Raw genomic sequence first — 72,089 nt, forward strand, 5'->3', positions numbered from 1 at the left:
TTCTCCTTCTAGGTCAAAATCTCTTCCCTATTTGTATAGGATATACTCCAATGCAAAATTATAGAAGAACAATTCAACCAGCCAACCGAAGGAAATATGAAACTGAAGACAAACTTTAACTAAGGGTCTAATCCTGGAAGTTGCTTAATATCCTCTGACTGGATTACAGCTAGTGTTCTAAAAACAAAATGCTTTGTTTGGATCTGCAAACACTGCCATTAGGATGGCAGAAGATAAATACCAATACTGAAGTAGGATCTTGCCCTATGAAGTGATATGAACTGATGTAAATTGTTCTTCATGACATACAATAAAAAGTATTCTATATTTTGAACCCATCTTTAAAATCTAATTCAAGATTACATAGAAGAAATTTCTTATCTGATCTCATCTATGAAAAAAATACTGTCATCTGATTAAGAGGTTGGAAAGTAACATTTTTCCAAACAAGTATAACTTGCTTTGTTTCCGATACAAATTACAAAACCAGCTCAAAATCGCAAGACCTAGGAAGGACTGCTGATGTTCTCAGGTGTCATTCACTCCTCATGCTCCCTGCCTCTGTTCATAGAATTCTGGGATGTGCAGATGTGATGGCTGCTTTTTGGCACAGGTGTACACTTTTCATTAACAATAAAATATAATACTGCCCTGTAACCATAGGTGACCCAGATGCAGGACATGCTGGATTTCAGTCACATGTTTATATTGCACCCCAACTGCTAAAATCTTAGTGATGTGCCACACTTGATATTTCTGCTTAACTTGAGTTTACCATGATTTTATTCCAAATAACTCAAAGCTGTTTGTCTCTGCAAAAGGGATGCCTTTTCTTAACAGCCTGATCCACCGATGAAAACTCGGTTATCACCACAGCAATCGCTTCCACATTCAGGAGACAATGATATAAACACCGGATTGTGACACCGCTGACTAATCTGCCGGTCACAATCTAGACTCTGCAACACCACTTGTAGGTGTATTTATGTGATGTCACTAGCTGGGTTGCATCACCACCAAGTAAAATCAGGCAAGAAGCACAAAGGGATTTAGCAGAGCTTTGGCTGGGGCATAAAGCCATGCCAGCCCGGTGGGGCAGTGCTCTGGCAGGACTTCTCTTGTCCTGTGCTGACTTGGCCTTTCCTCCAACTTCTTCCTTCTCTCAGCCCTTTCACCTCAAATCCACTGCTCTCTTCATGCCCTTTCTTTAACCTTTCCTTCTGCCTCAGTCCTTCCTACAGCATTCTCCTCCTCCTCACACATTCATTTCCTTCAAGGAACCCCACCACACTCATACATCGCTGGCATCCATCAGGCTGAGCACTGTCCTATCGTGCTTGGCCCTCTTTGCAGACTCTCTTTTGACATTGCTGTGTAGAGAAACTGGGATTTATTCTGGACAAGAATTAGCTACTGTTATGACTTACCTAACAAATATGGGTTTAAAATTTCATACCTGATAATTATCATATACATGCTCTGGTCATTCACACCTGTGTAATAAACAAACAAGTTGCATCAGGTTTGTGGCAGTACTTTTGATTTCACAAAACACGGCAGGAGTCAAAACAAGATACTTTTTGCTTAATCTGAAACCCTAACATACAACAGCTGGGCTGCAGAGCTGGATGTAAAGAGCAGGGAAGCTCCTATGCTTTCCATTTTACACAGCACAGCAGGCAAGCTTTCCTTCTCTGCCAACAGGCCTCTGGTCGTTAAGGACAGACCAGGAAAAGGGAGCTCAAAGCTGATCACTGACCCTTGCAGAATAAGCCTGAAAGACAACGAAGAGCTTAAACAGAAAAAGAAAAGCCCAGACAGAGTTTTCATTAACTCAGTGGAAACTGAGGCAAAAGAAGGCACAGTAGAAAGAAACAGACAAGTGACAGTGGAAAAGGAAGCTGGAAATGCCTTGTAAGAAAGATATGGAAAAAAAGCTGAGGGAGAAAAGGTATAGTAATAAACAGAAGCACAATGTGTGAAATACGGAACAAAGAAACAGTTTGCTTTCTTCAGTAATATCCCTATATGCAATCTTGCAAACATTCCTTTAAGATTCCACTTTTTGATTCTGTATTTATCCCTAAAGATAATGTAAATACTGTTAAAAGGATACAGACTACTCAGGGTCAGGAGATGCAGTTCTATCAGCCTGACTGAGGACACTGAATTTACTACAATATAAATTCACCAATTTTGCAGCAGCCTATACATTAAAAAAAAAGCCTGAAACCTAAAATTTTATTGATGATGAAATCTTTAGCATGTCATCTGCCTTCACTGAGCACTTACCATCTTTGACCAATATTGTGCTTCCTCTGGGACTGACTGCTGTACCCATAGGTCTTGCCACATGGGCCCATACTGGTAGCAACAGAACAGCATGAGCGGGTCCTTTGCTGCCCACCCCACTTTGCTCCACAGCATGGAAGCCACACAGCTGCCCTGTTAGGAGTTACCAATGCCCTGGGTCTCAGTTCAGGAAACAATGGTTTGCCACGATTTTATATCGACACAGCATGACAGAAGCACCCCAGGATCGCAACACAGGCACTGAACACGCTTGGTGACATTGTCATGAGGCAATGGCAGGGTCTGCAGATGGTGAGCAAAGCCACTGCTGGGACAACAGGGTGGTCTGTGAGCTGACACAGATGACTTTTACAATAGAGAGCAGTCGTATGAGATTACCAGAGGAAAGTGCTTGTAGTTTCTTCTAAAACCACCTGATGTACTGCTGGAGGCAGAATGTAGATGCTGAGGGCGGGGGAGGTGTGTTCTGGCTCTGGAAATGCTGCCATTAGCAGTTGTACAAGGGCAGCAGTAACCTCACGTGAGGACACCAGCCTCCATCTTCTGTTCTGGTAATCCTTACTCACTCTTGTTCACAATTTCAGCAGCATCGTAGCAAAAAGCAGCAGTGTGACATCTTTCCCATATGCCTGTTTCCATATCTTGGCATCCCCATTATGCTCCCTCTCATCTAACCTGGCCAGGAACAAAGAGCTTCACACATGAGGAGCAATAGGACCAGCAACTGTGGAGGAGATACTGGAAAGCAAGCATCCTGCATTTAGCACATGGACAAATGTAGTGAGAGACACTGCTGTAACCAACCCACACCCTAACATGCTCAGCCAAGAAATATGTACAACCATATGTGCTGGGAAGCCCATTCCATTTTGGATCAAAATAGAAGACTTTTTACACAGAGTTATCCTGACTTTTCTCTGCCTGTGAAGAATGAAACTTACTCAACCTGACATGGAGAAAGGACAGATGATCTAGTGGGCAGACACCTTATTTGGGGATTTTACATATCCAGAGAAGCTCATGCAGTACACTATGGCAAATAAATTAGACTAGCATTGCTTACAGGCATTGGGCTTTGCTGACTCTCATTCTCTGGCTAAATAAGGTTCAGGGCCTTCACTCTGTATAAGGCAAACACCTCTCCTTCATGTCTGGACAACAGCAAAAACTTAGAAAAGAAAAATATATTTGACTGAGACTAAGTTGATACTGAGAACACAGACATACTGAAGTAGTAAAAAACTAGTTAGGGTAATTTACTAATTCTGCTGAAGGCCTTTCAAAAGAAAATAAACATCTGTCACATTTCTCCAGCAAAACATCAGAAAGGTTGCATTTAGGACAATTCGTAAAGTACGGTTTTTGCCCATTTAAGCACACTTTTTCTTAACACATAAACTAGGAAAAAGTGAAAATTCACTTTAGAAAGCACATAAAGGTCTTAGAATAACTGATTTGCTACTGCCTAGGTTAATAATTAATTAAGTCTTCTCAGTATATACTGTTTAAAAAGTTTATTCTAAAAACCTTCCCTTGCCTTTATCTACATACTTAAGAACCGTCATTCAAATTCTAGAGTAAGAAACTAAACAAGGGGAGCCTCTTTGACTCAAAATTTACACGGGATTAAGTACAAGAAAGTAGTTGAGCTTTACCTGGGCGCTTTCAGCAAATAGTTACAGAAAGGAGCAGTAATTTCCAAGGCGAGAGAGGAGGCGATTGGAAGCGCTGGGCTGTGCAGACACCCTGCCCCTCGGCTATGCCCGCAGCTGTCTGTGCGGCCGCCTCCGCCTCCGGCTTGTCCTCACTGCACTCCGAGTAGCTGTCCCAGGAGAGCTCAACTACACTTCACCCAAGATAAGGCACTCCTGGGGCTCCTCAGCTTCTTAAACACCATTACTCCAACACAAGTGTTGATGGATTAAACTGGATAGAACTTACAAAAAGCATTTTTGGGGCACACCCTTTATTTTAAACCTGACTCTTAGCCTATGTGTCCAGAAGGCACACGGCTCTTGATGATTAACTGCAAGCTTTATGCCAGTTTATTAAAGTACAGCCTTAATTTAGTCTAACATCTAAGGGAGCTTTCTTACATTTGTAGCAATGTAACAATGAGCACAGTATTTTTAATTTGTGAAGCTCGGATTTTACTACTACAGTAGTTTTAGAAGAAAGCTATACCTATAATTAAGTGCCTAAGTCCCTCAAATAAAGACTTCTGAATTAAATTAATCCTTTATGTATTCTGAGGTGTCCCTTAGACAGTTAATTCAAAACTTCAACAGATATTACAGTAAAAAGAATGAGATGCTTACAGTAATTTGAGCCAGCACTGCTGAGAAGAGTGACAAGGTGCATTACACTTCTGGAGATTTTTAACTGCTATAACTACTCACCTAGAAAAGCATAAGAATAATTTTACCAAATACTTAAAAATATTAGTAATTAACTCAGGTGAGGTCAAACATAATAGGCAATGGCTAATTTTAAAGCACAAACACAAGAGGAGATTTAAACTGGTATGTTCCAAGTCCATTAATGTAAACATCAGTTCAGACACACCTCGCCAGAAGTCTGAGGTATCTAGCACAGCGTGGCAATAGATTTAGACATACTACACTGTGCCCACTTACGAAATCTCTTAACACATACACCAAGTAATAATTCAGTCTCTTTCCTCTTCCCACATCACGCACAGTTTAGTTCTGTATGGCTAAAACGATGCCTTCTCATCTGTACATTAGTCACTTTCATTGCTTTAAATCCCTGTGCTACAATAAAATGTTAAAATACCTGAAAAAGTAAAAATCTTCACCCAAATCATGTCTTTTGTGTCACCCCAAATCAGGACACCACATTACCTCCTGCCTTGACTGAGCCAGTGAAGCTTCCTTGTATGCCAGTATTTCAGTGTAACTATAAAACTCACTTTTACTGTCTGCCCTACTTGTATGTGAAATACCACTTTATCACTTGCTTCAGACAGATAGGGCACATCACCTCTCCTATCATTCACCTGTTCTCAATTTTTAAACCACTTCATGGTTTAAACTCTTGGCAATGGACTGGCTGAACTGATTACCCTCCCAGATTACATCTCACTGAACCCCTTGCTCAGGGAGGAAGTCATTACTCTTTGTCAAGTCTGCAGGCACCATTTTTCTTAGTTATAATAATGCTTAGAAACAGCTGTTGGTTTTGGTTTTGATCAAACAGATTTGGTAAGTTCTATACTCTGTACTGATGGTTGGAAATTACGAATTCAACTTCATTCAGCTGAAAGCAGCATTATTCATCTGGCTATCTACACAGCATCTAGGTTCAACATATGTATGTATATTGTTATGGTGTCTTTCATGTAGTGGCAGCACCCACCTTCATTTACATGCCGTCTGGGACAGTATGAAAACATGGTGCATAAATAAGATCAAGCATGAGAAACTGGTGGAATGGCCAGGGCATAAGCTGCTGAAGATGCTGGGTTATAAAGTGGTCAGAAGAAATGCAAGGCTTTAACAGTAGCCTTGCAAAAGAGGAATGACAAGAGGACCTGGCAGTTACCGCTGCACAAGAAACGGGATCAGATTTTATACCAGGTACAAGAGTATCTGCAAAATCTGTGAAGCCTGAAGTGGAACATGGACCTGAAAGGTGTTAACCTACATGAGAGGCTGAAGCATAACAAGAGACTGAGAAATACACAGTAGGCAAGGAAATGCAGAAAACAGTGCCAGAGCTGTTTCAGAACAATTGGAATGCTGTTCAGGAATAGCAAAGAAAAAACTCACTGCAATGACAACATTAACCAACTGCTTCTTTTATTTGTTAACATATTATTTAACAACAAAATAAACATTATTCTCTAGAAATATATTTACTGTCATACAATGGTAGGTAAAAAAATAGATATTTTAATTGCAAAATCTCACAATGTAACTAGATGCTAATGTCATGTCCAGCACACTCAAAATATGTACAATTATGCCCCAAAAAAATGGTAATTTCACAGTTCCTGTTGGCTCTGATGCAAATTAATTAAGTAAATGATAATTAACAGTTTCCTTGGCAGTTTCCTTTCCCAGTATCAGTGACTAAAATTATAGATAAAATTGCACCAAAACTGAAGTACAGTAGTAGATCTCAGCTCTACTATCTTTACAAAAAATGTCCATGAGACAAAAGAATCAGTAAAAGTTTAGATGTAATACCATGGTTTGGGATCCAACCAAGTAATTTACATGGATTTAATACTGGCAGTTTTAGACCATTTTTACTTCCTCAGGACTGTGTTGTATTTTAGTTTTTTATAGAGTTTTTTATTAAAAAGTTTGTGTTCTATCATACAGACCTCATCATGGATGTAAGAGGGCTGAACCTGCAGAAGAAAGGAGAACAACCCTAGTACAAAATGGTAACTCTGGGGAAACTCCACTTCTTTGTAATGAGCCAGATGACCACACAATCTGAAAAGAAATGGGGAGAAAACCAAAGCCCTAAATTACAAGTGCATTTTGTACTTAGCCAGCATTTATATATTAAACTGTATATAGAGACAAACTCTACATTTTATCAACAGCATAAATCATGATTCTAGTTTACAGTGTTGATTCCCGTGAAGTGATCCACTCCTGCAAAACCCTGAAGTATAGGACTGAACCAAGATATCTCAAGAGCTGGTGAAAACACACTAAGAATAAAAAGCCACTATAGCTTCTTGCACTATGAATCAGGATCTTACTCAGCCACGCAAAGAATACATTCTTTGCCTTTCAGAACTAAATGGAATCACAATTTGTTCCTCCAGCTTTTAGCAAATATAGCAAAGTACGAAAATAACTACCTCACCCTATTTTTTCTAAATATAACTACCCTCACCCTATTTTCTAAATTTCTAAGACTATTCAATTCAGACACCTTAGGCTCTTTACTCTGTTCTTCTCTCTCCATAGGGTTCCCCTCTCATCTTCCTGACACTATGTCATGGGATAATAACCCATTCATTTATTGTCCATTGCGTTTGTGCGCTAAATACAAATTACATGTCTAGAAACAAGAGAAAAGCTAAGTTAAGTCAATGGAGTAACACAGGAAACATTGGAGCAAACAGTGATGAGGTCAACAGAAAGTAATTAGGGCTGTAGCAGCTTTCTGCTTCATTACTTTATAGCTTTTGTGGTGAAAATGTTAATGAAAATGATGAGGTGATTTTATTGATGAAGCATATAATGAAAATAGCAGACTAGATTCGCTGGTAACAAGTGTCAGCCTGAACAAAAGATGACACAGAGGACTAGCTGCAGAGATGGCTCTGTAAACATTAAGTTCAGCAACTTAGGTTGGAAAAACACCAAACTGGATAAGCCTCAAAATTAGTTTAAAATACTACAAAGTTTCAGTTTTTAAATAAAAACACTGTGCATTGATATGGGGGTTCAGGTGCAGTATTCACCTATAAATGCTACTTGTCTTCTAACTTACTAGGTATTGCCTTGGGATGTGGAGAAGCAGTTAAAATGTTCACTGTGTCTGATTCAGAGCAGCTGTCTTAACTATTCACCAGAAGTACAACTGGGATCTGTCTGTCCCAATTTACGGGTAAGTGTGCTAATTACTAGACTATAAAGTCATTTGCTCACTCCCTCTGGCCCAGCAAACATTTACATTTTACCTCAAACTGGAGGAACAGCCAGACCCATCCTGAGTGGCAGGCAAGTGAAGGAGCACAGCCTGTTCAAAGCCTCCCAAAGTCTGGCACATTGGAAATTCTGAACTAGGTCTCTCATGCCATACATCCCATCCTCTGCCTTACCTCACACCCCCTAAAAGCATGGTAACATTCTTCACACACTGCAATACCTCATCACGTCTGGAATTATACAGTCCTTTAGGTTGGAAAAGACCTTACGAACATTGAGTATGACTCCTGTCACCTAAAGACTTCCATAGCAAATCAGTTTAGAATCCAGTTTAAAACAGAAAGTTTTAAAATAAAATGTAAAAGCATTTCAGTAACCATTTGACTGATCTCAGTTTTGCTGACAGTATAATCACACTTTAGTCCCAGGAATAAAGCATTTTAGCAGTCCAGTTCAGCTATGCTGATTTTTAGAGAAAGAGAATTTGCAAGCTTTTTTTTTTTTTTTTTTTTTTTTTTTTTTTTTTTTTTTTTTTTAGTTCTATTCTACATACACAGAGGATAAACCCTCATATCTGAGGGAGTAGATGTTGTTTTCCAGTTAAGTGTCAGATGTATAGTTAACTACTTGCATTGCAAATGATATAATGGGAAATTTAACCGGTAAGAATTTAAATTCAAATCTTGTTTCATGAAGGCTATGACAGTTTGCCATTAACATTTTAATATATTACATATGAAAATGTAAGTTTAAAAACAGACTTTGCATGGAAGATTATTCACACAAACATACACCAAAATATCCACTCATTCAATGTGTGCATAAGATTACGCAAATCTGTGGTAAAAGGATTATTACCTCTACTCCCTTAAAAAAAAGGTTCTTATTCATACAAAAGAATGAATCCATATAGCCAAACCTCTTGTAATGTAACACTGTGCTTACATTATTCCAACCCATTTCTGTCATGGTGGGTACACGAAGAGTAAAGTGAAAAGGAAAATAAAGATAAGCAAATAAACCCACAGAAAGACAGAACAGACTGCATACTTGTAAAACCTGGTTATTTTCAAGGGGAATTTAATGTTTTAAAAATCAGGAGCGTATCACTAAGACTGCATAGGGGCTATTGATCTCTGAATACCATTTCAAATCATGGTAAAAATTTCACGTGTTATTCAATACACAAATAAAATCTCATTTCACATGAATGTAATCCAACCTCCTTTCAAAAAAAAAAAAAAAACAAACTTTCCAATAGCATACATAAGAAATTCAGGAGAATCCAAGCCAGCTACAGAGTTGATCTTTTTCACTGATATTCATCAGTACATTCCTGTTCTGGATTAGAGTTTCATAATACAACCAATGGCAGAACCAAAGTCTGGCATATGACCCAGAAGTCATTGTGATTAAGGCCATCACAAAATCAGTATAATGATTTAGAAATTTAATTTTCTGTGCTTTTTTAGCAGACAGAGAGGAGAGGAATGGGACTGTTTTGCCATTCTCCGGAGAGCTGTTGCTCCAGAGCAAACTGGAGAATTTATAAAAATACAGTATTTTTATAAAACACTATGAGGAATGAAGTGAGTATTTGCACCTAGCTGCTACTCTTGCCATGTGACTCTAGTTGTTGATTTTGTCTCATCTCCTCTCTTCTCATAAGCTCACTTTGATCACTCCTCATATTACAGTTTGTCTACTCACAGTCCAAGACTATCCATTCCTCACACACCCCTTTCTAGAAATGATTGTAACTATATGTGAACATAGCTGTGCACACAACCTGTATTTGTAATTTCCAAAAATATATGTACAGGACTTTACTTTCAGGAGAACTTTCCAAACTGTATTTAGCAAAAATGTGAATACTTACTTCTCATTACATAGTTTAACCGTACACAGCCAATAGTCAGGGTTCATGGTTGTCAGTAAACCACGTTTTTCTTGCAAAATTCCCTTCAGGCTATGCCTGTGAAAACAACTCCCATCTGTGTTTTTTTCAGACCAACTTAACTGAAAACTTGAAGGATTTGGCTTTTCAGCACGTTGCACTGAACTAGACAGCTTGCCAAACTGATTTTGTAAGTTCACAACCATTTCTGTGCAAAGAGAAACAAAACAAACAAATGCAAAAGTATTAAGTACTGTTTAGAGGTGATTAACACAAGAAGAAAACGGGATATTTGTGCTTTTTAATTTTCTTTTGTTTTTTTCTTTAAACCTCTGCATGAAAGACTGGGAATTCCTGGAAGTCTCTAGGTTCTCTCTGCCACCCTCTTTACAGGTTTTAGTGGAACGTTTTGAAACATAATTCAAAATGCCATGTCTTTTATACCAAATGATATTACTAGTGTGGCACTCTAAAACATTCCTGCAAAAGTAAAACCTGTAAAATGCATTTGATACTGCTGAAATATTTATGCTGATAGAAAGCACATTCATACACACATGGACTCAAGGGTGAGCTTTTCACAACGCAAATTTCAACTGGTAAAAAACCCCAACAACAAAAAAAAACCCACTCCATGTTTGCCCACTGCTAGTGAATGAATGAACAAGCTTTCCTAAGTTACTGAGGCTGAGAAGGGGAAGAAGGTATCATGATAGATCAGCACACACTGTATGCCTTGTTTCTCTAGGATAAAAAGCAAGTTAAAAAACATTGTTGGAGCTTTAACTTCTTTTTATTAACTGTATTTAAATAAACTCATTCATATATTGAGGACAAAAAACCACAGGAAAAAACCTCCTAAAATAATCCAAGGACTGGGAAGTTTATCTTTCAAGATGACACTAAAGTCTTTAATCAAAATCACAGGTTTAAGAAGGTTTCTGAAAATCTGTACCTGGCACATCAATGTTTTAGAGCACTGTTTGTCTCTATTATGGTACATCTGTTTTAAGATGAATACTACCCAGTAATGTGATATTCCTGCTCACAACATTATGATTAAACTCTGTAATCTAAGTGGTCCTCTTCTAGTTCCAAGAGAAGCAGAGCCAGAAGAGGAGTCTCTTTTCCTATAAATGCAGGAATTAAAGGGCATCTGAGTAAATAATCAGCTTGAAATAAATAAATCTAAACATGGTTTTCCATGGAACATGACTGCAGGATCACCTCAACTGAATTTTGAGAGTAAGTATTTAAAAAAAACCCACTGCATTCTTGAAGGAGAAATCCAACATGTGTAATTCAAACCAAATAGGATTATACAACTTGTTTAGAAGTCCCTGAACCAGTTGCTTCCAGAAACTGAAAGAGCATATAAAAGGAAAAATACCACTTGCCACACTTAATATCTCTCTCCAAATACCTGCTGCTTTCTAGATAATATAAAATGTAGAATGAAGAACTCCAGATCTAATTTGGCTGAGTAAAATTCTGGTTTTCCTTATTTCTACAGACAGCTGGTGTTTTGTTGTTTTGTTTCTTTGCTTTTATGTTAACACAAACCCCAGAAACTTCTCACAAGTACTTCCATGGCTGCTAAAGTACAGTAGCTGTACCTTCATTCTGACCATATGCAGCTTGGCCACGCAAGTAAAGCCTTCCTTGCTTTAGGTTGCAAGAAGGAGTGGGAGAGAAGAGGGACATGTGAGACCTACCAAAGGACATTTTGGGCTATTCATACCAAAGCATACAAGAAACTAAAAGAGGAAACAGACAGGAAAGCTATGGAAGACCAACAAATACAAGGAACAGTGATGTAAAGGCAAACTAGAGAAGCTGAGGACAAGAGCACTCATTCTGAGACATGGTTCGGTAGGCTGTTAGAAGACTGGCAAAGGCAGTTTCAGTTGTGCATGTTTGACAGATTCCAGCCACGGGTTGTAAAACAGTACTACATTAATTGTACCCAGAGATGAAAGAGAGGAGACGAAATATTTTAAGATGTAAATGTTATCAGTCATGGCTGAAGATTTTCTATGATGGGAAAAGTTGGAGCAGATTTCTGTGTTGCTGGGAGGAAGCAAAGTTTACTCACGTCTTCTCTTTAGAACTTTAGCTTTATTCTTGACTGAATAAAACAATGGCTTTTCACATCTCCACAGATACCTACCAGTAAGAGACATAAGAATTGTTAACAAAAAGAAAGCTGGACCAAATGAATAAAAGAATAATAACTTATTACAAATACTGCTATCGTTTTAAATTAAAATCCAAATAACCTAATGTTTAGTGCTATTAAAAGCCACTGCTCCTCCAACATATAAAAGAAATCCTTTTCTGAGTAGGCAAACCAAGGCATGTTAGCCTAGATCTACTGTAATCAGTTAATTGTTCAGCTGTATAAGCTATTTTTCACAGTAAGTGAGCATTTAATTAATAAGCTGCATAAACATTATGAGTGTAAACAGAAAATTAAAACAGCGATTTAACCATTCTATTCACTCAAGCTTGGTGGATGGATATGTGGAGCAAATTTATAACTTTTTTTATTTCTGAAGGGATCAGAAGTTTACAAAGAACTGTCTATCTTAAAAAAGAAGCACCTAAAAACCTCTTACTTGGCTCTTTCTTCATCCAATTTCTTTTGCTGCACATCCAAGGAATGTTTTACCACCTCATACCACTTTTTGAACTCAAAATATGGGCCACCTGAATAAAAGATATACACTTTAGTTTGGGAAGAAATGAAAGAAATGACAGAGAAGCTGGTCTCCAAGCAGACCCTGCATATTGCACCTGTATAACAAACTACCCCAAATGCTACGTGCTTAAAGAAAACACACTTGATCTAATAATTCTGTAAGAAAGTGAAATGCAGAAATGGAGTGAAAGAACAGCATGTCATAAGAAGTGCAAAGAAGCCCCATATCTTAGTTCCTAAGCTTATCTTTCCAGAAAAGTGGGAAAAGGTTTGACTTGTGATGAATCTATGAAATCTATCTCCTCTCTACCAAATCAACTAGCTCTCCACTAGTGTGGAGTGGCCTTCAACTGTCTCAAAGTTGAATTCAAGGGACTAATGAAACTATACCTCAAGCTTAAATTTAAACAAATAAAACCTAAAGAAGCTCAGATGCAAAATTTCACGCAGTTTCATCAGCTCCCCACTGTCTACCCTATTACCCATGAAATCCTAAAGGGTTGGAAAGAAAAACAAGACAATGGTCTTCGCTTCATATCAGCCTCTCATGGTTTGGAGCACAGGAACTTCATTTATTGATATGTGAACAAGTATTTACCAGCACATGCAAAACCAGGAAGATATAGGACATTTAGCAGCACCTTTATTCCTGATCCTCTAAGGAGGTACAAGACTGAAGCAGACCAACTGGGTACAGTAAGGACACAAATTCCAAACAGAAATACGGTATAGATTTATATATTTAAAAATAATCAACTCCTATTCCCCGTGGGTGGAATATCTGCATTGTGAATTAAGCAGACATTGCATTTCCCCATCGCCCCAGCTGCACTGCATGCGATGCTTGCGTCACGCTCAGCTTTGCCAGCCAGCTGTTCAAACTCTCCTGAAGGTGAATATACTGTCCTCACAATCAAACTTATATACCTTTTGTATTATTTCCATTCCTGCTGTTTGCATTATCCTGCCTCAGAATGTCTACATCCTAAAAACATAGATGGTCTCAGAAAGCAAGAGATACATGAAAGGAACAAAGACCCCTCAGCAGTCCTTCAAATTCAAAGGTCTGGATACAACTTCTTTTATCAGCTCCTTAAACACCAAGGTTTAAGTAAATACTCCTAAATTGTTGGGAGAGCAGTGTGGGAGGTGGTAGAAATTTGTGTTTCTTCATATGAATTATTAAGCATCTGTCACATGCAAACCCATTGTCAAAGACACAATGCTACACTGTAATAACCCTTTACCTGGCCAGTACTGCTGGTCTGACATTCATATAGCTGAGCTGACTGGAAAATACACAGTCTGATACACACATACATATACACATACATCTACATATATCTCAATCACGTTTTGTTTGAACAAAACCCATATTGTGGAAGTGTGCAGTTCACAGAACACACAGTAGGTAACTTCAACTATTGTACTGCTTCCAGTGTAACTTGAAGACATGTAGGAGCTGAAATACTATTTTTTAATTTAAAAAAAAGGACTAGAGAAGGGATAGTTAAGTTGAGAATGGAGTCAACACAAACTGAATCTTTAAAACTCAGCATTAACCATTATTCATTTCAGCACTCTTAACTTTGTGAAAATGCCAGAGGCAGTTTTGATCAGTTGTCTAACAGAAATTCTCACATCAGCTCATCTGTGCAGCTGCTCACCATTACCCCAACATTTTAAGCACAGGGACAACAAAATAGAGCATATGGAACATTTGCACCAGCAGATTTTAAAGTAAAAAGGTGGGCAAAGAATGAGCTGTTAATTCCCAAGGGCATTGAGACCTGTTAATAAGGGAGAAACCCCATTAAGACGTTAATGGCTTTGAAGCCTTGGCTTGTAAAGTAGTTGCACAACTCCTCACTCCTGTCACTATCATGTACTTTAAGTTTTCACAGGAAGTAAAAAGGGAAAGAAAAAAATCCACCGTAAGTTTGTGTATTCACCTGAATGTGAAAATCACCAGTTTTAGTTAACAGTGATGACTGTCTCTAGTTACAGCAGTAATTGAGCTCACATATGACTAACACCGTAATTTTATTATGGACCTAAATTTTAAACAAAGCAGCAGAAGGGTCAAAATGACCCAAAACTGGATAAAAGACCTAACAGGTAAACCACTGTAACACACCTTGGATCTTATCTTCAACTGTGATTTGGATCAGGCCATGGAACATCTTCCTGAAGATTTCTAATCTTTGATTTGGTCTTTCTGCCCTCAAAGAACCATGTTCACACCATTATCTTCTCTATCTTAATTGCTGCTAGCTTTTCCACACTCTCTCAGGATTATTTGGACTAAGAAACTAAGATTACATCTGAAATATGTTACACACTAAGACATTTTATTTAACAAGACTAAACAAGTTTGGATTTTATCATAAATGTGGTTTGATGCCCCTAGTAAGTATCTGCTATTTACGATCAAAGTCTGTTCCCGTTTCATGGCATATCCATTCATCTCCACCTACCATGCATAAAACTCTAAACCAAGAGGCAAACATGCACAAGCAGAAGCAGAGAGGCACCCAGCAAAATGTGAACCAAACTCCCCTATTCTGAACAGTAAGAACTGTGCAGGTACACTGAGGCCATTTTACATGAACAGGACCTGTTCATGTAACTTTTCTCTGAATAAAATTTGCCCTTAATGAATAACAAAAACACATTTTCACGATCAATAAGAAAAGTCTTTCTAACTCTGATTGCAAAACTCTAATTACAAAATCATAACATTGCTTCTACTAGAATATTTATGTACCTTCTGTGTTATTTTTATTTCTTTCTTCAGCGTGCTCTGAAAGCAACCTGTAAAAAAATTTTAAACATCAGGCTGTTTTGTAGATCCAAATACTGGATCATGAAGTATCTTTTCACACTTTTCCCATGAAGTTCAAATACAATGGACAAAAACAGTATTTCATTGATTCATTCTAAGTATCAGATTTCATTCTAAGTATCAGATAAAACCCAACAAATTTTAGAAGTAACTAGTATTTCATGTCTAAAATGCCTCCAAGGCTATGATTTAAGCTACTGAACTTATTTGAAATTCCAGCAGTATAAATTTAACTCTAAAGAAAGAATGAACCAAAACAAGCATTTGCACTATTTGAAATTTGGGGGTTGCTACAGATTTGTCTGTAAAACTTACCATTCATAGTGATCATCTAATAAAAACAACAATTTCAGCACAACTACAATAACTGCTGCAGCAAGAACATCATATTTCACTTTTCTTGTTGACTTATTTCCAGGCACAAGAGTCAGGAAATCCACTTCTCCAATACCAATCTTTTTCACCACTCGACAAGTCCAGTTATGCAATTCATCTGATTAATATAAATAAAAACATAAAATGTTAAGACAAGTTAGAAATACTTGTACAGTGCAAATATGTTGGCCATTTGAGGAGAACACTGCTTAAGTCTTTTAGGACCATTTGACAGCCATATTTTTCAGGCTGAGGAGTATTTTTGGATACTTTTAACAATATTAGGCAACCTTCACTGCGCTTACATTGAAAATACTTGTGATTTATTATATATTCATACGGAAAATAAAAAAATTGCATATTTAATAGTGCTTTGATGTTACTTGAATAACGTAGTGACATCATCCTGAACATTCTTGTGGTTAAGCCTACTGCAAATCCACATAAATATAATTTTCCAAAAAATCCCCAAAAGCAAAAAACTTGTCACCATCTTTTTTCCTGCATGTTGACTAAACCCCCGTGGCAGGAATGAGGAGTGCAGAGGGGAGGAACAGGGCTGGCTGTAAGGGAGCTGGCTGGTGGTGGCAGGGCAGCACTGACTGCTCCCCTGGCAGAAGTGCCGAGGTCACGCCTGGCTGTGCCATGGCACGCGCGGGCTCTGCCAGGGAGATCCAGCTGCAGCTCCACAGGATACACACCAGGCTATCTACACAGCCTCTTACTCCTCTGCTTATTTTTCACAGATATAAATCCCCCAAATTTCTCACCTTTCCTGTTCAGCGAGAAATACAGGAGTTGATTACATCACCAGCAGATTCCACAAAGGTTAGCAATGTATGACTAAGTACAACCTTAATCCAGCTGTATTTATACTCTCCTGCTGCTTACAAAGAGTTCAGTAGGAACTCCTTTTTAATCCTCTCTCACGTAACAGTAAAAGTTAAAAAAATGTGGAAAATAAATTTTCTTATAAATACTAGAAGCATATTAAATTTTATTTCAGATACATAAAACAGTCTCTTCTTTGGTATTTAATGTTCTTTAACACTCCCAATCACTTGGTTTTTTTAAGGAGTTGTTAGAAAACAGCAGCAGCCCTTTTTCATTTTTTTAAAAAATGCTTATACATGATAAAAATCTAAGTTGCAGGGAAAAGGACAATATATTCCTCTTCTGCAGTAATTTTCAAAGAGTACTTTGCATTTCTCTGTAAAAGATCTGAAAATTACAAAATTGTAGCCTTTTTTTTTAATTCAATTGATACTTTGAAATCTGTAAAATAACGTAACTATGGGATCACAACACTGGCATAAAACTACAAAGTCAGAATTACTACCTCAGAATTTTAGCCCTAAACCTGTTGGTTATCTTCTCTTCATTCAATTGTGAATAAACAGAAAAACCAAACACTTTTTTTCATTGTAACTAATTGCAAAATAAGACAGTAACTCCCTCCCCTAATATGAATTGTTGGAATGCTTTGAGAAAAAAAATTTACAGGCCATTTGTCTGTGTAACTCATCTTCAGTCACAGTGGTATTTGACAGGAAGTATGGTAACCCAACAGAGAGTTCCCATACTAGGACATACTGGTATTTCTTTAACAAGTTAATATTCAAGACTTAATTTTAAGATAGATAGATGAAAAGAGTCAATACTTACGCTATATATGATTTCAGAAATAAATTATAAATCAAGTGAGACAGCAGCTGATCTGTCACACACCATTAATTAATATTAAAATAAATGGTAATATACAAATATCATATAATACACAAAATGTATTATTTGTTAAAGACTATACAGTCATTATTAGATATGAGAATTCCAGAGCTAAGCAATTTGGTCCCAACTTCATGAATCATTTAGCAAAAGTAAAAGTTAATATATCACAAGAATTCAACAGGTGCCTCTTAGTTCACATGGATACTGAAAGATTTAAAATGAAGTATGCACTCCACAGCCTTAGAGAGCCAACATCAGAGTGCCCCTGCATATCTGGGCCTATAACACATACTCTAAATGTTTGATGAAGGTGCTTTCTACAGAAAGAGTATCTTTCAGTTCAAGCTGAAATGGGAATAAATAAAAAGGAAAAGAGCAGGCACTTTCGAAGTAGTAATTTAAGCCTTTTTGCTAGAGTTTAATAAACCACATAAAAATTTTATCAGTTCAGGCTAGGGAAAATATTTACCAGGTAAATTAGCTTCCATCAAGTACTTCATGCACAGCATGTCTGGATGAAGAAAACAGCTTTCTGTTATATCTGGAAAACGAGGCAGGTCTAAATATGCTGCAAGCTCATGCATTTTATTGAATACTTCTTCATATACAGGCCATGACTGAAAGACAGGGTTAGAGGGGTTATACATCTGCTCTATTACCACATTTGTTAATTATTTAAAATTAGTTATTGACCTTAAATTCTGAATAGTTTAATACAGGATTGTTTATACAGATTCTTCTAGCACTCTGTGATTAAACACATGTGCAAGAATGGAGCCAGACTGCAGTACTGCAAAGAGAAACATGTGCTAGTTTTAAATTCCATGAAATACATAAGGAACAAAGAGAAAGTTGCTTCAGATCTGCCACCACCCCACCACCTCTCTTGTGAAATGCTCATTATGTGTCCAGATGCTCCAAAACTGAGAGCTCTGGGAAAAAACCAACAGAGATGCAACTGAGAGTGAACTGTCTAAAGAGCTAAAAGGTCAGAGAACCACAGCAAGGGGAGGCTGGCAGGGACTGCTTGAGACCACTGGATCCAAGCCCCTTGGGTCAGTTGAGCAGGCTGCCCAGGACCACATCCAGTCAGATACTGAACATCTTCATAGATGGCAGCTTCCAAGGGTTGTGGGAAATCTGCTCCAGTGTTTCACCAACCTCACTGTACAAAGGAAAAGATTTTTTTCCCTTACACTTAAATGGAATTTCTTGTATTTCGATTTGTGCCCATTTCTTCTCATCCAGTCACTGGATATCACTAAGGAGGATCTTGTTTTCCTCCTTTGCACCCTCCTGTAGGTACCACATCATACCAGCCCTGAATATCCTCCAGATCCAGGATGAACAGTCACAGCCTTCTCAGTCTCCTCTCACTCGTCAGCTCCACTCCACCATCTCCACAGCCCTTTACTGGACTCACTCCACTGCATTCATGTCTCCCTTAAACTGGGTTTACCAGCCCAGAACAGCACCCAACACTCCTGACGTATCTCACCAGTGCCAAGTAGAGAGGAAAGATCCTCTGCCTCCCTTGAAGACTTGTGCAGTCACCAGAACTGCTCAAAACTTATTGACAGTGACCTTGCAGTGACACCAGTGACACCATCCAGCTGCCTCAACACTTGTGCAGCATCTCATCACAGCCCATGAACCTTCATATGTCCACTTTGTTCACATATTCCCTAAACTGCTTGTTAAAAACTGAGGCAAAAAAAAAAAATCATCACTTTAGCCTTCTCCTTGGTCTTTGTAACCATATTCCTACTCAGCTTCAGGCCCACATTCTCTAGAACCCTTCCACAGAACATTTCATGTTATTTAGTAAAAAACAAACAAACAAACAAAAACCCCAACCCCTGTATTTACATATTTATTAGTGACTATAAATCTGAAATTCGCTTTTTGAAACCATTGCCTCCATGAAGAAAGTTGTCTCAATTTGTACTGAGGTTTGCTGCTATATGAGAACATAATTTACAGAAAGATTTTGATGTGTTTATTCATAATGAACTCAGCAGGACCTGAAGTTTGCGTAAGTATGGATGTAAGGTTTGACCCTCATTTCACAATACCTGAACTGTTTCATTAAACATTCTTAATTTTCTACAGTTTAAAGGATTACTTGAATTTACCTCTAAAAGCAACAATTTCAGTTATCCAGGCCACTTTCCCATTTTAAATGTATAAAAAGCAATGATTTTTCTGTGGTTCTAATTCAGCAGAGCACTTTACCATGTATTCATATTTTATAAAGTCAATTTCCACATATGGAACCTTCCCTTAAAAGAAACTCAGCAGGGCTTTACAGTTTGTGCACAGCTTCAAGACTCCTGAACAAGAGTGAATTCAGTCTTCTGCTCTTTTTTTGGTTCAGATTACAAACACAGTAACCATGTTTACAACAAGACACGATGTGACCTAATGTGGTTTTACTCAGTAATTTGCCTTCATCTATTCTAATATAAGCTCTGTAGCCAATGCTCAAATTTTATTTTGAGTGATTACCAACATTGCACTGTCTTTTTTTTTGGTATGATCTCCCCTCAGACTGCAGTTCAGACTTGCATGAACACATGCTTAGGCCAATGAATAATTCTGCTGTCACCTACTATTACACATGTAACTTTTTGTAACAGTTAGGAAGTGTATCATGCTCATTATAGTTTCTAAATAGTGTTAAAATTGGCTTAGACTGCTCCAGGACCATCTTGAGAAACAAGAAAAACTTGCATTACCAGAGTTCTGCAGAAAACCAGGCTCACAGTACTTTCCATTCCTTCTAAAAAGCAGTGCTTAATTGAATACCAAACCAATCTTGGAACAAAACCTGAATCATATGTAACTTCTGTTGAGTGTACTGGGAGAAAAATTAAAGTCCCACATAATTCAAATAAGAACATTACATGAATACTATTCATAATTAGATAGCAAGGAAATATGCTTTCCCCTAATGAAAAACAGTTGAATTAGTAGCTTCTTAATAATATATCACATATGAAAATAAATTAAGACACTGGGAATTTAGTAATTTGAAACATTCCTGTTCTCAAACATTAAACTATCACAAATGGAGCTATCCAAAGTCTAATTTGACTCGAGCTACTGTAAGGAATATAGATTTAATTGGAGGATTCCAACAGACACCTTCCTTTATCACCTTTTATGAGAGGTTTTCTCCCTGTACCAGGGCAAGGAGACAGTTTTCCTGTCCTAGGTATTAGTGAATCAAACCTTCTTCCCTCTGCTCAGCATCTACTTTTGGTTCAAAGTTTTTGTTTGCAATTTACAGAAGGCAAATTTGGTTCTGTTTCAAAATGGCTAGAGAATGTTCTGCTTTGCAATGACAGCCAATGCTTTCCTTTTTCTGAAGACAAACAAGTGGTATAAAAACCCCAAATAAAAATTATGACTGAGAACTACCACTTGACTCATTTTAAAAACAGTGTTAACAGACAAAAACTGTTCTGTGTTGATGTGTGTTCATAAGAGATCTGAACACATTGGAATGTGCATCCTAACAGAAGATAAAGATCAACCAAATCAACTACTGCTTCCCAGGATTTAAACCCTAAGCTCAAAGACATTCTGTGTAGTAGCTCCATTGCTACAATGCAGCACTGTGCCATGATGGTGAGGCTGAACTGGACCCCTGCTTCCAGCAGCACCGTCACCTCTGGAACTGCAAGCTGCAAGCACAGCTGCATCCAGCACAAGGTCACACCTGCCTGGGACACAGCACAGGGCTGAAGGCTGAAAGGTCAGGGCTAAGGACACTGAAAGGTTTCTGCAGTAACCAAGCACTGGCTGTTTTCACCTGTCACTGTATGCCCTGTTCATACTCTGTTTAACTCTGAAAGAGCTGTGAGCTCACACAGAAAATCTTTTATTCTGCAAAATTTCAAACATACTGGGAGGGTTAAAAGAGAAAGAACTCCAAATTCCACACAACCAACGCAGCAAATGTTGAGAAAATATTAAGAAAAAGAAAGATGCAGCAAACAAGCAGCCTCAAAATTAATAAAAGTTACCACCTTCTACCTAGCAATATATATCTAACAAAAAAAAAAAAAAAAAAAAAAAAAAAGAACCTGATAAAACAAGTTGCACTAGAAGTCAACCAGCAAATCCACTAGGAAAGCAAGACCCAGAGCCAGGGCATCCCTCCTTCAGTTAAAAAAACTCTGCCTCTAGCAACCCATGATTAAACCCCAAGGGAGGAGTACTTGGACAATAGAAGACAGTGTTAGATCATATGCCACACACTCTCCAAGTATAACTTTCACTTATCCAATCATAAATTAAAAAATTCAAGACATATTTCTTGGCTATACATTAGCACAACTCCCCTGTCCATCACCACGTGAAGTTACTGAGCTCTCACCTTGTTTTGGGAACCTGGGAAACACATAAAAACCACATATAAAACTCAAGTTACAAACCCTTAAGGGCACCTAATAATTCCAGGAAGACTGACAGAAAACCCTTTCAAAGCTATGCCACCTGCTATCCTTTTCAGGTGTTTCACAAGCTGGGCTGGGATTCCTTCAAGACTAATCAACAACGCTGACAGAGTCTGCAACTTGTCCAGATGGGGCACAGAGGTTGCCAAGACCTTTTCTTAAGCTTTGTTTTTAAAACCTTTGTATCTTATTCTCACATGTGACAAATAAGCTTACTACAGATCTTCTCCAGAATGCAGTACAGAGGATCAGTACCACCTGAGAGTACCTTCCCCTGCCCCCTGAGCTCAGGAGAACAAAATACACACTGTTGAGTGAGTAGAAGTGTCTATAAGGAGATTTTCCTAATGATAATTATTCATTAAACTATTTAAATAAGTTGTCATTATCTTTCAAAGTTACATGGCATTTTTCACCTGTATTAGAAAACAACAAACTGGTTTTCAGGAGCAGAGGAGCCAAATTATGAGCATCATAATCAGATCACAGTTACAGGTAATTGTTTTGAGTAAGCCAAGATTGCAGCCTCTCCCACTTGTTTGGACAATATCAGAATGTTGCTGATCAACAAGTAGAAAACAGTATGCACTGGCTGGCTTTCTAGAACAATTTGCAGACTCCATAGCTTCTTGTTTTAAATGCAGTCTGACTGACCCTCTTCTTTGATAACTGTATAAGCTATTTCCTTCTCCTGTTTCAGGACAATATCCCATTACTTACATATTCACAATATTCACTATTCAGCTTATGTTATAATGACAATGTTCTATCATTTCTGAAAAAAAGTAATTATACACTTATTCTAAACTCTTCATTTTCTATTTTTCCCTTCCATCCTTCTTTCCTGTTCAGTATTTTTTTTGCGGCACTATTCCCTTCCTCATCATCCTTCTACCTGTACCTTTCCATTCTGGGACCCCTTTTTTCCCCATGCCTGCAGATTCTCTGAAGTTCTACCTACTCTGTGCTGCTTATATTCCACAATGGACATTTTCCCCAAGGGATCTATTTAATGACCATTTAATACTGGAACCTAATAAGGTCTGACTCTTTTTTTCATTATCAGCTTCTTGTAAATCTCAGGGAATCTTTTAATGTTTAGAGTTGGATGTACTGGCAATAATCCAAAACTCAGCAAGCTTCATCACTTTTAAGATGACAGACTCAACTTAGACTGAGTTTGAAAAAGAGTGTACTAAACTTATTAGGGAAAGGATTAAGAAAGCCATTTAACTTCTAGGTTTGGAAAACAACAAGTTATGAGGATTGAAGAAGGGGTTTTTGCAAAACAATCCAGAATTTTGGTTCAAACCTTTGGTTCAAAGCAGGGCACACCCATAAAATAAAAGCAATTTATCGTAAAAATAATAAACCAAATGGCTGCCCTAGTGTGTGTAAAGATCTTTGAATGCTGTCTGGATTGAAATACGCATTCCCAGGAACCTAAGCTAGCTTTACATTTACATAAGGTAAAATTAGGTACCAACAGTGAGCAGAGCAGTCAAGTTCCCTATGGCACCTGGCTCACCTTACTTTGCTTCTGCTGCTCAACTGGTTCAGATATATCTGGTCATCTGCAGCATGAGCCTGATGTGGGATGACACCAGCCGCACTGCATGCAGATTGCATAAAAGAATTGACAGCAGAGACAATAACTGTATTAACTATGAAATTTACACCCAAATTAGTATTTAAAACGGAATGAAATTACCTTCTGTACCAATTACTACATACTAGATCATTAATATGGTCAACTAATGATTTTTTTCATGTTTTTTGTGTATTCTTACAGTACTACTAATATGTCTACCTCCCATATAAACCTACATGTACAAATACTGCCAATTTACTTTTAAACAACATTGGTTTTCCCCCTTGCCTGATCTCTGCCTACCTCTCAGGCACAACCACCATCACATCTGACCTCTATCAACCTCTCAGGAACAGCCACAAACTAATGTAATAGCCATCAAACACAAATTAAAGGTACTCCAACACTGTGTATTATGATGAATACAAACTTTTACAAAATAGAAAGTACTGAAACTTTGCCATTTAACCTAGCTGGAAAAAACCTAAAAAACTTAAGTAGTCAACTCTGTTACATGGTTAGATTCTGTGTAGTCTTTTCAGGAAAGCCTTCATTGCCAGAGCAAAAGATATACAGAAAAGACTCATTAAAGGTGTCTTCCAACCCAAACCATCTTGTGATTCCATGGCATTGTCACCACTGCTGTATAGAAACACCCTGAGCCTGTGATTTGCTGCTGAATGTGAAAGTGTATGGGGGAGAACCCCTGCACTCTGCTCCTGCCTCCTTTCCTTGGTCACATCCACAACAGAACTGACCCCATGAGCCCCGTGTCTGACTCAGTGCACTCATCTTTACAGGGACTAAATGAGTGGATAGATCCCTCCAAACTCTGATATCCATGAATCACATACAGATGCTGATGTAACAGCGAGAGGGAACCAAAAGACAAGAAGAAAACAGGTGCTATAAGTCCATTTAGGTAACTGCAAAGAAATATGAATCTTGTGAAACTTCTTCCATTAGAGAAAACAAGGAGACCAAGCACACATGTAAAGTTGCTCCTTTACAAGCCTGCCATCAAGTAGAAGGAATAAAAGGAAATCAACTTGTCCACCTGAAGACGGGCAGACAAGTTGCCCAAGTTATCTATCTGGTAACAAATGGGCAGAAGGGAAGAAAAAAGAAGTCAGCATACCATCTGAAAATCACAGAAGTCACACTGGCAGGCTCTCACTTTCTCTCTCCTTTTAATGACTGCTTCAGCTGCAACAACTACTACATCCTAAAATCTCAAATTACTCCTGATCATTGCTGTAGAGCAAGTGAGAAGGCTCTTTATACAGCATAAAGATTAATTTTAGAAAATGACTCAATAAACAAAGCTTATGCCTTTTTGAGAGAAAAAAATTAGGTGCTAGGGTATTAGACTGCATTAAACTGATACAGGCAGTCTTTATTGAAGAATTCAAGATGGCAAGCAACCTACGTACAAAGAGAAAAAATTGGACATCTGAATGTCCAATGCAGATGTATGCCTTTACTGAGAAAAAAAATTTGGCTGCCTAACAGACTTTTTAATGGGCTACTTTCAGAAGAAGACATATTTTTCATTACATGATTCCCAGTTAAAGTGGTTTTTGAATAAATGAGTTTCAATATTATTAAACCACGAGAGACACGTGCTTGAGCATTAGCTTGTTCATGCTCACAAGCAAACTCTGCCAAATATCACTTTTCTAAAACAATATAGTCTTTCTAAAAATACATAGAGGATTCCAAAAAGGAGTTGAACTGTCATAATGTATTGAAATTTAAGAGTTTGGGAACAAATTTTATTGAATTTCATAAATACTTTGGTAGGTTTGTTTTCTTTCTTCATTAAGTAATGCTTGAAGACAGGTATGAACAAGCTAGAGTTTCTGTTACACAACAGCAAGCTCTCATGATAAACTTGATTACAATAACCCTTTCAGCAGTGAACTTCCTCCTCAGCTTTTTTTTCTTCCAAATAAAAGCCTCACCCTTGCTTCTTTTCATTCTGCACTACTTTCTATCCTGAACAAGTACTGCATGCACCTGCTAGAATGCACAAAAAATACAGTTAGGCAGAGAAAAAAAGTCCCACTGATAGATACATACCCACTCCTACAAAACTTAAGACTACAAGGTATCTCAGAACACCAGCAGACCAAAGCAGGAATCCCTGCTTGTTTGGCAAAGTTAGTGCAGCATAGCTGATTAGCAGAATTTGTATAGATAGAATTTCATCCCTCTTAAAAGTTTTTTTTTAATAAACAAGCATGACTGGCTTCGATCTTAATTTGAATTTTTTAAATAGTTACCACTGAAAAACAGAAATTAAAAAAATCATATGGCAATTAAGGTCATTCAAATTTTAGTCAGGAAAAGAGGCTCCTACAAATAAGACTTGGCATATTTTGAGAGGAAGACTTCAGTAAACAGAGAAACATGTCTAAAAGCCAGTCTGGTGGATACACTTTCCAGGGAACCAGAAAGCTGCTGTCATTCCTGTCCAAACTCTCCAGGAGAAAACAGCAAATACTTTGACCTACATTTATGAGTTCACTAACAGACTCAGTCAAAAATGACTGTTTGAATCAGACCCAAACTAAAATATGTATGTGCAATCCACCAAAACCTAGAGTGTTAGACAACCCATATGTCAGCAGTTTCCTAAGAGCCGTGGGATGACTTGAAGACACGTGCTTTAGCCAGTAGGAGATTATTAAGGGATACAAAATCCTTTCAAAAAGCCAATGCGGAAAAAAAATTAAATACAGGCACCATTTTACAGCATTTTAAAAACCTTCAGGTTTCTTCATGACTGTGGCACAAACCCACCCCAGTCCCTCAGGCAGGTGTCTTTGTCCCAGTTTTCCACCTTAGGACAGAACAGCACAGCACCATCCCTGAGAGCCCAACCCAGCGGAGCAGCCACTGTGTCACCAGAGGGAATGACCAGCATCAGAACAGGACAAAGAACCAAATATTCTGCAACTGAGCTGGTTTCACATGGCTTGTACTAATGCAGGTTTGAACTGCATATTAAATGAGGAAAGGGAAAAGATTCAGAGCAGCTCACTACTTCCTGCATGTTGAACTAAGACGCTATCTTGCTTTAGAAACAATGAGATGCAATTGTAATGACTACACCCTAGTGCACTTACAGAGTCTCAGCTAAAGGCACGTTCTCTTCAGTAACTTCTAAATTTCATATACTCAACTGTAAACTTTTATCGCTATTCAAGGCAATGAAAAGAAGGTAGAATATTATCTTAATCTGCTTACAAATCAAGACGTGTACTTGCTTTTAGGGCCAAAAGAGGACTGCACAGAACTCAACACTGTTTAGAAATATTAAGGGTGAAGTGCAAAACTCCTTAAGCTGCAGTCCCTTTCACCCCAGGATGGCAGCCCCATGACCTAGAATTTATTTATTCTTACATGGCTTTTCATGTTTCTCTTGCTACATTTCTAGGCTAGGCTTCTTGTAAGTGTTCCTGCTTCCTTCTGGCATTGGGATCATCACTACTATTCAACAGTAAGGAATTTTACATTGTGAGTTATTAAACAAGCAATTCCTTTATAGTTCCTTCATCAAAACAAACCAAAAGGTCACTAGAAAAATACAAGCATGAAAAGTCTTTTTTCAAATAGCAAAGTTTTGCCTAAGAGAAATGGGCAATATTTATTGCTTTGAATTCTTTGGTGTAGGCTAGACATACTCCTTTTATGCAATGATTTTGTATACTTTTACCATTTATTCATTCCTTAACATTTTTCAAGCTGAATAAGAAACACCCTGAGATCTCCAAATTTGAAACTTTATAACACCGTATTTAGTTCACCTAACTTAAAGGCTTGAACGATGACTTTAAGAGTTGTTCTAAGATAACTAGTTAATGAAAAATGAAGTTTTACGATCTTTTAAAAAGTCTCTTCAAAACACAAGACCCACAAACTGAAAGCCTGACTGAAACCCCAGAACAAGAACAAAAAAAAAAAAGTGACTGTACCACATCAATCAAAATAATCTATTTAGCCTTGCACCCAGAAGCGAGCAAGCAAAATGCACAGGGAGGAATTTATGAACCAAGCAAGCCACAACACTACCAAACATCTGTCCAAATTCACACCATTTGTGGCTGACTCAGCAGTGAGATCTCTCTATTCTTTTGTTCCAGATCTCTATTCCTCCATGGCATTTATGCAGTCAGCATCTGGCCCTTTTAACATCCAGAGCAACCTTTAAGGCAAGGAGTTTCACCAGTTACCCACAAAATGTACGAAGCCACATCTCCTGCTGTTTGAGTCTGAACCTGCAAACCAGCAACTTCTGCTGACATCTCCCAGACCTTGAATTGGAAGAGACATTGAACAATTGCCTCCTGAACATGCTCTACAAACTATCACATCTTCCTCTTAGTCATCTCTTTTTTAGGATGAAAGATAAGTAGATATTGTTTCTTGTAGGAAAATTGTCCCTACATTTGATAATCCTTGTTGTGACTCTCTGTACTTCTCAGTTCTTCTGCAGCAAAAGGAAGAGTAAGAAAAGCAAAACACCCAATCAAAACTCCATATAGTATTTAAGATACAGTACATTACAGATTTATAAATGAACAATTTTTTTAATCTCCATTCTTTGTTAGATGTCAAGAGTTATTAGAAAGTAACTCTAATGTAGCTGGGCTAACACAACTGCATGTTTGAATACTGCATCATAAAAGGATTACAAAAACCTGTATAATTAAGATCACACAGGTATTTAAACTAAGGCTGGTACATGAACACAAGAGCATTGATAACACCAGCTTTCAGAGAATACTACAAATCAATTTTTCTTTACTTAATACTATTTTTCCACCTAGAATAAAGATATTCATGTCAGCTGTTGGACAAGAAGGAAGTTTGAGAAATTTCAAGCAGTATTTCTCCATCTGCATTCTCATAACTATGAAGCTCCAAGATTATATATGTCAGTAGATGCAAAAAGGGGAATGTTTGACTTATTCCAGACTGCTCACACAAGATTCAGAATTTTATTAAGGTGGAAAAAAAAGAGGAAAAGTGAAAAAAAACAAAGACTGAATAGAATGATGAAAACTAAGAAACTTGCAGGTAAACTTCTGTTTACACTGAATTTTTTTAAAAAAATTATCATTCTTCTTTAAAAATTCCTTCTGCAAGTGTAAGTAATCTTTCCATGTATCAGTGATATGCATTTTACTTTTTCCTACATGGTTTATTCATCGAGAAAGGTCAGCAGACCATTTTATTGAAAATCCACCTCCAGACTAGAAAATTATTTAATATGTTATTAGCACAGCATTGTTGTCATCCACCAAATTAGCAACACTAGAACAGTCACCAAACAGCATAAATCATTTCCACAATAACAATTTCAGCACAATGACCTCACGCAATATTCACAATACAAAAGTATACAGAGAATTTCACTCCTCCTTAGACAGTGGGACAAGAAACATAAAGCTTAGAACAGTGATTCACTTCACCTGTCCCTCCTAGAAGAGTACTGTAATTAGGAGACTAACTCCACACCCACAACTAAAGAAACACCAGCACTTAAGAAATACTGTCAAGTTTATAAACTTCTATTCACATACTAAAACTCTGTAACGAGGCAAATTCTAATCCTTCTGCTTTTAAGTTGATGACATTACAGTACCATAGATAGCATCTTTGATATAAAACATTCACAAAGAATGCACTATCATTTGCTGTATGAAAGCACTCACCCACACTGCATCCAATTTAGGGTACAAATCATGGAATTACACCAGAAAACCCAAGAGAGACATCGGCCTGAAGAGCAAGACAAGTACCTATATCTTCAGCAATGCTAAAAACAGTCATTGTGAGATTTCCAAGGATCTTCAGTGGTAAATATTACAGTTCCATATGAATTTATGCCATGAGCTATGAGCAGAACACTCTACTGACACTTCTAAGCAAGACCATCCCCAGAGACACTCTGCTTTTCCCTGAGCACTTCATGGTCCAAGGACAGAACTTGTTCTTCCCTGCGGTGCAATGACAGTCTCCAGTGATCTTTTATTATGTGAGAAGATATTAATTCTTTCAGTATTGAAAAGAATGATTAAAAAGTCCTTAGGCTTTATTATCAGTGTAAGGTGGGAAGAATTACCAGCATGAGTGAAAACAGCTTACAACCTTTGAAAGCTTGCACAGATCTCCAGAAGAGCTCAGTGTAGGCAAGAGAGAAGTATCAATACTCCAGTAACAGTTCCTCTGCTAATCTCTATCTATACTTCCTTGCTATCTACATTTAAGTGATCTAATGAAAATACTCTCAGTAAGTGAGAGAGTAGCTACTCTTCAAAGCTTCCCAGGGAAGATCCTATCTAAATTTGTACACTTCAAACACAGTAAAATATCTGTGATATGCTTCTGACTGCAGGAAATAAAACAAAAGCAGCTCAAAGTATCTAAACCAAAAAGCAAACAAGTCTTTCCAGTGTGGAAAAAATCAAGCAATGCACTTAGATACAGGAGTGATAGTTTCCTTGTGTTATTAGATACATTAATTTGAGAATTAGTTTTCAATAAACCTATAATACTGATGCTACTTCTGATCAGAAGACATTTTATTCAGCCAATCCTAGCAGCATATTTTACACTCACCCCCTCACACTTCGTAACAAACTGGTTGAGATTATTAGAAATTACTGGGGATTGAATGCTAAATTATTTCTAGAATTGAGCCATTGTGCTTGAAAGGTAAGGACTAACCAGTTCCTACTTTTGGCTGTATACGGCAGGTAACTGTAAAAGCACAGAGCAATTGTCTTTCCTTAATCCATGAGAAACCCTCAATTTTTATGTTTTCCTCCAGGCTACCTGACAGTTCTTCTGCCCCCAACATTCACAGGGAAATCAAAATCAGGAGGCGTCTTAAATTACTTCAACTTTTCAGCTAAATTTACAAAACAAAATGGCTTTTACTATGCTTGAACAAAGCCGAATTGATTCACATACATTTTTGTGGCATATCCCCATGTAATTCAAAGCAGTTTTACTGAGCTACTGAGTGGTTGGGATGGTCACAAGGCACAGGACTCCAGATTTATATGGTACAACTATTAACAACCATATTCTGATTGTAATATTGCCTGTAATGAAAAGAATGAGAAAAAGGACATAAATGTGAGGTTCCATATCTTTAACCCATCTATCTGCAAGAGTAAAACTCTGGAACACTTAATCATATTGTAACGTAAGATTAACATTACATGTAATTTATAATGTGGATGACAAGTCCACACTGGGTAGTACTGCACAAGGACACAAGTCTCAAGTTTAAAACTTGCTCTCAAGTAGACCTCTCCAAATACACTCCCAGACAGACCCATCATATTTTCTTCTTTTTATTGTGGGATAATTGGATAAAGGGAAAACCACCAAAAAAAAAATCCCCCTTTTGAAGCATGGAGGGGCATTTGACTGCAATGCTCATAGACAATCTCCTAGATAAAAAATTCGAAGAAAAGAAACTACAGATATTCTGCAATGAAACACAAGGTAAACGTGGCTAAGCCATAAGCAGCAGGGAAACTTAAAAACCTGAACAACTCAAAAATCTCGAATTTCAGTGCCACAGGTAAATAGGTAAGTCATAAAATAGGAAGAAAAGCAAGACTGTGCTATAACTGGAAAAAGAATAGGAATTCATTGCATTAAAATCACATGTAAGGAAGAGAAAAATTATGTCTGCAAAAAAGTAAACCACTATCTGATAAAATGGAGTATTTTACAAAGGAGAAGCCCAGGTAATTTACACACAAGAAGCTTCAAGGAAATAACTGAGGTGTTCTCTGAAACACAAATGTTGTTTTTTAAATAATCTCAAGAAATTCTAAACATCAAAGGATGTTCCACTTTAATATGCAGTATTTAAAAAAATGTAAAAGGGGAGATTCAGGAACTGTAGAATGATTAGCTTGGCATGGATCCTGAACAAATTAATACTATGACAATGGGAAAAACAGAAGCTAAAAATATCCTGTCAGTCAAGCAACCTTTGTAAGGTCAGGAGAGGAGAGGAGAGACTGGACTGAATCTCCAGCTCCCACAAGAGGCTGATCTGAAAAACCTTTTTCATGGGAAAGTTAAAGGGGAACCAAATCAAAACTACCATTAAGTCTCACTGGAAGAAAGTAACTCATAATTTAATCAAAATTCAAGAGCTGCTCTGCAAGAAAGCGAAGCATGAAGAACAAAAGTGCTAAAACAGAAGCATGCTTGATTTGACAGCAGAGGAGCAGCCTGGCAAACTTATGTCAGAAATCAGACCTCTCATATCCTCAGCAGTAGTGAGATTGAAGCTGACGCAGGAAGATGAGTGACAGAAGGATCAGTGCTAGAGAAATATGGATACCAAAGTGCTGCCAAGAATAAAACTGAGCAACATTTTAAAAAATGGAAGGACAAAAAGAAAATACAAACTATAAAATACTGCAAAAGAACAAGAGTTGGAAAGTTTTAAGGCAGAATAGAGAAGAATGATCATCTCTCAAATTTTCAAGGAAACCTTTCATTCCTAAATAAAAGAGGAAAAAAATTCACTAATCCAAGCTAGGGAGGGTGTGTGTGTGAATACATAAGTGCAAGGTATGCACTACTCCAACACAAATACAATAAAGTCAAAGCATCATACAGAACAAAACACTCCATGCTCAAGTGGCATATTCTCTAAAGAGCTGAAGATTTCCAGGCTACTTTATAAACACATTATAGCATCTACTTCACCTTTAGGGAAAAGAAAGTCTTGGATGAATTATAGACCAGCAAACATTCGTTTTCAAACTCTTCAATTTTCCATCAAAGCCAACATCAGTTCATAATGGAGCATTAATTAAAAGTCCTTATTTAACTGAACACAACTGAGCTGCCCAGAGCTACTCCCCTAATCCAACACAGAGAGAAAGAAACATGATTTTAATATAGAATGATAAGCCATTAAACCTGAAAGAAACAAGGGATTAGCAAGAAGGTAAGAACAAGAAGCTTTTCAATTAGGTAGGATAAAAGGGAAAAAATCATGACATGTGATTTTGAGTTTCATGATTCCTCTCTCACTGTCCACAACAGTGATTTATGACTAGCAGAGGGTATTTTTGCTCCTTTACCAGGATGCATTCAAGAAATTCCACAGGCAAAGATAAGGAAGAGTGCTAACACCATTCTCAGCTGGAAGTTTGGAAAGCATTTCTGTATTATGGAAAATTCTGAGGAGTTAACTATAAGTCATTTAAATGAGTAGAAGTCATTTAAGAATCAAGACATCCAGGGATGGAAACAGGTGAACTAGCAGAATTCAAACTAAAGAGTGCTTCTGTTAATCTAAGTTGGAAATTGGATGTATAAAAAGAAAAAAAGAAACAAAAAGCTATACTAAGACAATCAAAAAAGTAGTATAGATGGCAATTTTATCATGTTGGCAAGGTCAAATCTTTTTAAGTACATTCCTTGTTATAGGCAGTAATACTCTGAATTATAAAAAACAAAAAAAAAAAAACAAAAACCATGAAAAAAGAGAGGATGGAATTGAATTACAAACCAAAAAAGTATATTTACAACACAGATTCTTAGGCAGCAAGGTGTATCAACACCACCATCAACACTAAAACATTCAGTAGTCTTGTAAAATATGTAGATTTAGAATTGTGCAGATACTTCCACCTAAGAGTAAAGGAATGGGAAGGGGGACTGGAGAAAGGCTTATAGAGAAGCCGATCCATGACTACTCGCCAAGGCAGAAGAAGAGGGAGGAAGGATAATTCAGTAAATACCCATTCCTTTTGTCTTCAGGACAAGTTGGTAGACAGGTCTGAAAAGAATTCAACTAACCCACCAAGCTCAACCTTCTCCAGGCCCTCCCCATCCCTGGGGAAAAAAGAAGATTCTTAAGTCATTTCTTCCTAAAGTTTTCTTTTAAATTTGGGGAAGAGATTGAGAGAAGGGAACTTCTCTGAGGTCACACATTGCGCTCCTTGCCAAATCCAGATATTTGTGCATCGAGAGACAACCATCTCCAAAGCTTTTTAGCACAACAGGATCTAAAAGATGCTTATGAGACTACACCTATCCTGTTGCACACAGCACATACTCCAAAATGACGTGGTTGTTATCTTCAGTACTTTAGTAAATCACGTTGCCCAACATCCATGGGAGCGACCTGCTTACCTATATATACAAATACATTTAAATTTGTGTGTGTGTGAAGAATGTGAGAATCAAAACCAAGTATTACTTTTGGGCATTAAAAAAAATCCACCTACAATGCATTGAAGGTAAAATATGCAGAAAAACTGTGTTTTACAAAAAGTTATGAAATCTAAAAGTAAATTTGAGGCAGCAAAGCACAACCAACTTTTAGGCACAAGCAAAGTAATACTTGAAAGATAATTGGGTATACAGTCCCAAGTCTAGAATGCATTGCAAGATGGACCTGTGGCAAAGACAAGTTGTTGATAGTTCAAGACAAAAGGGATGCTTTAATCAATTTTGTATAAGGATAAAGATAAATCCGTAAAAGGAAAATAAAGAATGTGTACCTTAAAGATGTATCCCTACTTCATGCAGAAATAAAAGAGGGAATTTGTGTGTAGCTGGAAAACAGATAATATCAATAAAATAATATAAGCTGAAAACAAATTATCCAGTGAACTTTATATATACTACTCATAATTTACAAATACATTTTAATACTAATGGGTTTTAAAAGAAACAAATATCCTAAAATCCTAGATATCCTATGTGCATTAAAAAGGAAACAAAGGTGACTTCGACCTAAAGGAGAAAAGATGACTGAACTTATCAAAGATGTACTGGCTACTGGCACAAGCCTTAGGATGAGCAGAGATTTACTGCAGTTAATTTACAAATACAAGGAAAAAACCTTTGACCTCCTGTAGAGAACAAAACCAAAAACTTACATATCTTATTCTTTTTTCATACATACAAAAATATTTTAATCAAATGGAATTCTTGTTTTAGAAGAAGGAAGTTTTGCTTTTCCTCCCTTGTACTGGGAAGTTAGAAGTTCTGAACAAAACAGGAGCATCTAGATGCTGCTGCTGTTTGCCCTGTTAACCCTGTCATTGTACACTTAGCCAAAACCTCTTTTCCAACGGCTAATTTCTAATACACACATGATTTAATAGAGGAAGGGATAAATAAGATGACTAATTAAGTAAAAGCTTAGAAAACTGACTTGGAGCAATGGAAAGATAAATACATAAATATGGAAGATAAACAACTCATTTTTCTTAAAGATCTTCTATAACACAGTTTTATCCTTCATAAAACACTTTTGAGTAGCACTTATCTCCAGCTAGGCCCTGACACTTGACTAACATTTACACATCATGATTAAAGTTGATAGAAGAAAGCTGGAGGCTCCTTTTTTCTTTTTTATGAGACAGTCATGCCCAGAGCTCCCAGACCTCTGGACAGAAGCATTCAGATGCAACCTTTGTGGCAGGTATTTGAAATAAAGTTCAGTTTCAGCAGAATGAAGAATCATGCCCTTCTCGTTAGCTGTTCCACTACCAAAGTATGAAAGGCCTGTCTGCCACCTATACTGAATACAAGGCACACCTGAGGTTGGAGGGGACCTCTGGAGATTATCCATGGAGTCCAACACCTCTGCTGAAGCAGCATCAACTACAGCAAGCTGCTCAGGACTCTCCCATCAGGTTTTCTGTACCTCTGAAGACAGGGACTCCACGGTGACCCAGGACTGCCTGTTCCAGCACTCAATCACCCTTACACAGTGAAAAAGGTTTTATATTTAAGTGGAATTTCCTGGTTTTCATTTTGTGCCCTGTGTTTCAGCTGTCACCTGTCCTTCCTTTCTTCACCAAGAAGAAAGCCTGACACCATCCTCACTCTTTCCTGACAGACATTTACAAACATTACTGAAATCCTCCCCCCAGCCTTCCCTTCTCAGTGATAAAACCTCCAGCTCTTCCAGCCTCTCCAGGGATAGCAGACACTGCAATCACCTCTAATTGCTAAATAGTATGCAACACAGTGAAAAACTGTCAGTGATACAGACTCCATCCCTAAATTACACAGCACAGAAACTTATCACAGCTGAGAAGCCTGAAACCAGTCCCATTCTTTGCATATGGAAAATTACTACTAAACGACAAGTCATAAAAAAACCCTTGTGCATGTATACATACACATGCCACTACACAGAAAGTAGACATGACTCACCTCGTAATAATGTTGCATTGACTTTTCTAACACCTGTAACAACTTCAACCTTGTACAAATTCAGCATATTTTGGGTATGTGAGAAATTGTTAGTAAAAAAAGGCCTTAAACCACTGAGAATATTTATATAAAAGATGAACCTCATCAAGTTAGGCTTCATCTGCACTTAACTGATAAAGTGATATTTAGTATGATTTCAAATCCTTCAAGTTACAGTAACATAATTACTTCTTGATTCAAATTTGGGCTGCATAGGACACAATAAAATGCATTAAAAATCTGTGCAAAATAAAAAAGGAATCATGCGGAACAGTTCTGTAAGTTGTCAATATTTTGGAACATGTTTGCAGCTTATATTCACCAGACTTGAAGCTCAACAAATAATGGCATTAGAGCAACTTACACGTCTGGTTATAGAGCCATAATATCATAAAGGGTTTTAAGTTTTTATTGTTTTTAAATATTTACAAAATATTCTATACAGAGCACAAAGCAGAAAAGAATGTAAGCTATATTTTCAGAATTGAGTATTATACAATCTCATTTCCTGCTCCAAGACAATAACCTCATCTCTCGAATTTCTCAAAACCCAGATGCCAAAACCAGACAAAGTAAGACATTGGTAATCTCAGCTCTGCAGCGAGAAACATGAGATGCTGGAAAGACTAGTAAGGATTTTGCAAGCCTCATGATGTAGTAAAAAACATTAAAACTAAGTAAAACTGAGGATGCCTTACGAAAGTAACACTGAAGGTAAAGCAAGGAGCAGATATTTCTAAAAAGAAGAAGCCACAATAATACTGGAGTGGCTGGAGAACAAATGGTACAGTAAGCTTACAGAACTGTACCTATATATCTCAGTGAAAACACAGTAAAGAGATTACTTGATTAGTGTGCGTATCTACTTATGCTTTGGAAGTGAAAGGAGCAGCCCTATCCCAAAAGGAAACAGTAGGATCCTCCAAAGGAAACTGTCACCTCCTCTCTGTAAACCAGTTCTCCCACTTTGAGGTATGGTACAAGATTTACAGTTGCAATTCATAAAACAAAAACTCATCCAGAAGACAGAGGCAAAGGACGAAGACTTAAAACCAAGCTTATACTCATGCAACAAGCTAACATCTTTTCTGTTAAGGAAATAGCTAAGACAAAGAAATCAAGAGGTTTTATATTAAATTTATCTCCTGATTTTTAGAAGTTGAGGTCATAATTCTCATTTATCCAGACAGGAAAGCAGTAATTTAAAACCAAAAATAATATAAATGCTAAAACTTCTGAAGGCACAACTCATGACCTGCTGAATATAAGCTACATATTGGAGAATGGTAAAGTTACTGCAACATCATCAGTGAGGGCTTGGCAGAATTAGTGCTTTCTTGCTCTTAAAAGCAAAGATTTTATCTGCACATTTCAAAAATCTGTAATAAATTTTTATCTGCAACAGAAATGTCATCAGGCAATTGTTACCACAATACATAAGAATCTTAAATAAGAGAAATCTAAATTTCACTCAAGACTGTCCATTACTATTCAGTTCCTAGAAGAGCTGTATCCCTTTATGTAGATTTTAGGTTTGATATATTTTAATCCGTACAGCAAGGAACAGAAAAAGAGATAGCATCTAAAACATCTTTTATTAAAAGAATATGGAATTACAACCAAATTCAAGAGCTATTTCAAATAAGCACCAGAAGGGATAATATATTGCCCTTAGACTTGAAGCTAATTCCTATTTCTGCGTGTTTTGAGAGCAGTTCTGAATACCCTTTTCTCCACAAGTACTTATTGATTTCATTCTAACTTAGGTAATCAGTTTAATAAGACTGCTTAAAGATTAAAGCACTCCAACTCACAGAGTGCACTAGTTTCTGCCAGGCTTCAATACTGTGAAACATGACTCCTATTACATAACAATAGATTTAATCAACTTATTAGTACAGTGGCCAAAATAATAAAATACCACAAAATAACTTGGCTTTTCTTGGGTTTTTTAAAAATTTTTCCTTTAAGAAAAAAATTACCTCTACACAAAAGATCTTAAGATCAAGTCCACACAACTTCATCTTCTCTGGAAAATGCTGAAAAACATTCAAATATGGAATATGCCCTTCAACAACATACCTGCATTAAAAAAAAAATCAAGACCAAATCAAAATAATATACAAGATTACAAATTCATATGTTTATTATAAAAGTAATATAAAAATCAACTTCTGATTCAAAACAACATCAGCATTATGCTATCTAAACAATTCAACCTATAGTTATACATCCAAAATCCTCCACAGAACAAAAAACAGTTCAATCATTCAACAGGCTTTTAAGTTCAAGCTCAGATGTGACTGACAAATGATAACATTATGGCAGTAAGCATACAATCAACAAGTTTACATGGAGTTTGTTCTGCACACTCTTCAACTACTGTATTTCTTGAACTACTTTAAACCTCCTTTGAATGGTATAGATTTTTTCCCCCAAAATTCTAAAGCTGTAAGCAAGTTTTACTTTTAAAACACAGACTTTCTGCTTGAAGAGTTTGAATCAGGTAACATGATAGGGAAGAAAATCACAGAACAATCAGTGGATACATAACTAAAGCCACATGAATTACATTTCTATGATGATACTTTTCAAAAAAAGTATTACTGAGGTATGAATAGAAATTGTTTTGTATACTAATAAATAAAAATAGTTTAATTTTGATTTGCACACAAATAATACATCTTTGTTGTTAAAAACTGGTTTTGATAAGTGTTGACAGTATTGGTATTTTTCATGAATACACACAGACACAGACACATACATAAATAAATAGAAGATGAGACTTAACAACAGATACCAATAAAAAGCCACCACTACACCAAACTGCTGCATCTTAACAGGCACCCACAACAGGCCACACAAGCACTGAACAAGCACAGATCCTCACAAGGCAATGCACTCATTCTACACTAAGGTACACTGGTAGTCTCCCACAGGTCTAAGCTAGAAATGCCTTCCCGTCTCCTCTTCTCCAAACCAATTTTGTTAAAAGAGTACATTAAACCTGAATAAGTTGACATTACAAACAGAGAAGACTGTTCATTAACTAATATCAGGACTGAAAACAATTTTCTCCCCTGCTGATGAGTGTTACCTGCACAGGACTCTCTGATCTTGCTACACAGATTAAGTAACTTCTTGGTCTACAAACATTTTATGTCCCCTCTGAGCCTACAGCAATCCACAAGTCCACCTGCTATCTCCCAGTTCTGTGCCCCCATCACTATTTGTTCCATGTTATGTAGTATGTATCTACTGAAGTTGACGTGAAGTTGAAGTTAAAATTCTGTTTAAAGGCTAGTTACTGCAAAATTTACAGTTACACTTTTGTTTAAGTAGTCTTATCTGAATTTTCAGTTTACTTGAAAAAATGAGTTAAACCTAGGATTAAAATAAAAAGTTCATTTCATGATCAAAACTGTCTCAGTTGGAATAATTTATAATGATTCCCAAAAACAACAGCAATATGAAAAATCATATTGCCCAACAGCCTTTATTCCAAAGCTCTGCTTATTAGTCTCTTAAGTGAAGAAATAACAGGTGGTGCACAGTCCTTTCTAATCAAATTGTGTAATGATCATTTTGCTAGTGAAATTTCAGTAGCTTTCCTCAACCAGCAGAAACAGCATTTCCCCACCCTGAGGGGAGATGTGCACTGGGCTCCTGTGAGGTTGTTCTCCAAACCCAGCCCCCATTGCTGGTCCTCACCACCCTGCTGAGCAGCTGGCCCATCAGCTCCTCAGCTCATTTTAGTCATCCACTAAACTGAGGAACATCAGTTTGAGGCATGGTTTCACAAAGCTGATTAAGCCACACTAAAAGCTCAACACAACTAGGAGGACCTCCCTCCTTGTGATCCAGCCGTGAGCTGCTGTTGCTCATCTCTTCCCCAAATGTAAGTCACAACAGAAGCAGCAAACCACCTGTTGCCACAGTGCCAGCAAAGTTTCTTTCACCATGTAACACACTGGCAGAAGAAGAGAAAAAAAGGAAAGCAGGACCTTCCCCTTTCAGCAAGAGTGATGCATTACTGGCTCAGCTGATGATAAGCTTTGGCTGACACAAGTTAAGGCACAATCACACCACGAACTGTCAGATATGAAGGCCTGGAACCAAGACACCCAGAGCAGCAAACGCCTGAGCCAGCACAGCAGCAGCTGGAAGAGGACAGAATCAGGGCATTGCTTTGGGTGTGGTGTAGTGGTGATGCAGCCAAACCACCCTCACAGCTTGCTGCCTCTGAAATGGGAAATCCCACCCTCCTTCAGTCCCCTGCCCCACACTCCTCCCTGCTGACAAAAGCACCTGTGTGACTTCTCAGAGGATGAGACTGGGAACTAGGTCTCTTCAGGGTTCCACTCCAACAGACTCAAATCACTGCAGGAAAATTACTATCAGCACAAGGCAGAAAGAGATGGCAGCAAAGCACATTAACATGCACTAAAATGTGCAGTGAAACTTCTAAAATATTTATCTTCTATAGATCTACTTTCAACTAATAAACCAGATGAATGCTAGTACTCACAGCAAGAGAAAGAACAGAAATGCTTACTCAAGATCACAGTAACAAAAACTTGCAGCAGCTTAAACTGATGCTGGAACCACATCCTTACACTGCAAGAGACAAGCAGTGTCCACCAAAACATCACTTAAAAAAAAAGTTTTCACTAATTTGGCTGTACCAAGTCAAAGCACTAAAACTGTTTTAAAAATTATCTCTTTTCTAGCTTAAAATTATTGTCTCCAGAAAAAAAAGAATGCTTCTTTCTTTCAGGTTAGAAGTTATTTTTACACTCTAAAAATACAGCACAAATACCCTGTTACGAATAGAATGTGCGGATGATTCAAGTTTTAACACTTAATTCTGAAGTCCGGATTTGGAATAGCACTCCAGAACAGTGTCTTTTGTCTGCTGTTCCTCCAAACCTTTCATCTTACAGACAGATGGTCAAAACACCTGCAGAAATATGTTCTATCAGGGAGGTGCTTGAAAACTTGACTGGCGGATACAGTACACAGTCCATGTTCTTTTAATTATAGCAGCAATATACATTAATAAGGCCCAAGTATGAAAAAAATCCTAGGTCCTCAGCATGCTACAAGGAAGTGATGCATCCACTAAAGCCACAGTAATGCCACAAACTGATTATAAGTTTAGTCTTGCCAGCACAACTAGGTATAACCTCATTTGAAAGGCATTATTTCTCAGAATCTCAAAAGTTTAGCATCTTGAAACTTTTTTCAAAACTATTTTATTATTTAGATTAATAATATACATCATATGGAATAGTATAAGACTATTCACAATGGAAAAGGATTTAATGTGTAGTATAGACTTGGGCAGAACATTGTTGAAAGTGTTATTTTTAAACCAAAATGTTCCTGTCAGAGGAGGTAATTGTAGTGTTTTTCTATTAAGTGTGTCAAGTAGCAAGGAGGAGTGTATTTTTGGTGTTGTAAATCCTTTAAAAGCTGGCAGATTGCCTGACCATAGTGCCTAAGCATGTATCACAAGGGAGGAGTGGTAGTCAGCTGACTTCAGGGTACAGAGAAAACCAAACTGAGGAAAAAACAAGGCAGAACTTTAAACAGAACTCTAATTCAGCTGGTTTAAATAAAATAATTTGCCTACAAAGACTTAAAAGGTAATGCTGAATACCTAATGCTTTCTCTGCATAGTTTTCATCTCCAGTCTGTCGTTATTTTGTATCTTAATGCATGCAAAAATGTGAACATTGTCTGATTTTTTAAACTTAAATATTCAGAAGTCAGAAAACAAGTATTTTATGGTAGTTCATGCAATTTAAAATTCTTTCTACTTCTTCATCAAACTTGTTGAAAGGCAAAGACCTTAAGGGTAGGGAGGGAAGCATGATAACGTAATTACGGTCTTATATAACTATCGTATCATGGTAAAACTTTGCAATACAAATAACATTCTTTTAAACTTCACTTTCTGTACTTAATCCAGTTCATATGTTCAGTGCATTTAAAGTTACTGAATCATTATGATTTATACAGTCTTACACACATAAATTGCATCTAATTAAATTACATCTTCTCATTCAAATAATCTTATTTCAATGTCCAATTATTACTTTCAGATTATGCCTTTCTGTGCTGTATTTGCTGCTTGATTTTTAAAATCTTTTTCCAACCTTTTTACTGCTTTCATGTTTTCTCTAAATCCTTTCAAGTGTGCTCATCCCTTAAGAATATTAGTCCAAAGGATAATCTCCAAGTTCTGAATAATTTTCCAGGATCTTTTCTGCTGTCTCCAATTTTTAAAGTGCCAAACACAATAATTTACCATTCATATGCAAACAAAGCAATCTATCTTCCCTCTTGACAGCTGACTTCAACAGTTGTTGTTTGGTTGGGTTTTCTTCCAACCACACCACTGTACTAAGACAGAAATATGTGAAGATGTCTTTGCGTGGTATGAGTCAACAATGCTTCCAGAGACCGTTTCCAAGATACAATAACCAAAGAATATGTATTTAATTATTATTTTTTCTCTCCAAACATGATGGGGTAACTAATAATTCTCTAGTGTGAACCAGGTGCTCTGTCCCAGAAATTGTAATTTACTACCTGGATTTTTCTCACATTCAAACATTATCACACAGGTTTTACATTACTTGTTTGCTGATCATTCATAAAAATACAGAACGTCTTACAGTAGTTCTGACTCGTACAGAATTTCCTAAGGAAGAACGTAGCCAGTAAAATTCTTGTTATTGAGCACGACTTTTGAATTCTACTATTTCTTAATCTACTCAATAAATACTTTTGTATCATAGGGTACTAGTTTGAATTCTGAATATTATGGCAGTTTATTGAAAATTTTACAAGCATCTTTTATACAACAGAATGTCCAGTTATGCAAATATGCAATGGTTTGTGCTATTCTGATCAATGAAGGCAACAGCTAGCCCTAAAATAAAATCAAAGGGTTAAATTGTTTTGCACAGCAATTGATTATCTAGCAGTAACTAGATAAAAGCATAGACATAAAAACTTCCCCATTTTGAAAGTATTTGCAAAAAAAGTGTCCTTGAATCCCCATCCCTCTTGGAAAGCTTGTACAAAGCTAGAAAAGTGCAGGTGGAACTTGGCCCACCAGGGGAGAGAGGCCACGATGGAACATCAGGCTCTGGGGGAAAACCCCCTTGCATTCATCACATTTTCAGCAGCTACACCAGTTAGAATCACCACAGGTGAGGGACAATGTACCCACTGCCTTGCCTTTTAACTCACAGATTATATATTTGAAAAATAAAAACGAAAGCACTGAATTTTTAATCATTTTTCCCTTATTTTGTCTGAGTTTTCAATCTGATTTGCCAATGTATTTACTTGAGTATTCCTATTCCTTAAATTTTGACCAAGTAATGTTTTTCACCATCTGTTTAGAAATAACCAGTATTTCAACAGTTGTTAAAAAAAGAGTATCAGAACACAAAAGGTCTTCCAAGGAAAATACAGGAACTTCTGAACTTATTTGGGCCCGATTAAAAATACTTATTGCCAACAAAAAGAGTTGATGAGTTATTTTTCACTCCTGAAGTAAATAAAGAAAGTGTTCATTGTCTTTTTGTAGGGGAGAGAAGGGAACTGCGTTGTCAGCAGTAGCCTGACAGTCTCCATTTAGCATCAAACCCTATTATTAGAACAATTTATTTCTACCATATTAAAAGGTATTATTCTGAACTCTAATAATTACAGATACAAAGATATGAAGACAAAATTATCTTTCTATATTAATTTCAATTAATAACTCCACTGCATGAAGTTACTTTGCTGCATTTCAGATCTGTATACTGTATACTGTTGGTACTGTTTGCATGATGACACTGATGTAAGTCCTGGAGAATGTTTACTCATTTAATTCTGACATGCTGACAACAGCAAATATCACAGAAGTGTGGCCACACACACCTCCAGCAAGTCTTAAGAATTTTTGAAGAAGGATAAAAAGCTTCTCTAACTTCCAAACTTTCTTCCTTACAGGTCTTTGAAATCATTGTAATCAACAGAGAATGTCCTCCAACAGCAGCTGCACAAACGGTTATGACAAGGAAAGACAAGACAACTAAATATAATAACATCTCACTATTACTGAGCAAATTCATAAGAGGGCAATAGTAGAGATCTACTTTTAAAAAAATTATTAATATTTATAAAAGCAACAATTCTTCACTAGAAACTATTCATACCTTAAGAGCTCAGACAATGTAATTGGTTCTCTCATCCAGAGTAATGCCATGTAACAAAATGAAAGGGTCATTGGCATCGTCATCCTCAGTTTCTCCTTTTGGCTCTTCATTAAATACAAGCTGCCATCTACTGATCCAGAGTACACAGAAGTGCTTTCTTGGGTTTATGTTAAAAACAGAAAAGAAAAAAAAAGCATTTTATATGCTAGAAACATGAACCATGGCATACAAAAAACAAGATAAAGGAACATAAAAGACTTGTTCAGCAACTAGTAACATTTTGAAATAATTACTTTGAGTTTTTTGCTTGTTTGTGTACTTTTCTATGAAACAGTTTAACCCTAATTTATTCATCTACCACAATATGAGATGAGAACCTCTTCATAAAGTGCTATTCCACTTGACTAGGACATTAACTCCTATATAACATATAACTAATTGTACTTATGAGCTGGAAATACTGTTTTCCATTTGAGAGATAAAGAAATTGTGAGGAAACAAGGGAAAATTTGATGTACTTAAATCAACGACCCTGAGTTTGGGATTATAACACAGTTTTAAACTTCAACACAGGCAGGACTTTAATGTAGAAGTCATTTACATTGCAGAAATTTTACTTGATGTTACAAGTCTGCCCTGAGTCCACCTGTCCTATAATCTTTAACTGTGGAAACACAGGTATTCTTTTTAAAAAAATATAAATTCAATGTCAAAGAAACAACAAGAATGTAGGAAATGGTGAAGAGGGTGGGGAAAAAACCCAAATAAATTAACATCCGAACCTCTACTTCCTTACTGAATCACTAGAAACTAAGAGAAAGAGAGAAAAGAAAAAAAATTAGTTTAAGTAGAGTGATTTATGAGTTTGGAACCTTTTCAGCAGTGAAACCTGCGAGTTCAGGGAAAGAAGACCAAAAAAAGAAATAAAAAAAAAAGGCCTCTCTTCCCTACATCACAACCCAGCCAGGATGAAGGAAAATGCGTTTAAAGCACACCAGTACAAAATGTCAGCATTCACTCTGGAGAGATTTTCCTCACTTCACTTCCCCACAAACTGTTCACTTGTTCAGACAGGAATGGCGAGAGCTGGATGCACAGCTCCCCAGTTGAGAGCGGCAGGGCCAGGGCACAGAGCCCGCTGGAAACAACCCGGACCTTCCGAGAGCCTGGCAGCTCCTCTGACAGCCGCACCCGCGAGGTGGCGGGGTCAGCGGGGCAGGTGCTGCGGCCAGCGCCGGCAGGACGGGGACACCGCACACAGCGCGCTCCAGGGCCGGGCTGCGATGCCACCTACCGGCCCCGGGGCCCGCACCGCGGCCACGGCACGGGCACGGGCACGGCACTGCCCCGGCACGGGCACGGCACTGCCCCGGCACGGGCACGGGCACGGCACTGCCCCGGCACGGGCACGGCACTGCGCCGGCACGGCACTGCCCCGGCACGGGCACGGCACTGCCCCGGCACGGCACGGGCACGGGTACGGGCACGGCACTGCCCCGGCACGGCACGGCACTGCCCCGGCGCTGCCCCGGCACGGGCACGGGCACGGCACTGCCCCGGCACGGGCACGGCACTGCCCCGGCACGGCACGGCACTGCCCCGGCACGGGCACGGGCACGGCACTGCCCCGGCACGGGCACGGCACTGCCCCGGCACGGGCACGGGCACGGCACTGCCCCGGCACGGGCACGGGCACGGCACTGCCCCGGCACGGGCACGGGCACGGCACTGCCCCGGCACGGGCACGGCACTGCCCCGCCCCTCAGAGGCAGCCCGAAGCCCTGGTGCAGAGCAGAACATCCCAGCACGCACAGGCGCGTCAAGGAACAAAGGCAGGGACACAGAACATCGGTTTAATCCCCGGAGTCAACTGCTTCACCTTTAACATGGATACCTGCGCTTAAAGGCAGCTTCATGACTGAAGCTTCATTGTTAATTTCACATTCAACTAAATTTAAAATAATCCTCATTATATTTGTGGCCTTAATGATGGCACACAATTTCCTTTTATTTCTTCCAGCTTATGCAAGGCATGACAACACACAGTTACACGCAGCCAATAATTTACAAGTTTTATAGGCTTCTCTAGCAATATCTCAGTGCTGTACTCAGTGGAATTTGCTATTAACCCTACACAAAAATAACAAAAAACCTCCAATTGCCACCTAGACAAGCCTCTTAGGGAAGGAAGGGTGTTGAGGTTTCTAATCTGTAGCAATAACAGCTGAGCAGAAACGACACTAAAGAAAATAATCATGAATCTTCACAGGAGTTTACAATAGACTAGAATACACTTATGTTAAATTTCAATGGACAAAACTATACGTATGGTTGTCTGATTTCACTGAAATTTTCTTCAAGTATCACTGAACTCTAGATTAATTTCAAGTGATTTTAGTGAAATTGATGACTACTGGAAGCTGAATTCAACCTCTGAAACAACTAACCAAGACAATAAAATCTAGCCTACTTAGGACTATCTTGCTGGTCCAAAACTTTAAGCAACAAGGCCTATGAAAGGCACAAGTACCAAGGAAGAAAGGAATTTCTCTAGACATCAAAAAGGGAAAGAAAATTCAAGGGAACACTTTCACTAGAAATTCTTGACTCAATTCTTTCCTTTTCATATTATATTTGTATACCATCCAAGATTCTACATGCACAAACATACAGTGACTTTACCTCAAAATGCTGTCATTTTACTATGTAAGGATGAAAGGTTCTAGCATAATATTAAAGAAAATTTGCATCACCATTTTTATACCTTCCCCCCCCTCCCTAATTCTGTCTGGAGTTTTAAACATGCATTTATTTTTCTAATTGCTGCTGATCAAATTTCTCACTCTATTACCACTTCTGGAGTTTACAAAATAAAGAGAAAAGCCTGAAAAAATAAGATTGCATTCTTCTGAAGGTAGAGAGGCAATATCACAGAAGAACAGAAACATGACATAAGGAGGATAGTACATAACAGGTAAATAAGAAATACAGAGAGAGATAAAGAAGGAAAAAGAAAGCAACAAAACCATCATAAGTTTAAAACATGAGCAAAAGCTTTCAAATATGCCTTGCAATGCATTTCCAGTATCAGGCATTGCAGCATTGTCTCGTATTACACTTGCTAGGCAGAACCCAACACTCCAATTTTCTACATCATTTTAACTAAAAACTTCAGCATTCTGTAAATATTTTCCAGCTGCTATTGTGAGTGGAAAAAAGAAACTGACAGAATGCTAAAATATGATTTTTCATAGAAGGGGTCATTGGGAAAGCAGTAAAAATACTGTGGAGACAAAAGATACAGAAATACCAAAATAATGTAATGAAAAAAATTAAAAAGCTACATATATCCATGGGATAGAAAAAATACACCCCCTTGAAAAACAAACTGGCGTTTTTTAACATCAAAGTCATGACAGACAGCTCCCAAGCTGCTGTGTTTGTGAACATCTAGCTTGGCAGATATAACAGCAATCTTTTTCCCTCTAAACGGGAGGCAAACTTGCTATAAAACAGAACTTCCTCCTGCATTTCCCGGTCCTGTTCAACTTTTATCTCCTTGGGTGGGGGTTGAGGGAGGAAGTCTTCTGTTTCTGGTAGAATATGAAGTAGTACAGTGTCAAACAAGACTGAAAACTTTACATCTTCCAACCAGTTCCTCCAATTCACTGTACACAAATACACTTTAAATCTATTTATATTTAAAAAATACAGAAAAACTGGTTTTCAGATAGTTTAGCTCATTGCTCCTACCTGAGACCTTGCTCACTGATGAGGCAAAGCTGCAGTCAGTCTGCAGATCCCCCTCACTTTCAGAGAGAGACAGCAAGTGCAGAAGGCTGGGTCTCTCTGGATCACTGTCCACATCAGTACTGCTCTCACATACCTGGGGTTTGTAAGTAAATGTTTCTATTAGCTGCTCTTAGTTACTGTTTCAATCTTAGCAAACCACATAAAGCATGACAGATGCAAAATTAACAGTAAAAATTAAAACCCAAACTGTTCACATTTTCACTCCATGAATCACCAGTACTTGGGGGAAAAAATGAAGCATTTTTAAAGAATTTCTCAAAATTAAAAAACTTCTAATGACTCCATTTTAATCTACTACAATGAACAGAAAGTTGGCAATACACAGAATCAAAGCTTGATCAAATGAGTAACTTCAAGAGAGCAGGCAAGAAAGGATGGTAGCTGATGATACATTTTGCATTGTGATTTGTATTTACTGATTATCTATGTCAAGACAAAGCAATACTTTAAAATAAGAAGTTTCAAACAGTCACAGAAATATTAATCTCTTGAAATAGGTAAAAAACTCCAAAACCCAACAAAATGGACATGTGCAAGCTTGTTTATGTGATCTCCTTCATACTGAAGTGACATTATTACCAGTAAGATATGTAGTTTAAACAAAGATTTCTATTGTTGAAGATACCAAAAGATACCAAACATCTCGTGGGATTTGAGCTTTCACTTACTGATAATGCTTTGACAGCTTCCCCAGCTGGTCTCTTGCAATATGCCTGTTTGCTCTTCTGAAGGTAACACCTCCAAAAATTGCACAGAATTTCATCCTGATAAGCACAAATGGATGGTAATTAGTACAATGTTTACAAGACCATTAATTGCTGAGAGAACAGAGTATAATTTCTAACTCAGGAATCTGAATAATATTCTATCTCTAATTTTTTGACTGTGGTTTATAAAATATGTTTTAAAATTACCAGAGAAACAAATTTTGATTTCATAAGCTCAATGATTTTAAACATGGACTTGTGTAATTCACTTTAAAAATTACAATCTTTTAAAATCCCACCTTCTGTAACACACACACACACAGAGTGTACAACTCACACTGACATCTACATACCTTCATTTGTGGACATACTCCTAATGCTTCTAAAGCTTCCACTTGTTTCTTGAGTACAAGCTGAAAGCCTTCACAAATATACCATTCACTGCCTCCATCTAAGAGGAAAAAAAAAGGGGCTATGTTTGTTTGTACTATTTTGGGTTTTTTTAACCTTAGGTACACTTATCCCCATCTCTCTATTTAATAATTTTAGATCCTAGTGCATAAACCAGCTACACTGAACACTCCATTAACTTCCATTTATTCACAGCCTTAAACGAGAAGAAAAGTTACTGAACAAGAACTTCACACATTTCCCAAGAATAATATAATTCATTATAATGTCTAGTGTGGCATTTGTAATTGAGTGGAGCATTGTTAAATTACCAGTTTAAAAATAACTGAGAACCTGCCATTAAACATGAAATATGAACATTTCTTTCCCACCCTGACACAGAAACATTACAGTAGTGAGTCAGGCAAAAAACAACCAACACCACCATGTTCTTTACCATTCTCTCACACAAAATCATGTATGTTTAAATGAAAGAATATCCCAACTTCTAACAAATCCTAGCACAACATGAATTTCACAAGAGGTGGGCGTGCTCCAATCTACTCACTATTTCAAGTTGCATTACAATTGCTTTTCCTCTTACCTCTCTAAATTTATTACAAACCTTTTCTACAGGCTTTTGGGTTTAGAAATTTTCTCTGCATTTCTCAATTCCCTTTTCATTCCTTCTATACCTGTTCTTCACAACTTTTGTTCTGAAAGACACCTTGCATCTCACCATCTTAGAGCTGACCTGCCCAAAGCTTCTGCCCTGCTTTAATGATGCTGCTCTTAACTGCTAACCAGGGAACTAACAGACACAGCTTACACCTGTACATCCAGGGAACAGTGTAACATGGCTGCATTCACAGAAGGGACCCTGTGAAGATAGCAACTTCTTTCTTAAGACGCCTGGCAGTTGGCTAATGATGTTCTCAATAGAATAAATGAAAAGCACGAGTGGTACACAGCCCAGGCTTTAGAAGCAATGGATAAAGAAGCAAACAGGATAAGGAAAAGTGGAGGGATCCTTTCCACACAGCTGCTCTTTTCAAAGGAATGTAGCAGGAGAGAAAGGTAACCCCTTGCTTTATTTGGCATTTTAAAGCAGTTTTGTTTTCCGACAGTGGCGACAACAGTGATGTATCCAGCCAACACAGAATACACACACAGCTCCAGCAGCAGGTTGACCACTACATCCTTATGGCACCAATCCTCATGTAATGACCACTATACTTCAGAATATTAATGAAATTAAAAGTTAAGAAGTGACTCTGGATGAAAGATGCAGCACTGGTTCAGCTACTGGAACTGCATGAAACCTCCTGTGCGCAGTTTGTGCTTAGGTTGCAGGGCCAAGTGCCTGTAACACAGGCCAGACTGACACCAAGAGCTGGACCACCATCACATCTCACCTGCCAAGACAAACAGCTTCTCTGGTTTTGTGATAGCCATCACAGGGAAGGAACAAAGGATCATCACATCTCAGTGCATGCCACCAGCAGCTTCAGTGAGCATTTGCTTCCACAAATCAAAGCAGCAGTAAGAAGCACATAGCTCTATTCAACAACAAAAAACACCCACCACTGGGCTCACAGAGGTCATCTGTGGCTCAGGAAGTGACCAAATGTGATCTCTGAAGGTTGTGACAGCATCAGGGAAGTGCCTTTTGTTCCCACTCTTACAGTCTTTCCTGCCTATCCACTTTGTTCTCCACCAAAGACATAATGGCCTAGGTGAACAGTGGCTGAACAACCACTCTTTCGCAAAATACAGACAGAAACATACATACCATTTTTTTCCTGTTTTCTTGAACCTTTGGAGATTGTTTGGACTCTTGAGTTAGTAATAAAATCAGTGTTTACAACTTCTCTAGTTCTCTGCAAAACAGGAATACATCTTAGCAAGAAAAAGAGCCACATCTAACTTGCACAAACTGCCCCATCATAAAACATAATGGAGGAATTTACTCAAACTTCCTAAACTAGCAGGAGACAAGAAAGTTGAACTTTTCATTGGGAAATTTCAAAAATAGACAATTACTGTCATGGACATACAGGTCACATGCATCAGGGTTTGCGCAGATTTGGACTGCATGAAATGCAGCAACAGCTAGGAAATGCTTCTAAAGGCATCTCGAGAGCACACTGACACCACAGCTACACCAACACAGCAGGCCAAGATGGCTCATCCTAAATGTTGGGATTTCAAGGAACATTACTTTTAAATGGTGTCAACTAAAGCATGAAAAAGGAAGAATAAAAATACTGTTCTCAACACCAAGAAGAAAAATCTGTCATTTTCTTATGTAAAGAAACAATCAGAATAAACTCTTTCCAAGGCAGTAACTTATCTTTTTACCTCAGTTACGTTGTGGCAAGATCTACAGTAAAATCTGCCTCCATCAGTGAGACCCCAGTTCACTTCTGAACACTGGGCACAGCGCTCATTAAAATCTCTCTGAAAGGAACAAAACACAGCAGACACAATGGCTCAGGTAAAAAAAAAAAAAAAAAAACCAAAAAAAACCCAAAAAAAACCAAACTGGCATTATTACTAAGCTACTGCACAGCTTCTGAGATTATTTACAGGGGAGAGTATTCACGCCCTTTGTGTAAGCCCTGGTTGGTAACAAGTGATCACCGCACTTGCCATCAGCCACAGCTAACTCCGAACACGGAACTGCAGCAGTCAAGCGCCAGCTCCCGTGTGTGTGAGCGTCACAACAAGGGGAATGGTGATCCACGCCTCGCACGCACGTGGCGGGGCTTTAAAAAAGGCCACCCATCAGAAATGAAAAAGGAGACAAAAAATGGAGGGGGAGGCGAAAGGGAAAATAGACTTCTAGGACGGCAGAGAAACATGCGGTGGGAGAAAGCCCGCACGAGCCGGTGCTTCCCGGAGAAACCGGAGAGAAAAGAGAAGAAGGAAGCCGACAGATTAAAATAAAGTGGTTTCCAGAACCGCCCACGTGCGCGCTGGGGAGGGGCAGCTCCGCCGGGCCCGGCTGCGGGACGGCCGGCGGCACATCCCCGGCCCAGACCGAGCAGCGGCCAACGCCGGCAGGGCCTCGCCCGCCGCCCCCGGGCCTCGGTGTGGGCAGGGCAGCACCGGGCCGGGACAGGCAGCGCCCGCCGGCGCCTCCCGCTCTCCCCCCGCCGCCCGCCCGGCGAGGAAGCGCCCCCGGCCCAGCGAACGCCGCCGGCCCCACCGTGTCCTCGTCGTCCATGGCGGCCGCACCGCGGCAACCGCGCCGCGCCCCCGCGGCCCGCCGGGAAACCGCGGCCCCGGCGATTGCGTTCCGGGCCGCCGCGGGCCTCGGGGGCACGGCGGGGTGCGCAGGGGACACGGGCGCTTCAGGGGCTCAGTGAGTGCTTCACTGAGGGGACAGACATCCAGGTGTTATTAGACATCAGGCAGGAGGAAGAAATTCTTTCCTGTGAGGGTGGTGAGACACTGCAGCAGGTTGTTCAGGGAAGCTGTAGGTGCCGCTGCTTTGGAAGTGTTCAAGGCCGGGTTGGATGGGGCCCGGGGTAACCTGGTCTGGTGGGAGGTGTCTCTGCCCATGGCAGAGGGACTGGGGGCTCGGTGATCCGTGGGTTCCTTCCCACCCCTTCATATTCTATTACTGGTTCTTCTTAGTAATTCTTAAAATAATTCTTTTTCTTATAATTACTCTTAATTATTCTATGACTTCTGTGCTTCAGCCGTGGAGGCGACTTGGCAGCTTCAAGGGCGTGTGTGGTGTCCCAAGGACTGGAGGGAACATTTCATCACAGAATCACTTGGGTTGGAAAAAATCTCCTGAGAGTCCTCCACCATGTCACCCTGACCGTGGCGCCCAGTGCCATGTCCAGTCTTTCCCTAAAGACCTTGTCCAGTCTTTCCCTAAAGACCTTCAGGGATGGTGAATCTGTCACAACGCTGGGCAGCCAGTTCCAAAGCCTAAGCATCGCCTCTGTGAATAAATTCTTTCTGATGTCCAAGCTAATTCTCACCTGGCACTATGGACCATGACTTAATGTGCAGTTAAAGACTAAGACTCTGTGTTCCCTCTGAGCCTCAGCCCATTGCCATCCTCTCCACGGAGCTCCTGCATCATCCTCACCCTCACACGGCTCAGTGGCCCCAGCTGGTGACCACCAAGGCTGTGCCAAAGCTGCGGCAAGGGGGCTGCTGCTGCCTGTGAAGAAGGAGGCCACAAGGACTCATTTAACTATGTAAAAATGTTTGGAGATCCTTGAATGAGGGAAACTACAATCTGAAATCCACTTTCAATTAAAAAAACACCACCCAGACCTCCAGATCTTGATGTAGGTCTCTAATTTCTTGCATGCTAATAATAATGTCTAAACACCAAGATTTGTTATTGCAGTGAATTTGCCCACAAAATTGGGGAACAGGTTTAGGCCCTTAAAAAAAAAAAAAAAAAAAAAAAAAGTCCACTAAGTGAAAGCATGGGAAAAAATTAAAATTAAAATATACATAGAAAGAGGTGAGGCTGCCTTGACAGCTGTGGTTACATTGATGTTGGAGGATATGGAGAGAGCTAGAGGGGAACTGTTTATGTTTAAGAAAAATGTTATTACTCATACCAACTGTGATCTTTTTTCAGTGTGGGCTGAACATTTGTAACACCCATTAAAGAGAATTACGCATGTAATTCCTGCCATGTTAAAAAGGTGATTGTCAACCTCACAGAAAGGTAGCTAATACTTTGATGAAACAGATCCTACCTGTGTTTTTCATTTCCATATTTTTTGTTTGTGGAAATACTGTTGTGGGAAAGCAAGGCCATTTTGTGTGACAGAGAGGGTTTGATCTTTTTCTAATGTATTTCTAAGATTAAATACTACCTTGAAAAAAATATCGGGACATCTGTACCTGTGATAAGAGAGGAAGAGGTGTGTTCCAGTGCAGAGGAGAAGGCACTGCTCCTGCTCAGAGCAGTGCTCATGTGTGACTCGATGCTGTGAGTGGGCAGTGGGCCTGCCCAGTGGATTTAACTAGATTGAAGAATTTGTATAAATTATGTATGGAACTGGCTGCTTTGATGAGGCAGGACCTCGGAGTTAGGTCTTCTGTTTTCTAATTACAGCTGGTCAATAAAATATTAGAGAAAGTGTAATCAGAGGACTGCTATTTTATCAAAGCCTGAACACTTTGTATTCAATGGCAATAGTTGAAGATAAGCAAGAAAAGAAGAAAGATGTGGGGGACTGCACAAGGAGCTGTGTAGGTATAATTGTGGCCATACTGGTGCAAGTGCCAGTAAAGTTTTCGAACAGGAAAGCCCTTACTCTCTGCTGCTGGACAGCCCACACTGCTTCTCTGTGCTGCATTTTCCATGCAGGTGAAACACGTGAAAAGGTACCAAATTTTAGAAAGGAACTTGTACAAATACTGATGCCAATATTGCTAGTTACTTATTAGTGTGCAGGCTCTCTATAAATGCAAAGTTTCTATTGGTATTTCTGAAGTCCATCAATTGATTAGTCCAGACTACTAATCTGGTAGGAAAAAAATCAAAGTATAATAAGGTTACCAAGTCTTACAACTATTTCTTAAATATTTTTTGAAATGACATGTATAAAACCGGTTTTTCAGCATATAAAATTATGTGTAACCTTTGTCCCTAATTACAAGTTACCCAAGCATACTGATAGGGGTATGATAATTTCAAAGCCAGGAGACAGACTGTCTTCCTGCTTCGGCTCACTTTTCTAATTAAGATCATTATGCATAGTAGTCAGATTGATTCAAGGCTTAGATAAATAATATGTCCTGTTGTTTCCATTGATTTGAATTCTTAATGAACTGAGTTCCATTGCTGATAGCACATTTCAGGTTCTTGACTGCAGACTTTCTGCATGTGAAAATGTTAAAAATATATATTGGACTGAAAGACATGTCCCTTGGCCTATCCTTTGGGTTATTGTTCATGAAATTGTGCTGGCTCCAGGATACAAACTGCTGTAGCAGATTCTCCCCAGAGTCTTTACTCATTGTCAGACACCTACTACAAAGAGTTAGAGCAGAACAGCAACCTCAGCTGCTGTTCTGTGCACATGAACACAGGGCAGATCTACCAGTTTCAAGTTTATAGAAAATGCACATATTTATTGACACTCAAAATGTCATCTTTGCACGATCTCTCCATGGAAGAACACATGTTTAAAGGCCGACAGAAAACAAAAGAGAAATCAGGAACAAGAAGCAGATGGCTTCACTGATCTTCAGAGACCACACTGTAGAAAGGGTCAGGGGGAGAAGCTGTGCCAGCAGAGGTGCAGTGGAGACAGAGGTGCAGCAAGTTGTGCAAGGACAGAGGTGGGAACAGCAGCAAGGCGTGGGGGTTACAGCAAGCTCGCAGGGAGGGATAACCAGGGAGGGGCTGAGCTCAGCAGAGCTTTGAAGGAAGCGACAAGAGGAATGAATTTAACGTTACAGCTCAGACACACCCAGCATTGCCTTGCCATAGTGTTTGTTATACAGCTTCAGCCTTCAAATATTATTGGTTGAATAAATTTCTATCCCTGTTCTGGAAAACCTGAAAATATGTCCTCAGACATAGAAATCAACGGAAAGCAAATAATCTGTTTTCCCAAAGTTTACTAAGGTTTTCTTAACATTTTCCTAGGATGTAAGCAACAAGAATTTGAATTTTTGGCTACGGAAAGCAGCAATATTGTACCCAAGAGGGGGCACAAACTGATCCAGTCTCACGCACTGAGTTTGGGGTTCACACCATCAGCCTTTGCTTTGCCCGTGTGCTGCAGCCCAGCCCACATCACACAGTTATACAGTGGTGCCACAGTCCTGCCCCAGTTCCAGCTGTGGCTCTCCTGCCACAGAGAGCTGGTAATCAGCTGTGTGGTCACCCAGCCAGGGGGTTTGGATACACAGACCTCAGGGCAAGCCTTCACATTTAGATGAGGTGTTCTAGCAAGTAAAACTCTGAGAGGCCATGCTAGCACATGGCCAGCCACAGAGGGATTTGGGAGGCCTGCCTGGGGATGCTGGAGTCCTGGCTGGAGTCAAGTAAATACCTCATAGTGTGTCCTGGCCTTCAAAGGCAAGATCTCTTTTCTGAGGAGCGCTGCCATCCTACTGCCATCCTGCCATCACACTGCCATCCTGCTGTCCTCACTCTGAGAAATTTCAGCCCTCAGTACCTGTTGACTATGTTAACCTGATCCTAGAGAGGTATGGAGTAGAAGGACACTTGTGAGAGAGAAGCCACACTGGAACAGAGTGCCCTGCTGAGCATTTGAATGTCCCATTTCACAAAGGCATCTATAATGCCTTTGGTTTCTTGTTTTTCAGATTTTTTTGAGCAATTGGCATGAAACCTTCCTTCAAATTGTAATACTTCAGTGGTGTCAGACTTTGTCTAGTTTTCAGCTTTACTGAAAGAAAAATATACCACATACTAAAAGGGATCTTGGCTTCCACTGTAGCATTGTGCATCCATAGAGCCATGATGATTGTTCTCGAGATCATTCTGGGATATATTTAATCCACAAAAGCAGTGGTATTTTTAAAGGAATCGAGAGCCACCTTGTGGAGCTGGGATTCACAAAGGGGCTCCAAATAATACTGCAGGGAACAGCTACTCACTGCTAGAAATTCAGATCCAGTGTGATCCTGGAGATTGTCAGTCTGGGAAACATGCACCATGCATATGTCTGTGCATATTCAGTGCTCAGTGCATCACAGAACTCCTCTGCTGACTAAGACTGGGTAGCAAAGAAATGTATTTGTGGGCAGTGGCAGGCAGGAATGTAAAACTGTCAGAAAAATGCAGAAAGCAGCAGAATCAGGGAAGCGAAGTAACATACTCATTATGACCTACACAGCCTTGGTGTGTGTGGGGTGTTGCTCACAGGGCATTTTCACCATATAATTAATTCAGCCCTCAAAAATGCTGATAAGTTTTGGAATCATTATGTGTAGATTTCTGTCACAGGCTTGTTTTCTTCTGCAGTGATTTATTAACATAGAGAATTAGGATTGCCAGAGCTCAAATACTCCGCAACTAGATAAACAGCAAAAATGGGATCACTTATGCGAGACTTTTTTCTTCACAGAAGTAAATAGCAGTTTACTTCTCAGTCTCTGAGGTTGCAGCAGGGACTATGAAATGTTTCATTTACCATTTCTCTCCCATCACTCTTCATGATGTACTCTGAGCTGCTTGTCAGTACCAATACATGGATACCAGCACACGATCTTGCCAAAGAAAAAGGTATTTGCTTTTTTTCAAAACTTCTTGGTCTTTTCCAGGATTTTTATGCAGCAGCAACTTTATCCACATATTATTAGGTGATACCTTAAAAATGTATTTTATCTAAGGACAAATTTTTAAAAGTCTCTCTGGGTAGTAGATCTTAAATATCTGAAGAAACTAAAAAAAAAAAAAAACCAAAACAAAACAAACAAAAAAACCCCACAAAATCCCCAAACAAACCAAAACAGGGCTGTGATGCTCAAGTCATTCTCCAGGTGCTAGAGAAGCCAGTGCTGAGGCAAATGGTTGGTAGTCCACTGATAATCAGTCTGGTTCTTGAATCATGATACAACTGTCCTATGTGCTTTACCCATTTTCTGCTGAGTGAATTTTAAGTCCCAGAAGCTTTAAAAAATAGTTACACACTAACAGAGCTCAAAGTTAAGTTAAATTTTGGAACAGATGCCAGTTTCAAAATCTCTGTTAGCCAAACACTCGCTACGATCCCAAAGCATGTTACAAAGCAAGTAGAATGTGAAAGCAACCTGAGAAGTCATTCTTTTTAGACCAAGCCTTAACAGACAAACCCAGTATGTCCTTTGTGCTTAATAGAGTTCAGTTTTCCCCTTTGTTCAAATGTTGTAATGGTAAACAGGAGATATCTATGGGTATCATTAATGGTTGCTTCAGACTGGATTAATTTTTTCCCCAGTAATTTAAATGTAACCACTTATAAGATGGCATGTGGTAGTAGGAGAAAATTCATAAAAAGACACCACAAGGCTGTGGCAAGGAGTCAACTACTTCTGGTTTCAAAACTATGGAAATCTCAAAAAAACCCTGCAATTTATCCTGTCCTACTTCATTCCATCATGCTTCCAAGAGGCCATGGTACATGGATGCATAGAGCACTGGGAGCAGATTTTCAACGTTTGTTCCAAAAAAACTATGATAGATGATTCCACGTTATAATAAGTACAGGTGAAGGGAGGGCCAAATCCAGAAGAAACAGAAATAAGTAGAATGCAATCCCCTGTTTTCAGAATGTTCCCAAGCTTTGGTCTCAAGTCTGCCCTTTTCTAGTTGTCTCTGTCAAGAAGGGAACATAGCAGCATTCAGGAGAATCCAGAATAACCAGTAGGATCACCCCAGTCAGGGTGCTGTGCTCTTCAAAACCGACATGCATGTTCAAGGGTACAAAGGAAGTTTGATAAATGCTGTTCTTAACTAGACATGGTCCTGGCAAAGTGGATTTTCTGTGAAGAAAATTAAACCAAGAATAGTATTTAATACACCTTTAAAATAAAGAATAGAATATTGTTTCTCAATTCCTATTCCCCAACCACAATACACAGCTTTTATGATACTTTTATTGTAAATACATATGCAGGTTCTTGGAGTTTAAAAGCAGAGTTTAGAAAGAAAAAATTTCTGTTCTAACTACAATATTAAAAGAAATTGCAATTAAATTTATAGGACCCCCTGCAATTCATTAACTATTTTTAAAGGGTAGGCTATAAAACATAGTAGTGGGTGCTATTAATAAAAATGAAAATATAGTAAAGTTGAGGCATAGCTCTGCTTTGATTTACAATCTCATTTCCCCAAGGGTTTTTGCCCTCTATTTCTCAGCATCTATTTTTCTGTTCCTTTCTTTCTGAAGAAGGAAAAGGTCACCATCCCTATTCAAAATTTGATGAGGTCTGTAAGTTACAGCGTGCTATGGGGCCTAGAACATATTGTGTCTCAGTGCTGTTTTGAGTTCAGCAGTGCACTGAGGTATTTGTGGTGGTGGTGTTATTAAATAGACTTTAATGACTAAGGGACAGAGCTGTGATGGTTCTCTTTTTGTCTCATCACTACATAATGTACTTAAAAGAACTTTTTTCTGTACATACACAGCAAGGTCACGGGGGAAACTTTGCTCCTTCAATGATGAATCATAAAATCATTATAGAATCACAGAATGGTTTGGGTTGGAACAGATTTTAAAGGCCATCCAGTTCCAGCTCCCCCTGCTATGGGCAGGGACAACTTTCACTAGGTCAGTTTGCTCAGAGCCCCATCCAACCTGGCCTTGAGCACTTACAGTGATGCAGCATCCACAGGTTCTCTGGGCAACCTGTTCCAGTGTCTCAACATCCTCACAGGAAAGAATTTCTTCCTAATTTCTAGTCTAAACCTATTTCTGCACATCTTTGTTTTAGTTATTAATTATATGATGTGGACATCAAAAGTGCAGAAAGTCAGGATGCACCTGAGACTCTGGGAGGACCTGTTAGAGTACTGCAAATTGTGTTTCAGCCCTGTTTTATCAGTACAGTTCTAGCAAATTTTTAGCTTAAGCGGGTGCATTTCACAGTTACAAAGGGATCATGCATTATAATTAGGAGAAAAGTGCTGAAGCCAAATTTTAAGAGCTTTTGTGCAATGAGGATGAGAAGAAGAAAGCTAGGGATGAGTCATGCTATTTTCAGCTTTTTATGTTTCATCCTAAAACTTAATGGTTTTTAAACAGTGCTGTTTCTACTTGAGGACAGTAATTTAGTCATGATTGAAAGTTGTCCATCTGGTGGCCTTTTAATGCCATTAAAAGTACTGATTGTATTTCTGCAGTGGTTGTTTTTCTGTTTTTAATCATAAAGCTGTTTGGCGCTTCATTAAAGTATAAGCTTCAAGATCCCACACAAAACTTGTTAGAGACAGTGCAAATTTTCTCACCCATTTTGTGGATTTTTGATCAGGTCCTCTTGGATACTGACCCAGGCTAGGTGTATGAATGTATACAGCAGCAATTATCATAGAAGATTGTACTTGGCCTTGGCTCACCCTTGGGAAACAGAAGTATCACTGTCACCACTGGAGATGGATCTGTAGATCTGCACACCACGAGTTGCCTTAGTCAGATCAATGCATAATCCTGGAGCATGTTATTCTGGAGCGATACCTTACTATTGCATCAGGGATTTCACTCCCTGCCATGTCTTTGTTATTTGTTTATTTTATTTATTTTTTTATTTATACCTGCTTTTCTCTTTCTGGTGGGTGAAGAACTTTAAAATAATAACTTCCTAACAGCCTCCCCTTCTTGGTTCAGTCCACACAGAAAATGTTTTACTTTGGCTATGCAGCTTTTAAAAAAATAGTAATTCTCTTTCCCTATCCGTGCTGCCTACCTAAAGCACCTCTTAAAGTGAGTTCTAATCAGAAGATACTTTGAAAACAGGACGGTGGGATGCAAATCCCCAACCTATGGAGTGCTCTGGGAATCCCACCCTCACCCAGAGGAAAATCCAGCACATTTCTGTGTAATAAAGTCACCTTTGCTTAGTGGTCTGCTCACAGTCTGAAGAAATGTGGGGAATCATGTGGCCTCATGGAGTAGAGATTGATTTAACTCAGGGATTTTTTTTTTTTTTTTGATGGTAGCTAAAGAGATGCTTGCTTTCTCACACGAATATTATGTGTGGTAAAAAGGCCACGTGCCCAAATTACTGGTGCCTTCACCATCTTTATTTCATTTCTGCTTTTTAGCCACACACATAAGGCATTACACATTAATTCAAGAGTATACACAAGATAGGGAAGGGGTAATTTACTGATTTTAAAATTCTAATGTACTCTAAGTATCCTTCACAATCATCAGAAAGGAAGAAAAAGGACATCTCAAAGTCAGACCAGGAATCTTATTTTCGTCTATCCCTGTCCATAAGACAAGGGCAAACAAACCTAAACAACTGCATAAACAGCATCCACCCATCCCCAGAATTGCTCACACCATTTAGGCAATTTAGAGCAGTAAACACAGATAAGCAATCTGCATAGAAGCAGCTTTAGGTGACCACAAATGGATACCGCTGTTTAATTCAACCCTCTCTCACCTAAACAAGTTTGTTTTCTCAGCGGTGTTTATTTGTATAAGGGAGTGCTAGGGAAAAAAATTCCATCCTCCTCCAGATTATCTGCTTCAATGTTGTGAAAATTCAGTATTTCCCCGGCATGAGAATATATTCCTCCTACAGACACAATCTGTATTTTGTGGTCTCGCCAACATTTGTTAGCTGGTTGGGGTTTTTTTCCCCCTATAGCTCATAACATTTAGCTGGGACTGGAATTGATCTTTGAAATGGGAGAAGTCCTACAAGGCTCAGTCTGGAAGGGAAACCCCATCTCATCAGCAGTTCTGTCTCGACAGGCAGGAAAATGGGGGAAAGAGAGAGAAGGCAGAAGTAGATACATAAAGGTTTGAAAAAATAAATTGGAGGATGGTGACAGGGAAATGTTTTTCTCCTTTTCATAAATTTTCTTCTGCTGGACAATGGAAATGGTGAGATAAAAGGTAAGAAAAGCTTTTGTGTGTAATGTTTTTTTCTAAATCCACAGTGAAATAGTTGTCTGGCTCAAAACTGTAAACATGTCAAGTTGTCAAAATGTTTTTCCCTAGCTCACACACATTTCAATCTTTTTCACTTTTCTGTGAAAAGTATTAGGCAATGGCTCATCCTGTGTGGTGCTGCTGGCCTGGATACTGAAGGCTGCACTTGCTGTCAGTCCTAGTGACCCATAGCTTGGTTAACCTCCCAGGTGTAGGAACTCAGTCGGAAGAGCCCATCTGTTTCAGGTTGCCTTCATCTGTCTTCCTTCTTGTCTTTCTGTGCAAAGACCTGGGAGGGTGGAATAAGGGAGCCTGTATTCTTTTCCCCCCTCTCTGGAGTTTTGTGGTCTCCCTGATCAGGCCAAGGAGCATACCTGGAGCTGGATGGGTTGTGCAGAGCAGTGCTGGGGTAAGGAAATGGATGGGGAATGGAAAAGGGAAATAGACATAGGATGAGATCTTCTGTATCAGCAACTACATTCCAAATGTAGGGCTACAACGGTTTTCTCCTATCTACACCCAAGGACAAGAAGGTCTTGGAGACATTTTAAAAATCTCCTCTAAAGAAATTTGAGATAGTTCCTTGATACTTAGGGCCTGGCACATGAGCTTGGAAATTTCAGGGTGATGATCTTTGAGATACCTTGCACTTTGCCAAGGTAGTGAGAAATTGTCTGTATTTTATTCTCTACTGCAGCCTAGTGCAACCTTTTTCCTGGCAAACAAAAGATCTGTATATGTAAGGTGAATATATGAAATTGGTGCAGAAATAACATCTGAAGTGAAAATCTGCCTACTTTCCACACATTCATTTTCAAACCCATGAGAAAAACAACATATGGTTTACTAGTTTGCTTTGTTATTTCTAAACTTGCAGGAAGGTCCTTTCAACAAAATTACATAGTAAAGTATGTTAAAATAATCCATTCACAAAGCAAGTCTGAAATAACTTTGAAGCATGGACTGACAATGACAGAAAGTACTCACATGTGACCCTTAGCTTCAAAAGAGTTAAGAATGTGCTGGCAAAGGCAGAGATTATCTCCTCCCACACAGGAGAACATACATGGTGGAGTAGCTCTGCAGCACACAGGGAAACAAAAGTCTAGCCCAGAATTATCCTTGTGAAGGGAAAGTGCTCTCTCCTGGGTAGCAGAGAGCTTCCAACGTGGCATACAGATCAGATCTGCACTCATGTCTGAACTCTCCATTCTTTTGTCTCCATCACTCCTTGGATAGGGTGCAACCACGAAGAGAAAGAACAGCTAAAATTTATACACATTCTGACTATGAAAAAAAAAAAAAAAAGGTGGAAAATATGATCCAGGTCTTCACGGCTCCCCCTGATGTCAGTGGTCTGGGTGTCCCACACAGGTGCTGACCAGCTGCTGCAGAGCACTCCCCAATGTCTGGGGAGATGCAGCTGGGGTGTGCTGGGCTGGCAGAGCCACGACATTGCTCCTCCCTGGGTTTGCCAGGTGCTTTCCACACAAATGCTGCTATGCACTCCTGGCTCCAAAGACTTCATCGTTAAAGAAGGTAAAGTAATACACGAGGAGACTGAGAAGAAGTAAAATTAACTATTTATATATCCCAATATTTAATATGTAGTATTAATATATATCCCAATATTTTATATTTAATATGTGACAATATTTAATTGTCACAGGTCTCCACTCAAACATCATATTCTGGGAATGTCTTGTATTAAGAAGCAGGCCTTGAGGATGGGTTTATACACAGTTCAAACATTCTCTGGGCCCAGCTCAAGATAGTATCATGAAGAACATTTCCATTAGAAACAGAACAGACAGAATATGTTTCTCAGTCTTTTTCTGAGGCAGAAAGATATAGAAAATTCATGCTTGCTACTTTTTGAAACCCTCTATTTATGAATCACAATTTGGTTGTCACTGAACCTCAGGGTATGTCACGTTCTTTCTCTCTTGGATGCTTATCATCAGGAGAGCATGAGGTTCATCGGAGATGTGGTTGCTGTGGTCAGTTCACAGTGATCAGGCAGGAAACTGTTGTTTACAGAATGTATTTATGACAAACTGGGTCCTCTTTTCCATTTATTGTTCCTTGCCCTCCTCAGGAGTGTTACCTCCTTTTGTCTCCTAGTCAGTCTTATCAGTATCCTTTTAACCCCAAACACACAAAGTGAACCATCTGAAGGAGGCAATACCTTAACTGAGGATTTTCACTACAGGACCCTTTGGGAACAGCTGACAACCCTTTGCAGTTTCCTCCTTACTCTTATCTCTTATCTAATTTCAGGTGTTGCTGAATGGAAAAGCTGTTGGTGGCTGAGAAGCAATGGTGACAAGCCAACAGTATCACAGTGCTGGGGAAGACCTGGTGGGTGCTCTGGAATCAAGGCTGCTGAGGCAAGAAATCATCTGTGGGGCCGTGTTGAGGTTCAGGTGTATTCAGGATCTCACATGATAACAGCATGAAGTTGCGTCAGGGGAGGCTTAGGTTAGATGTCACGAAAAGGTTCTTCACCTAGAGGGTGGTTGGGCACTAGAACAGGCTCCCCAAGGAAGTGGTCACAACACCAAGCCTGACAGAGCTCAAGAAGTATTTAGGCAATGCTCTTCAGTACGTGGTGTGACTCTTGGGTTTGTCCTTTGCAGGACCAGGAGTTGGATTTCAATGACCCATGGGGGTCCATTACAACTCAGGACATTCTATTATTCTGTGATATAGCTCTGTCCAAATTTGCTTGTACTTGGGCTTCTGTCATGTAGGCTCTTGGTGCTGCCAATAGCACCCACACTCATAAAGTGCATTCCAGTCCTCTAATTTCAGCTTATTAGGAACATCTATAGTAAAGCTCCTATTTTCAATCATTTGGATCATGTTTGGGTTACATGCCTGAAGTGAGCAGTGTGGTAAACAAATATGCCTTACTCCCAAAGTGATAGAAGGCACTGAAACACTATACCCATTCTCACCTAATTGCACACATTCATGCTTATAATGTAGGGCCTATGATAGTTCAAAAAATACTACAGTTGGCACTTCCCTGTCTGAAAAAGTGGGAAAAGATTTTTATATCAGTTCCCATTTCCTTTTCTAAGCATCCCTTAGTGCTGGTTAGATAAAATCAAGGTTCTGTGGAGGTTTGCTACAGCACAGGGCATTGCTGATGCATCTTCCCCTGCTGCAGTAGCTCCTGTAAATACCTATCCCTAGTAAACCCTGTTCCCCTTTCCTATCCCCTACACTCGTAGTTCTTCTTCTGATATTACAGTTTATAAAGCATCAGTATGGATAGACACTGTACACTTTTAAACCACTTATCAATGTTTCTCAAGAATAAAACAGCTAGGAAGCTCTCTATGCTGTGACAGAAGTTAGGTTTGGCTGCTGCATTGCAGCGAGGCTGGTATCATTATGTTGCCTTGTTTAACACAGATTGCCTGCCAATAAAGTCAATACTTCTACACATTTACATGGTTGGTTGCCAAGTTAGAAACAATAAATATGGTAAAACAAATGCCAACAGCGCAAAGGAGTTTTCAGGCTTTAAAACATAGCCCTGGTTTGCAGAAGTTGTGCAGCTGTTCCCAGACCTGGAGCAGAGCTGCAAGGCTGGCTGATGGCCATCAGAGCTGTAAATACAACCAGTGTATTCTGTGTCATTAATAAATAACAGCTGTGGGCGGTCTGGTCATGACACTCTAGAAGCAAAAGCTTAATTGGTATCAGAGAACTTGCCTTATAAAAATAAGAGAAATAATAACTAATTGAGAATGAGAAGCAGTATGTAAGTATCTGTATGTGAGCACCTACTTGTAGTTTCACTCCCACAAGCGATATAAGATGCATAAATTATTTACTTCATGCTGGGAAAAAAGCATGGAGATAATAGCCCCAGGATTATTAGCAATGGTGGAATCTTTGACTTCAGCATTTTTGCACTGTGGAGAAACACACATCCTTCTGAAATACTGATAGAGTGACTAAGTCATGTGCATGCAACAGCTCCTACATTTACTGCTGGTTGGAGCTGTGTCATGTCATGTGGATCTAGTCTGCAGACAAGCACATTTGTGTTATGGTGAGACAATGAATTAGGTAGAAAATCATGCTGTCTTATTAAGGTAAAATTTCAGCATTCAGCAGGAGAATATAGATTGGTGGACAGAAGCAACATTTGGAGAAGATGTGCAAGATTTCAATCAGGAGGAGAGCTTCAGTTCTTCCCTTCACAGCTGCCTTTGGTTGGTTCAAGTAGTAAGGATAGCAAGGAAACTAGACTGCTTGAAACAGAGTCCAGTTCCTTTCCAGGTCTTGCCAGAATCCTTTCCAGCATCTTCACCAATGGGAATGGCAAAGGCAACATCCTTCTTTCCACTAGAGAGTCACCTCCTTAGAGAGATCCCAGGACATTGTGGGGGCTATAACATGGGGGTTATTCACAAAGTGAACATCTTCTGGAGAAGGAAGCTGCACCTGGCAAGAGAGATGCAGTTGAGGTCTCCCAGCACACTCTTTAATATAAAATGACACTGTGTTAATTCCAGGCAATGCAAATAAAGATCCTTATGGCCTATTGTTTTTAGAAATACATATTTTTCACATCAAATTGTGCACCTAATAGATCATAAAGTACTAATGTGTTCTTCAAAGCCTTTTCATTACAATTCTTCTTTTTAATCTGAGGCGGGCAAACTATGAAATAAACAAATTCTTGCAATTCTAATAAATTTATGTCTCTGGATGCCTCCTTGTAAAAAATCGACTAATCACATTAGTAACATATATTGCATTATACAGGTTAATTTATCCTTGAACAGACCATTAAATATATAATGATTTTAAATTACATCGTTCATACCCACTGACATTCTACTGATAAACCACATTAGCAGAAACAGCTGCATAAATATTTATTAATTGAGCCCGTAAGCAAATGGTTACAGTAATGAATTATTTGCCATGTTTCCAAATAATAAAACTGGGCTGAATTCCTAACTGATGCAATGCCACTGTCTTCAGAATACCCTGTTTATCTCATTGTACTTAGACAATTTGTTACTTGCACTTAACCAAACATTTTAGAATTCTCTTGAGGTATATGTACAGCTTTACATCCCTGTTCTGGAAAATCTTGTAGCTTGTTCTTAACAAAGACCTTTCTGTAGGAATAGAGGTTTCAAATTATGTGTTTCTAAGGATTCAGCTTTCTGGCATATAAATAGCTCAAGGGCCTACTGGGGTGCAGGTAGCTATCCCAATCATTGATGCATGAAGTATCAATGAAAATGTAATCCTCTACTGTAATTTTGAGTTTTTTCTTTAGTTGAATTCCAGAATTGCTTTCATGCCACTGTCCCATTAAACACATCATTGGTTTATCTGGATTGTACTGCAGTGACTGACAGTAGATAATTCACCACACATTTTAAATACTGTGGGCACGTATCTATTGTTTCAATGCTGGACTATAAACAGACACTTCTTTAATATATTTGGCTTCCCAGTGTTTTTATCAGTCTGAGACTTCCACTTATTATTATTACATTGATTTGCTTTGTGAGTTTAGAAGTGTTAGGATATTTGATGGTTTCCAGTTTACACATTCTTTTCTTGAGACAAACATCAAGAAGGGATCATGGTTGTTCTCCTAGGGAAAATATTTTGCCAAACTAGGTAATTTGGAAGACTCCTTTCTAAGCAGAGTGCAGAGAGAGAAACAAATATTTCTTTTAAATCTATTCAGGACTACATACTGTTACTGTTTGAGCAGATTTAAAAATCCCATTATCCATCTGGGAGCTTTGTGTGATTTAGCTGCCAGCACAAGTGTGCTCAGCACCCTGGCAGCCAGCCCTGGGGTTCCCAGGGTCCCTGGGGGAGGTTTACCTGCTCCCATCTCCATATATATTCAGTCTCCTCTGACAGCTGAATCCAGACATGGTAAATCCCATGGAGCAGGCAACTCTGCTGGCCATGAGTTAGATAGGGAGCTATGGGCTACACAGTCTCCACATTTATTTTGTATTTCTGAATTTACTGCTTGTTAAGCTGCAGCAGAGGAGCCCAGCCATAAAACTCTGTTCCAAAACACTCTGATCTGGATTAACCCCCAGTCAAGTCCTAAAATCTGGCTTGCAGAGGCTGCTGTTTTGTATGTCTTCCACGTATTTTTTTATTTCTAGTCAACTTTCCCTGAACCTATGAAGAGCAGAATTGCCTTAAATGTGTGGTATGATTGACTGCAGGAACTGTCTCAGTGACTGTGCTTTACTTTTCAATAATGGCATTCTCCAGACTTCTGCTGAAATTTGTGTAGTTTATCTGTTGATCGAATGAATTGATGCCTTTGCCAGCTATTCGTCATCTCTCGCTACTGTTTGGAATATAAAAATATATTTTAGAGTGGGGGTTCATTTTATTTTTATTTTTGGCAGCTTGGTGAAGCTTTTATTCCAGTAGCAACACAGAGCTGTGCTTGATGTGTTACAGCTACCTCTTCAGCTTTAAGACTGGGCATGTAAAGATGGTTTTGTCTCAACGTACAGTTGAGCACATGAAAAACACAAATGGTCACAAAAGCTTCTTGATTTAAAAGGTGGGATTTATTTTCTTTTCACTAAAGCTCTGTAATTTCCTGAGTGTCAGATATTTGCTGTGATGACCCTTGCTTTGCTTATTGCAATGAATTAAGCCTTAGCTGGGGATTGAAGCTGTTAAGTCAATACAAGGGTTTTCATGGGGGGAATTGTCAGAGCAGGTTGAATAGTGCACCATAAAGGTGAAGACTCATTTATAGCTGTGGAAAATAGTTCCCTTTCTTTGCTCCAAACCTATATGCTTAGAACAGCTATAATTTTCCATGCCTTTACACAATGCAAGCCTGATAAGTGTTCTGTCATTAATATTATTTTGGACAAGCTGTAAGTTTAGAAATAATTTTTGTTCTATTTTTGTCCTTAGCACATTGGCTCAGTAGAATGGACAGGACTACATTTTCCTACAAGGATAATTCACAAACTCACTGGCTTCCATCCCATTTTTGACTATGAATCTTCTTAATTTCTTGCCAAGAATTTCAGTGCTTACCTAAGAAAACTCATGCCAGGATTCAACAGCTCATGTAATCTGCAAGATACTATCAAAAGTCATTAAACCACACTGCTATAAGAGTCAGCAGACATATAGGCCAAAACCTATACCTACCTCAGTTTTTCTGCATACCCAAAATGCTCTCACAGCTGGAGAGTGGAAGTGATGAGGAAGGGGCTCCGTTTTTAATTATCCCACCTGAAATGGCATCTCTGAGACATGAAGGGGCTCTGCCCTGGGGAGCACAAAAAAGGAAAGGTTTCTTGACCTTTTTCATCATTCTCAGGTGAAAAGAGATTTTTCAGAGATCTGAGAGAGACCTCATGATAACTGCTGCAGTGCTTTGGGAGGTGTTCCACATGAAAAAAGAAACAGCTCTTCCAAATGTTCTTTTAAAAACCTTTAAAATATAAAATATTAGGTAACCTAAGTATATGCTAATAGTCTCCTCATTACCACTGTTCTTGCAATATATAATATATTAAGTCTAGCTGATGTGAAAAGGGAAGGCCCGAGGCCTGCACAGGAGCCAACTAAACCACTGAAGATGTTAGGATTTTAGTTGTCCTGAAAATCAAACCATTCTAAAAAAAAATCATGCAATCTTTTATAATATATCTTTTAATCTATCATCTCTACTAGTGCAGCTAAATTATCTATTAATATTCGGATTTTTCACATAATCCCTTATGAAAAGTAAATATATATGTAAGCAAGACATATATATACACACACCAAAAAATACTTCAGTTTAGCAAAGAGCCATACTCTAGAAATGTTTTTTTGTCTCTCTATATATGCATCAAGGTTAAGAGTTGCCACGTAAGGTGGCTGTTTAAGAAGTATGACTATAAAAAACTCCTTGAGTCTATGGAGGACAATGTGTTTAGTGCACAAAAATAAACACTCATGTAAAATTGATTGGGAAAAAATTAAAATGGGATAATTATAGTTATAAATCCACTGGAACAGTGGGATGTGAACAGCGTGGTTTGATTAGACGATTTGCAAGTTGATTAGTGATCCTTATCTTTTCCTCCAGCATTTAATTGCCCCGGTTGGTCTCAGCTGCCTGATGAGCGATGGCAAGGCAGAATTTAGTGCCTAATCATGAGGGCAGGTGCTTTGAGAACAACCGCCGTGGAGATCCAAACCCTCCTCAAAGCAATCCTCAGGAGGGATTTTCACTGTGCCAGAGGAATTTGGTGCTGGATGACTTTATTCCCAAGACTGTGTGGTAAATGCCAAATGGGTTTTCTATCTTCTCAGTCTAGTGGCTGTGGCTGACTTGCAGTCCCAAATGATTGCTTTCCACTGGAGGATCCTGGGTGTTTCCTCCTCATCCATAAACCTTCTCCTGGAAACTAATTTTTTTGTTTTGTGGTAGTGCCCAGACCTTTCCTCTGATAGTTCCAGAATCTTTGCTAATGGCAGAGGAAGGTTATGTACTCGTTTTTCCTGCAACCTGAACTGCCCTCCCAACATCCAGTGGGTGCCACTGCATGAGGATAAGGAATGCTGACAGCACCTCCATTTTGTGCCCCCTTTGCCATAGTTTTCTCTAGGAAAAGGGGATACAAAATAAAGAGAGAGCATTTGTGCTTGGGTCCAACCCACTTCTTTGGACTTAGCTGAAGTCAGGTGCCTTCATCTTTGCAATGCTGCCATCAATAGGGGTCACCAACTGCATAAAAATATGACCCCAAACCTTGGTGGTGTGGCTCCACATGTTTGCCAAGTGTTCAGCTGCTGTTCATAGCACGAATCTGTGCACTCTTACCTAGGGAATGTGGCTGTAGGAGGGCCCCCACCCACAGCAGCACTTTGCTGGGGCTCAGCTTACCACCGCCCCACTGGTTTCAAAAGGCAGACAGCAGAAGTGTTTCAAAAACAGGGTTGAGACACTCTATCCTTTAAAAAATAATTGAAACTTTAGGTGTCTGGCTTTTACAACCTTGCTTACCTCCCATGAATCCCTTCCAGAAACAGTCAACAACACAACACAGGATGAAATTCTGCATGAAGCAGGGCTTTGATGCCAAAGGTTTCTTCGGGATGTTCATCTAATCTAACTTTAGACACTCAAACTTTGTAGTCTAAGTTTAAGTTAAGTTCTCACTTTTTAATAGGAATAGTCTCATTTCTTGTCACTACTAGGGAAATCTAAGGTTGCAAACACCTAGTTTACCTTTTTATTCACCATAGTTACCTTGCTTTAAGGCACCAGTGGTCAGCTAATCCACTAAAGTTTTTTGCCCACCAACAGATTAATTCCAAGCTTACAGCAAAACCACAAAAAAAATTTAATGCATGGCTCTGTCCTTGAAAGTCTGTCATTTGCTTATTCTTACAATCCTGAAAGCCCTTCAGATTTTTCTGTATTTTGATTCTTCTGCCTTTGTCAGTGACAACTGATATTAGCATTGTCATGGTTTTCTGTTGAGCTCGCTAATAAAATAAAAAAAAAAGTTGACTCCAAGATCAGCTTTTTAGTAGCATCCTAAATAGTTGTCTTCTACCCCAATAGTTCTTTTAGTTCCTATTTCCATACTAGCCATTTCTTCACCTGCCTATGATGTGTTCCTCATTTAGTTGTTTCTAAGGCGACGTATGAAATACTTTACTTAGGATGAGAAAAACACTGGAGATTTTCTCTGCTTAGAATTGGTTAAGCTTATCAAAGAGAGAGCAGGTTAGAGACCTACCTTGGATTAAGCTGTACTGAACTATACTCCTTTGTCTATCTCTGCTAGCTCTTGAAATCAAACTAACAGTTGGTGTTTAGCTAGATAAAATTGTATTATGCTTTCTAAAATATAGAAGATACTCTTGTTTTTCTCCCAACATCTGTTTCTGAGGTAACATATTAATTTACTAATCTGGGCAGGTTTCTGTGTTGGTTCTGTCAGGGTTTTGGATAGAGATAGAATTGCTGTCTGTCCAAAAATATTAAGACCTTAAATTTTTTTTTCTGCTCCAGATGCTCTCTCATTCACCTGAGTCACACCATCTTGGCATGATGGTGCTGACTAAAAACTGAAGCAAAGTTTTCATTTAATTTTTTGGCCCATACTCAGGTTATCTTTTATCCCAACCCCCAATTTTTAATGCATAACAGCCTCAAATTCCTCTTTTAGCTCCCTATTTGTTTGTATGACTAAAGAATATTTTACGACGTGCTTTTAATTTCCTTTACAGGCTGTAACAGAGCCCAGCTTTTGACAGATCTCACTTTCTCCCCACACTTTCTGGCCTATAAGATACAATTTTCCATGTTAGTCAGCCCTTTTTTTTTTTCCATTTCTTGTAGGCTCTTTGCCTGGTCCTCATATCCCTTTCTGGCTGGATTGTCACCAGTTGGATCTGGAGTCCTTAATGAGTTTTTTCTCCTTCCCAAAATGCAGATGCAGTTATATATCTTTGACTTCAGGAATCTCCTTTGCAGCCAAG

General features: G+C 38.8%; 1 protein-coding gene across 2 annotated transcripts; it reads right to left on the reverse strand.

Annotated features, from left to right (window-relative positions):
- Positions 1-6,125: 6,125 nt before the first annotated feature.
- Positions 6,126-52,229, reverse strand: TAF1B (TATA-box binding protein associated factor, RNA polymerase I subunit B). 2 transcript variants are annotated; one of them, XM_066314812.1, is made up of 15 exons: positions 52,166-52,229; positions 51,316-51,414; positions 50,747-50,834; positions 48,918-49,015; positions 48,526-48,621; positions 47,798-47,930; positions 44,045-44,201; positions 37,805-37,904; positions 17,968-18,115; positions 15,711-15,888; positions 15,318-15,364; positions 12,468-12,558; positions 11,945-12,015; positions 9,832-10,057; positions 6,126-6,779 (listed from the first exon to the last, which is right to left on the reverse strand). In XM_066314812.1, the coding sequence occupies exons 1-15, from the start codon at positions 52,181-52,183 to the stop codon at positions 6,587-6,589; spliced, it is 1,743 nt and encodes a 580-aa protein (XP_066170909.1). In that variant the 5' UTR covers positions 52,184-52,229; the 3' UTR covers positions 6,126-6,586. The 2 variants fall into 2 exon arrangements, with proteins under 2 accessions (XP_066170909.1, XP_066170910.1); XM_066314813.1 differs by lacking the exons at positions 11,945-12,015; positions 12,468-12,558.
- Between the last annotated feature and the right edge of the window lie 19,860 nt (positions 52,230-72,089).

The sequence above is a fragment of the Sylvia atricapilla genome, chromosome 3 (genome assembly GCF_009819655.1).
Source record: "Sylvia atricapilla isolate bSylAtr1 chromosome 3, bSylAtr1.pri, whole genome shotgun sequence".
Classification (NCBI taxonomy): domain Eukaryota; kingdom Metazoa; phylum Chordata; class Aves; order Passeriformes; family Sylviidae; genus Sylvia; species Sylvia atricapilla.

Excerpts from the sequence above, each read along its gene's own strand:
- TAF1B (XM_066314812.1), bottom strand. Across the intron at positions 49,016-50,746 it reads AAGAAAACAGGAAAAAAATG|ATGGAGGCAGTGAATGGTAT; the intron begins GTATGTATGTTT and ends TTTTCCTCTTAG. Across the intron at positions 10,058-11,944 it reads TAAAGTTCTAAAGAGAAGAC|AAATGGTTGTGAACTTACAA; the intron begins GTGAGTAAACTT and ends CTCTTTGCACAG.